A 72,089-nucleotide genomic window follows, 5' to 3' on the forward strand; every position below is an offset into this window, starting at 1 on the left:
TAAGAGGCTGTAACCTCGGACCTGATGGGCTCTATATACGGAAAACGAGACATTAATACTCCAGCCTGTCGTATTTCTATTTTAGTAAATACAAAAAATAATAATACTAATCAGATTTCAGTTGTAATAGCTGACTGTTTTCATTGCACAGAGACTTTGTTCTGCGTTATTCTAAGGGAGGTTATTATTAGCTAGTCCACCATTTTCCTCATTAGCTTCTGCTGCTGTGCATGCAAAAATAGCACACAGGGTCATTCCTCTTCCAAAGACCAGCCACATACACGGGAACAATATAAACTTCAAAACACAAGATGACTGCATTTCATTCTAAGAAATTTATTGTGTCTCAATCAGCTCGTACGGAACCACTACTGAAATTAAATTACAATCAAATGATCACATCAAAATATACCCTTATTACCTAACAACGGTCAATGTCAGCTTATGGTGATTTGTGCTCCTTTAGAAACAATAATACAAAATTAAACAAATAAGGGCAACAACCAAAATATAAGAAAAAATTAAAATAACACAAGAAGGGGAAAGCATCTTACACAAGTTCCTGGGGGAAAATAAATTACCGTTTGGAATAATTCATATGTATTCCGAATAAAATATTAAAACAAGTCATTCTGATGAAAAATATAAAGTAAATAACTCAGATCAGTATCTGATCTAGTGATCTATATTGCCGGCTTTACAGAGTTTTGTTATTAAAACCTACCAAAGAATACTGCTTAGAAAGGGCAGCATTAATAGTATATCCACAGCACCCACTCAGTCACACTTGGCAACAGATTTTCAGATTTTTTCTCAAATAAGTGCAACTCAAGTCTTTTCAAATGTCTTATTCTCTATTCGCTGAAAAAGAAAAAGAAAAAATCCACTCACGGTGTCCAAGTCCGTTAAATAATAATAATAAAACCCCCACGTGAAAGAAAAAAGAAGGTGATCTTTGAGATCAGGCGGGGACAGTCCTGGTCCTGGTTGTCTTTTCTTTCATCAGGGCCTCAACCCGACAAAAAATCCCTAATCCTCCGTATGTGTGTGTGCATGTGTGTGTGTAAATGAAACCACGCAGTCCACCTCAGAAAATCAAATCGTTGTGAATTATGACGGAAGCTTCGTGGATGTCACTCTTCTTCGTGTTGTTGCAGTTTTTCCTCTGTTATTGTTTGAACGGGGGGAGGCGGTTCATTTCTAAATATACAAAATGCCTGCTCCTTTGTTTCTTCAATCAAACACAGGATAATGAAGAGGGACATTTTTGGAGTAGGGGAGTAAAAAAAGAAAAACAATACTTGGTTTCCTCTTGGTGTGTTTTAATGCGCCAAAATTACCTGGTGGAATGAACTTGTAGTTGTCACCCTCTGGTCGTTCGCCTCACTTGCATCTTTTAAGTAATCTACTAAAAAATGCCCCTGAAAGAAAAAAGCAGAAGGAACCTTTTAGGTTAAGACATTTCTGGGCCTGGAAGAAGGTTAACGGTGCGTTTTCTGAGGGGGTTGGGAGGAAGAAGGGAAAGGTTGCTGTTTTTTTCTCTTTCTTTTTTCTGGTGAAAAATAGATAACACATTTGGAGTCTCATTCATATTCCCTCACAATCACAGTATCAAAAAATTTGGCTATCTTGGCGATAGTCTGTATGTTTTTAATCAGTTTAATTTCATATAAAATATTCTTGTGTGCTGTTCTATGTTTCACTGAACATTCTTTTGCAGTCCATGGAGGGGGGCGGTGTTTCTGCACTCACATTGCCGACCTGAGAGTACACATCCTCCGGCGTCTGTGCCACTCCTGGGGGCGTCATCCGTTTTTCCTTCTGTCTCCTATTGCAAAACCACACTCTAACCACCTCTTTCTCCAGCTGCAAGTTGTCCGCCAGGCTGCTGATCTCCTGGGCCGAGGGCTTGGGGCATTTTAGGAAGTGGCTCTCCAAAGCCCCCTTGACGCTCACTTCGATGGATGTGCGCTTCTTTCGCTTCCTCCCCTGCGCCGCGATCTTGTCGATGCTGGTGGGGCTGCCGGTGGACGAGTCGGCCTCCTCAAGCCACTTGTTTAACAAAGGCTTGAGCTTGCACATGTTTTTGAAGCTGAGCTGCAGAGCCTCGAATCTGCAAATGGTTGTCTGAGAGAAAACGTTCCCATACAGCGTGCCCAAAGCCAAGCCGACGTCCGCCTGCGTAAAGCCCAGTTTGATCCTTCGCTGTTTGAACTGCTTGGCGAACTGTTCCAGGTCGTCCGAGGTCGGCGTGTCGTCGTCCGAGTGCGGGTCGTGGCTGTTGACGCCGCCGTGGTGCTGGTGATGCGGATGCTGGTGGTGATGATGGTGGTGGTGGCTGCCGTGGTCCAGATCCGGGGTGTCCCCCCTCACTAAGCTCGGGTGCACCAGGCTCTGGCTTCCCGGACTCAGCATCCCGTTCACAGTGAACCCCCCCGGCTGGGAGTAGATCAGCGACTGCTGCTGCTGCTGCCCCCCGGATATGGAGTTAATGTGAGCTGCAGTCGTGCTCCCCCAAGCCCCGGCGTGAGTCTGGTGAGGAGCTAAGTGAGGGGGCCTGTGGTGCAGCGCGGTGCCCGTGTGCAGATCGTCTCTGCCGGAGTTTTTCACGTCCTGCTGCTGCGGGCTGCCAGTCATCCCGACGGGACTCGACGACCAGGGCGATCCGGCTTCAGCTGCAGCCACAGCGGCTGCTGCTGCGGCCGCTGCAGCGTGTGGGAGGGATGTCACCCACTGATGGGCATGGCTCAGCATGTGTCCCCCGTTGCTCGCTGCCATTGCGCCTTGCATAAAGTCACTCTGTACCATCTTGACCGAGGGGTCTCCCCTGTACCCCCCAGACCCCGAGGTAACCGCAGCACTGCCCGGCTGCATGCCACCACCTCCGGAGTCAGAGTGCACGATGGAGCCGGACGATAAGATGCTATTGCTGGGCAGATAAGGATTGGAAGCCGCGGTGGCCATTCCGTCAACCCTTATGAATATGTTTGTGGATAACCCCCCTCCCTTTTTACAGTCACTTCTTTCGAGCAGGCAAATTGTATCTCATGAATTATTCAAACTTTAAAAGTACTGGTAGTTTTTTTGGCAAACACCATCGACGTGCGTAAAAACACCAAAAAGCTTCAAAAACGGTGCCAGAAAACTAAATAAATTCCGCATGTATTTACAACAGTCTACTTCAAACAGTTCTACATAGATATCGACGAATAAAATTCCAGGATTTTCAAAAGCCCTTTGAAACCATGTGCAGTCCGTTTGGAAAGTTTTGCACTTGGATGAAACAGTGAGCATTAAAATTCAAATATACAGGGAAAAAGCCTTGTCCCAAACAAACTTTTGGTGCTCGCGAAAAACAAAAAGCCTCGCAAATTCTCCACAATGTACAAAGTCCCAGTTTATGTCCCCTTTGGATGTGAAAAACATTAGCAGAGTGTCCTCAGTTCTTTTGTAATTCAGTCGCCGAAATTTCTCCCCTCGCTTTATTCTTTTCTCTGTCTTCTTTTATAGCACTGTAGAGCCTGTCTCTTTGTTCTGTTTTGATGTATATAAACCTGCCAAACCGCAAACTCCCGTTGAAGTACAATCCAGTATAACAGTGCACGGCGCTGCTCGCGAGCCTCTTCTCTCATTCGCTTGTTCTCTCTCTCCACCTCTTTCTCTACCTCGCTCTCTCTCTCTCTCCCTCCCTGACAGGCCGTGTAGTCCCGCCCCCTTCCAAGTCCGACGACGCGCGGATGTTTACCCCGTGCGTCCCCGTTCATTGGTTACCCGGAGTGTGATTGGCAGGTCTTGCCAGCCTTGCTCCGGGCGCACGAGCCCTCCTTCCGGCCGTTCCGATTGGCTGATTTTTAATTGCAGTCCAAACAAAACGGGGAATACAACTTGGTAGTAAACAGTACAGAAATATTAGCGCACAAACAGGGGTGAGGAGGTCGATGGAGTGTGACCTCCAGTGTGTGATCATCGTGAGTCAAACCAGGGCAGGACTTTGCTGTTTTCAGAAAACCTTAAAGCTTCAGGACAGTTTCCTATACATGTTATCAAGATGTATGTCAGCTCCAAAACACCGATAAACACTGTGGAGTTTTATCTTCTGTTATTGTTACAAACATCTTCACGACCAACTCGAGGCTTTTATTCAAAACGTGCTCGCGTTTGACATTATAAGATCTGGTGGTAACAATAATAATTATGTGGTCCCCTGAACTGATTATGTAATAGAATACAGCATCAATGCTGCATAGATTGGACTTAATTCCCTCTGGGCCACCCATGAAAAGACAGAAAAGCCCTAGAATAAAAAAAAAGGGCATATTCTATCTTGTTATTAACCTAGAAGCCTGCACGAGGTGCATGGGGTGTTGAAATGAGATGGAAACTGCTACCAAGTAGAGCTAATTACACGTCGTCATTTTTATAAACTCATCAAACTGCGTGTTATCAGAGCAGCATGCACGTATGTAAAACACGCGAGAACCAGAACAAGCGAATGCCACGACTGGGGTGCAGAAAAGGGACTGTGCAGCCTTGCGCCTCGGCTCCTCAGGAGTTAACGCACAAAGGTTGCGGGGATGCTTCCATGCGGAAACGCCGCGCACAGGCAACCTCACTGAAGCACAGTGAAGGAGAAAGTGGCAACCACAACAAGGGCAAATTGAGCAGTCCTTGGGGATTTGTGCGTGTGGGGCGGCAGGGCTGGAAGCGTCTGCTTATAAAAAAAAATCCAGAGATATGGCCCTTAAGATGACCACTAAACCTCGGAGATCAATGGGGCCTTTGTTTGTGCGTGGGATCCCCCTGTGCCTATGGACGCACCCATGGGTGCCGCAGTAAGTAAGTGGCAGATACACAGCTCCCACCGCACCCACTGGTTGAGTTTAGGGTGTGTGCACCCTGCTGAGTCCACCTGGCTGGAACAAGGCCTGTGGCAGGTGATTTTCTGACAGGATTAGCTGTATTTTGTATGTACGTTTTAAGCACATGTCGGGCGTTGACCTCAAACAACCCACAGAAGCTCCCAAATCAAAGATGACGCAAAGATTTTATTACAAAAGGGATTTAAGGGCAAATGTAAGGCGCTGGAGTAGCTGTGTGCGCCATGCCAGTGCCCCCCTTCTTCTTCTCTTCCCAGTAGACTTAATTTGGACTGGGCTCAAAACTGAGGGAGCCTCGTGGATTTGTTTACATTGAATAGGCAGGCTATGGGCCAGAGCCATGGGGCCCTCTATTCATTAATATACAGTGAGGATTTCTGTCTAAATTACTGCTGTTCAATCCACATTGCACGCTTTGAAAGGATGTCTCAGGCGGCCAGCAGAAACGGGACACCAAGGGCACATACGAAACCCTCTCCAAATCCAAAATATATACTATAATGTATATAAAGAGAGAGTCAAAAAGGCATTTCACAAATGTTCCCCCGAAATCACCGTGCACCGATAAAAATAAACACTCCTCTCTGATATATGATGTGTTTATTATTTATTTGCTTATTATAAAAAGGTCCCCAAGTTCCCTGCTGGGGGAGTTCATTTATTTTGTATGCAAAAAAAGAAAGAAAGGGGGGAGAGGAAAAAAAATCATCCCCAAGTATAACAAGAGACGAACAGTTAGTGCTGATTTTCATTTGCATAAATTTTCATATATTTTAGTGAAAATAATAGCGGGAGCCGAGGAGTGCTCCTGCTCAGTTGAGGCAGAGGAAAGAAAATCTTAGGGAGCACCGAGTCGTAGGAAGGAGAGATAACCATTTACAGGCTCCTTATGAACAATCTCAAGCTATTTCCCTTTTCTTGCATTAAAGGTAAGTCAACAATTATCTATGCGGATTTCTTTTTTCGCTTGAGGAATGTTAAGAGTTTATCTTCATGTCGCGCATTGCTCCACTGTAGCTGTAATGTGCTTCCTTATAGACTGGTCGCTGTTTTAAATGATATCTCAGCCTACTTCTTCGCCGATCTGCAGTCATATTCTCTGTAATTTATATTTAAAAACGAACTGCTAATGCGTGTCCCTTGCCTTTATCCTGAATGCGTAAAAATCAATAAACGCGCTGCTGTTTGCTTGTGCGCCGCAGCCTTTTTGCTTTTTATAGAAATAGCGGACAGATGGATAAGCTGTGCTGTTTTGTAGTGAATGTCCACCGGAGAAAAGTGCAATCAATCACATTTTAAGCAGGGAGAGAAGGGGAGAGAGAGAGAGAGCGAGTGAGAGAGACTCCTCGGTTGAATCCTCCAGAGGGATCGCGTAGGCAAGTGCAATATGAAATCGTTTAATATAAATCGATCTCACTGCTGCAAAGTTTGTTTAAAGTTTATATGCAGCAGCCTGGCGACCACAGCTCGGTCCTAAACTGCACTCATCAGACAAACCCTATGATTGCTTAGAAATAGCCTGGATTTGAATTAATGCGGACCGCTCTGCTCTGCTCTTTAGTTTTTCTGGTTTTGTTTTGGAGCCGTTCCAAGGAGCAAAGAACTAGAAAAGTCCTGAAAAAGTCAAACTAAAAACGACTGATTTTCCCACAAAATGTGCGGATTCAAAAGCGACACGGTCACAATCATTTAACAGCAGACAACTTATCATTTCAGTGTCGGTGACAAAGTCCATCACTGAGGCGCTATCACACATTAACAGCATCTGTGGAGAAGTCGTTTGGTTTTGCTATACTTTGCTAAAGGGTTATTTTTTCTCACGGGTTAACTCTTTTTTCCTTCATTGATGGGGAGTGCATTTCTGAACCCAGCACTTGGTAGCCATGGTGAGCCCAATAAAAGGGGGGAACACTAGTCGCATTAAGCTGTATGTTTGTGCACTGGAGTCGAGATGAAAAGAGCCTCGGTGTCCGGGGCCAGAAGCACCGGGGTCGGTAACGCGTTACAGTAACGCTGTTACTTCATGAATGAAAGGAGCAAGAACGAGCAATTATTCTGCTTTTACTGCTTTTTGGTCTTTTTAGGCGAATTCACGAAAAACCACCATCCTGTTTGACTCCGGTGCAGTTTTCAACACAGTGGATTCTTGTCAAAGTGTTGGTTTTACTTTATCTGAGTGGAAATGTTACTTTAGTTTTACGATGACTTTGTTGATAACTGAGTTACAGAACCAACCAAATTCTCGCGATGATTTAAAATAAGATCTGTCCATGCGCAGCTGAGTAGTAACGCAGTACTTTCTGTGTGGCAGTGGTGCCAAATTATTATTTACAGCGCAAAGAGAAAGGAAGTGAGGGGCGCGTTACTCTGAGCAGCCTTTAAATCCTGTAGGTCACAAGCTGTGGCCACGTCTTTCTTCTGTCACGATGAGACACATTGTTGGCTTCATCAGAAACAAAAAAATCATATTTGCCGCCAGGTGTCGCGCTCAGTCATGATGCAAATTCTGTAAATAAGTATACACTGCAAAAATAAGCCCTTTGTGAAGCATTTGAATTTTTCTACGATGTTATTTACTATTTTTTCGATTTTATTTACAAATGAAAGATCTGACAACGGTGAGCTGGGTTTGTGTTTTTCTCCTGGAATTAGTTTTATAAGACCGAAGCACTTTACGTTAATCGTATTTTGAAGAAATGTTTTGATTTAATAGCCGCCTGACTCATGATGCACTGTGCGCACTTGAAACCACCTGGCAGTGGATCTGTGACAGCTCATACCGTTGAAGAGGTGAGACAGGATACTAAATGAAACTCATGAAATGCTTATACATTTTTGCAGTGTATAGATGGGTTCTTATGGTGTTTTTATGGCCACCTTTCAAGATCAGGCCTGAATTGATGGCTGGATGTAAGATATCGCTGGGCCAGAGGAGGAAAATGACTGAACAGGGACAGATTTCTAAGGGCCAATAGAAAAACAATGTAATGCGGTGATAGAGTACACATGAAGTTGTTTTATACCTACAGTAATGATACACAAGTCCTGCTCCTACACAAGTTGTATGTCCAAATCTGAGGATCAAACCCCAAATATAAATTGTGTCCCACTCATCAATCCCACAGCCAATTACCATATACACACACATTTATTTCCGCATATTCCACCTTGCCCCATCAGCATCAGCGCGAGCAAACATGCTCGTATTGATCAGTACAAGCTGGTGACAGTAGCATCAATGACAGCGCAGCTCTAGTTGATATGCAAATAGTCTGTGATTAGATAGGCCCTGCACGCTGTTTTAAGCCGGTGGCCATCTGCAGTAGCCTATAAGCCATAAGTCTGAGCCAGCAGGTCTTTGTGGAAACATATGACTAACCGGAGACTTTAGGAATTATTAGCAAATGAGGGCTGGGCCAGACTCATGAATCATCCCGGGAATTAGTGCATTGCAATTTCTCTGCGTGCTTGACCGGCCATTTAGCGTTGCACTGTGCAGAGTTATTCTTCATCATCGTCATCATCAGCAGCAGCACCGCCACTACCAGCAACAACAAAGCATCAAAGCAGCACTGCGCGTTATTACTCTGCATTATGCAGCCATTCTGTCATGGTGTAACAATGACGGTTATTGGTAGCAGGAGGCCATTTATTTATTCCTCCAGGAGTAGATTGTATAATTCATCAAGCTGGTTTCATGAACTTGCATTTACCCAATCAGAAGCTAAATAAATCACTCTTATGCATGCCTGTGTACAGATAACGGGCCTGACTGTAAAAAAAAACCATGGGAGGTGAGGACAGAGTCCTTTCTGCTGTTTTAAAGGCGATTTAATTCAAACAAATGTGTTAAAGTAGAAAGATCCACTTGACGCTCATCATAAGACAGAAGTACCAAAATGAACAAAAACCTTTAATCTGTTCTCCCTCATAAAACACCTTCATAGTCTCATCACTTTGATTCAACTTTTTGCAGCAGCCATAAATTCACGACACCTGACGCTCAGATTTATGTCAGCCTCAAAAGGTGGGTAAACCCAGTGCAGGTGCCTGTAGCATCCACTGCGCCCTGGACACAATATTCTGATTAAATTGATGCAATTTCTGCCGTTTTAATTATGGCCTACTTAAATTGCCTATGGGCTTCATAATTTATTTTCTTCCCCTTGGTCCAGTCACTAATCCGGAACGACATACGCTGAGCGTGTCTCGCGTCAGGCCAAACGTTGATTTAAAGCCGAACCCAACTTGGAGCACTTAAATGATAATGCAGCTACTATACCGTTAATTAAATGGGCTACACTGAACATCAGCGCAGAGCATTAAACATGCCTTTAATTTCAGACATGAATGGGATTTTTTCCTCAACCCATTCAAATGAGAAAGAGGCTCTTTATTAATATTCTATTAATAAATGTCAATATAAAGTTATATACAGCTCGTATTCCACCAAGCGGGTCAGTAATTAGCGTGTATTTGCTGTGCAGCGCTGTGGGCCTGCTGCTGGCAAATGGGCTGACATGCAGGTAAAGATTATATGTTTAGTGTTATCACAAGACTCTCCAGGGGTGCTCAGTGCCCATTTCACCAAGAGTCTTGGCTCACACATGGATCAGCACAGCTGGTATTGACTGTGGATTGGAAATCAATAGGGATGCCATTATTTGGCCTAAAATAGGGTTCTGTGGTGTCAAAAAGCAGTTTAAAGGGCAGGTGTTTGGAAAGTGGGTGCTTTTATTTCATCATTTCTTCCGTGTGTGTGTTTTGGTATTAAATGAAATAGTAAAATAATTTATTACAGAGCAGCAAGAATGTATTTAATTCTTATTTGTGGGCAGTGGGAATGTGCAACAGATTAAAATAAATCACATTATAATAACAGCTAACTTTAAAAGAATTGAACAGGTGTTATTCAATATGGAAGTAAAGGTCAGTTGCAGTGGGGTTAGTTATTTCTGAAAAAATAACGTGGGGGAGGACAAGATTCATCTTATGTGACCTGCTCATCACACACACACAGAAAAAAGGCAGTGGTGAGGAGGTGAGTGATGGGACAGATAGGATGAAGTGCAGCTTTCTGAGTCACAGAGGTGGAGGAGAGAGGAAAACGGCGTGTGTGTGTGTGTGTGTGTGTTTGGGTGAGGGGGAGGGAGTGCTTTGTCTGTCAGTCTTCAGCTTCACTCCACCCCCACCCAAGTCCCTTCACCCACTGCTCATTGGGTGCCGGTTACCTCACAGTCTCGGGCACATCCCTCCTTCTCACTGTGTGTAACTCCCACAGACGTACAGATGTAAAACACATCAGCATGGACACACACGTCTAAACACCCCCACCTGCAGCAGCAGCACCACAACAAACCACATCATTCTGTATGCAAATCAGAAGACGGACATACTGGTATGTTCTGTTCTATTGGGCTATTACACAGGCTAATCAGGAATGATATTGTCTTATTAAGTAGCGTAATTAATAAATAAACTAAATCTGCTGAAAATCACATCTATAGTAGTCTTCAGCTGCTTGGTTTGTAGCCACTGAGCATGTCTCTCCACAGACTCAGCTTTTTGTTTTTGTTTGTTAAACAGTGGCGTTCCCTGAGGATAGAGGGGGTTTGTGGCACCAACCCTGCCCAGGATTACATTAATCAAAGTATTTATTTCCCTCGGGGGGCCAGGCGCAAATCACTCCAAATCCCAGTAAAATTGGATAACAGAAGAATGGACGCACCTAGGGTAGCCCTCTGTGGCACTTTTTTTTTACTCATTTCACCAACTTAATGGATCTAGTTCTATCTAACTTTGTGGAACAGTGTGTGGAAGAGCGGGAGGGAGGGAGGGGGCTGAAAAACTAGAGGTGTTCGGGCCTTTGAGAAGACAAACAACATAATTGGATGGAAGCGGGCGCTCAGGTAGAGAAAAAAAAAAAAACAACACTAACCACATCCCTGATAGAAGTGACTGGATATAGAGCTGTACAAATAACAGCCATCTCTGATTCCCTGTCGAGACTATACGCACGTCTGGGTCCGAGCCTGCAACAGGAAAAACTAGCCCCTCTAAGATCCCCCATCTGTGATAGACACATCAACCTCCAACACCAAAGCTGCCTGCTCTCTCTCTCTCTGCTAAGTCTGGTCAATCCACTGCAAAACCCACAAAGTGGTAAAAAAACAACTAAAAATTCCTGATACCGTCTTTGCACTATTTGCTAAGTAATTACGTGTGATGTTTGGGCAAAGCCCAGATGGCTAATAAATCAGCAAATGTTTACAGCCAAGCCGGTGCTGATAAGGCAATAAATACAGCACCCAATATGCTGCCTATTACAGGTAATGCAAATAAAATAATAGGGCTGTAATTTTTCCTTATGTGTTGTTGTGGTGGTGGCGGTGGCACTGCCTCTCTGTCTTTGATATTCATGAGGAAAATGGGGAGGAAATGTCGTCTCTTTGTCTTTATGGACGCCGCATTGTAGCACAAATTCAACACTCCTGCTCTAGCCCCAATCAGGGATAAATAATGGCCTCGCTGCGTTGGATTGGAGGCAACCATGCCACCCCCAGGAACACACACACACACACACACACACACACACACACACACACACACACACACACACACACACACACACAAAACCACATACGCACGCAAACACAGTTGCATGTTTGTAGACACTATATCTGCTAGGGTGTATGAGTGGGGCCCTGACTCTGAACCTGGCCTCGGGGTGAAAGAAATCTGCCTGCTCTGTGTACAATACATTAACTAAATGTGTACTTTTAGTATTTTGTGTGTACACAGAGGAATACACACGGCCTCAGTGGTGTCCAGAGTATCTGTGAGGCTGCACACAGCGTACCTACATCTGCACAGAAAGCTGCAGGTTTATCCTGCCTGTGCGTTTATTTGTTCATTAAATACACGTGTCGAGGTGAAGGTGTGACGCGTACAGAGAGATAGGCATCTGTGTGATGATCCATGATGCTTAGCAAATGAGCAGAAAATCTACAGCTCTAATGGGACGAGCGCAGGGTGGATGGAGTGGAAATTAAAGGATGTGAACACTGAGCGATGTAAACGCCAAAATCAGTATTTACAAGGCAATAACAGAAAAGTGTCAGTGTGTGAATGTAGCTTGACTATTAGAACTTACATTACTGTTATAGTCTCTGAAGTTCATTATGCTTTTTAGGTATAATTATCCTAGATACACTTGCTGTTAAACTTTTTTTTTTTTTTAAAGCAACTCCTCAGGACTATCAAGAACAGTAAGAGAATTAGTCTGAATATAAAGTATAGCAACTGTTACATTCAAGAGCTTTTTCTTACTATGTAAAATTGTATGAAAGTCGATGAAAGAGTAGAAAAATAGATTCTGTGGTCGAAAACTGTACAGAATCCATTTAAAGCAACATCAAAAATATACATGAAGTTGAAATTAAGGAGCTAAAACTTGCAAACACACTTTTCTTTAAAAGGCTCCCGTATGTCCTCACACTTTGACAGCTGTATTAAACTGTACTGCGTCTCCATTACACACACCACATAAACATGTATGACTGACTGAGTACAACTAGCTAGCTCCAGCTTCAAGACGTCTATAACAATGATCGGTGACTCTCAACTTCAGAATGGGGCTTTGCTGTTGGGGTCGGCGGGTGTTGTTGATGATATGCGACCGCGGGTGACATGTGCTATTCATACACGAGCTTGTGTGGTCACGTTCAGCAGCCGGAAAGTCTTGATTCATGCGGGCATTATGCACGCCGGACGCTTATGGCACCTCTCCCTGTTGCCGTGCAGTCAGGCCCATTTGTTTGGAAATGGGTTTACATACATCTTCTTCTACATGGCTCTCCCTCTTCCCCTCCCTGGGCTTACAGCTCTCTCTCTCTCTCACACACACACACACACACACACACACAGAAGGAGTCTGAGAGAGAAGGTAAACTAAAAGCTACAAACAAGCCACAGGGTCTTTAGGTGATGCAAGTCTGTCGGCCATGTTGGAGGGTTTTAGCTGTGCAGCTGTGGATTTGAAAGGATGATTGTGTCTCTACATGTTGGATTTTGGGTACTTTTTATTGCTCTTTCTTGGTTTTTAACTTGTATTCATATATTTTGTTTCTCCAACACATCCTCAGAGTGTGGTTGGAAACCTGTCTGATATGAGCACCAGCTAATATACTGCAGGCCTAATTAGCAGCTATCTGCTAATAATAAGCCCCCTACATAATAGTGTTACAGGCTTAGATCGTGTTATGGAACAACAGATCACATAGACTCTGGCATTGTCCACCAATTGATTTCAGAACCGATTTAAAAGCCTGTTACTTAGAAAAGTTACTGTAGATCGGCTCAGTTTGAGATTTGTTTGACAAATCATACTTTAGGATGTTTTTCTTCCAACTTTAACATCAAATGTGCTACATTTAGTCACATATATTTAATATAACAGGAACATTTTGGTTTTGAAACCACATTTTTTAGGGGCTTTAATGTTTTACTTTTAAAGTTCTCTGCATTCTGACTCTGCTGTACTTTCGTGAGCTTTTGTTCCCACACCAACCTGCACTCAACCTTAGATCCTGAGAAATGCCAGAAATTCCTGGGTTTAGAGTTAAAACTAAACATGACTAAAGGAGACTCTACATTTGCTGTCAAGGTCCCTGGAAGATCCGCAAGTTACTGAAAACAAATTTTTTTATGAACTTGCTTTTCTGCATTTCGTGATCTGTTTACAGGCTCTTTTGAGTCTTTTGATTTGGGTTCTTTTTCTGGATCAGCAGACCTATTTGTGTTTGTGTTGTCTTAATGATTTGTTTTAGTGTCCTGGCATGTGTTTGTCTTCTTAGCAATTTGTTCTACAAAGTGCTATACAAATAAAGGGTTAGAATAACAGATACAAAGGAGAATCAGCTCGCTAGTTAACACTGCTGTGCTAAGCTTGTATGACTGCTGGCTACTGAACTGTATATACGACATATATAACATGACTGCCATGTTTTGATCATGTCCCTCTTTCTACATGATTTATGCCATTTCAATAATTCCCACATTCATTTCTGAATTAATTTAAATAAAAAAAAAACAAAACCTAAACTGTACACTGTTGCACTCACAGAAGATGCTAAGAGTCAGAAATATCTTTATGCCCTTTTAACTCAAACAGACATGATTTCTGGATGTGTGACAACTGCAGTGCCTCTATAGTTATATAATTGGCCACAGTTACATGCACCCTCTCTTCCCTGTTCACAGAGCCTCTGCTAGCCCCCTTCCCCATCCCTCCTCCTCTGCCCAGGCCTGGCGTGAGTGCTCAAGCCAGCAACATCACAAAAGTAGCTTTGAGGGGACTGCACGTTGGCTGCCGACCCCTCTGAGCTCACACCCACCACACATTACTCATGAAGAGGCCTCAATGCAGACTCGAACCAGGCTAGGAAACAGTATATATCATAGTACTACAGGAGGGGTGGATGGGTTTACTAACCTCTTTCCTCTGTTTTGTTTTAGAGCTTGCTTTTTGTTTTACGTTGGAGGGGAATCTTTAGCTGTATAAATGATGAGTAGTTAGACAAGAATTAATCAATGCAGCGCAGAATCGAGTACAATAGAACTTTGTTGTTCATCCATGTTGGAAAATTGCCTCAGCATGGACTGTCAAGTCAAATATTCCTCTCAGTTTTTGGCCTTTGGTCGTGAACTGTCAGGTTGTCACTGCAGGAAGTGATGCTGTGTATGAACATGTGCACTGGATACTGGATATGTGTGTGTGTGTGTGTGTGTGTGTGTGTGTGTGTGTGTGTGTGCTTCCCCATTGGTTGCCTGTTTTGGCGAGTGTCTTCTAGAGAAATGAATACCAGGATTTGTTTATAGCTGAGCAGGATCACATTAAATCTGCCCCCCTGAGAGTTTCTTCTCTTGATATAAATAATTTTCACATTTTTCTGACTATGTTTCACACTGGCATGGCACATATTGTCACTTTGGGACAAAACACATTTTTTACTTTTGAGTACAACATATGGCACCACACATGCTGGCATCAGTATATATCATCTCAACAGTATCACTGCTCGTGTGGATGTCTTCATTGTCAAAACAGGAGAAAATACTGAAAGCATTTTGTTCCCCAACCTCCAAATCAAGGTCTTCCACAGGGACGCCTCCTTTGTATGACTGAACTTGAGATAATGCAGGGTGTCACGTAAAATGAAATTACACGCAGCACGCCGCTCTCTCCTCTGCACAGTGCTGCGCGTCTTGTTATTCTCAGACTGTAACCTTCATATTGTAGGTGTGAGACGAAAGCTTAGCAAAGCATGGCCAATTCTCAGCGGTTACGCCTGTGGTTGGGAGTGTGTGTTTTAAATTCAGTCCTCCCTGGTGTGCGCCGCTGTGTTTGTCGTAGACCTTTTCGGATTAGTGGTCCACAAACACAAATCCTCCCAACAATAACTAACACACGTCTCAATACATTGTCAGTATCTGCCACAGAAACTCTAGCTCAGCCTACATTTATCCAACTGGTGTGCTCTCCTACAGCTGAAACTTTGAATGGCGCTGTTACATAACGCTGCTCTGTTCTCCAGTAATCTGACTGCTTGTCTTAGAGTCTTCTGCTCAGATAAACGCACCCACAGAGGAGACTGTGTCAGAGCTGTGATCTATATTCTGATACTTAAATGTCTGTTTATCTGCACAATGCTGCTGCTGCTGCGTTTGTATTTATAAAGTTTAGATCTTCACTTTTGTAAAACCGAGGCCCCACACAGCCCTAATTATAACTTTACCATCATTTGGAAACTAGTCCACCTACTCTAAATGGTAAAACCAACTGGTCTCAAGTTTAATCATTGTTCTTTTAAAAACAATAGAATTTTGGTTGATTGGTTTCACTTCTCTCAGTTTCCAGAAACAAACCTCAAGTGGAGAAAATGACAGTTTAAGTTGAGATTCAAGCACTAACAATGAAGCAGCTTCTATGAAAAATCCCATTCATGACGATTGAATTTCAGCTCAATCTATTTATTTCTCATGGCCCACTGCTGTGGTGCTGTATTTCTGCACTGCACTTTCCAGTAACCACCTGTCAATCAAACAGTGTAGGTGGACCTGTTTTGTACTTTTACATATATTTTCTGTTGTTGACATTTGAGTTTCTTAGCTGTATTTTCTGTCTCAGTAAGGATAACCATCACTGCTTATGCAAACACTTCTTCTTCTGCTTACTCCAAACAAACTGAAAACACATCATGTTCCCAGGAAATGTTTGCCAGACACTGTGTGTGTTTGGAGCAGCAAATGAAAATGCTTTCATAAACTTGCTATAGGCCCAACTAGAGGCAGCGGACGGTGACATGTATTTGCACAAACAAGGGCGACGTCTTTCGCGGCGTAAACCGAAGTTAACATAAAAAACACGGAAACGTCGGACATTATGATGCGATTCTGAGACAAAAATATATTCATGTATGTGACACATGTTTGAAATGGTCAACGAAGAGCAGATTCTAGTCGGTGTATGTGTTGTTAGATAGAAAAACTGCTGAATCAAAAGCACAAAAATTGAAAGCAGAAGTCTGGGAAAAGATCTAGTTTCTGTACTGGGAGCTCCCGAGAAATTCCTATCCCTGTTGACACAGCCACATTTTGATCTAAGAGATCTTCATCAGGCTTGGTCAAATAAGGACCGCAGAGTGAAAAAAGGCAAACATAAACAGACACAAAGACTCACCACTCTGGAGTTTGCAATCTGCGTGATAAGGAATCAGTCTGATCCCAGGATGGACCAATCACAGCTGAGCTTGATACACTGGCAGTGATGCATTTACAGCTGCCAGTTGGGCTCTAAGAGAAAAAACATAGAAATCATATAATGATATGTTTCATCAAAAATCACATATATTCATGCACAATAGAAGTACAGAAATACAATACTTCTCTCTGAAATATAGTCCAGTAGAGGTTTGAGTTAACTAGTGGTAGATCTGTTGCAAAAACTGCAGTACCATGATCCAATACAACTACAGGTCCTGTATTTCAAAATGTTACTTAGGTACAGTACCAAAATGTACTTAAGTACTTGCAGACTGTGTTTTATGCTTTGAACGATTTCATAATATTTGACTATTTTTATTGTGTATGTAGTATTTTACTTTTGTCAGAGATTCAAGTTTTTTTATGCTGCTGCAGTTTGATCTGTAACAATACATGATGTTTTTAAGATCATCATATGTTTTGAATAAAATCTACAGCTGTGAAATAAATGTAGAGGAGTAGAAGTGCAAAGCAGCATGAAATGGAAACATGTGAAGTCTAAGTAAATCATAATTGCACTTCTGTGCAGTATGTGAATAAATGGACTTAGATACGATCCTCTTCTGGTTTTGCATATTCATAGTGTAATATTTCAGTCCAGTTTAAACATTGTGCACCCACCTGATTCTAATGTCTGTTTTTCTTTTGGTTTCTTCCTCTTTCAGGAGAGTCACAGCCCCCTGGCACCATACACACACACACACACACACACACACACACACACACACACACACACCAAACTTTGGTCCTCCTGTGACTCCCCTCCTTGTCCCCCATCCTCCCTCTGATGTACAACCTCTGGAGGTAAGGGCCTGAGTTTGTGTGTGTGTGGTGAATGTGCGTGTGTGCACAGTCTCTCTCCCCCAGCAAAAGCGGACACGCTGTCTCCCTGGCTTCCGTTTTCCTCTGCACACCCGCTGCTGGAGTATTCACGCTTCAGGCTGTTTTCTTTGAGAGAGAGAGACAGAGAGAGAGGGAAAGACAGGGTATAAAAATATGTAAATGCTATTGTTGAAGCGCAGCATTAAGAGGGGAGAGTGCTCCTTTTACACCACCCCACCTCCCTGCTGCCACCACCTCCATCCATCCATCTATCCACTGCATGGAGAAAGAGAGAGACGAGGACTTTTTGCCCGACTGAGGAGGGAGACAACAGGGGAAGATATTAAAAATACACTCAAAGGCCACTATTGTCCGATTCAGTTGAGGCCTTTTTCTGGACCCAGTGGCAGAAAGACAGAGATACACACATACAGGCACGCACGCACACACGCACACACACACACACACACACACACACAAGCATACACACAGACAGAGCGAGAGACATGCAGCTATTGAGATAATGAAATCCATCACAAACCACAAAGCCAGACCTGCAAATGTTCCTAAGAGAGGGAGAGCGAGCAAGGCAGAGGTCTTCATCATGTGCTGTACTCTGCACATAATGTATGCATATGACTAAACAGAATCCATACTGCTCTAGCATTAAAATAATATTGATAATGAATCTTACTTGAGCTGACAGAAGAAGAGAAAGAGATAAATACGAGCTGTGCCCCAAATCTGAGGCCCACACAGGTGGTTTCACTTCAGGCTGATTAGACCTCTGCTGAGGGTGAAGATGGGATTATAAGGCTGAAACAGGACTAATTGGTCCCGCCCTAACAGGCAAAACAAATCTAACAGAGGAGTGAGAGAGATGTCAGTCAATTCTCGTTTTTACACACAAACCCTGTCCTGGGAACAGTGGTGGAAGAAGCTGTTAAATCTTTTACTTAAATAAAACCACAGAGGACATTTTCACATGGAGAAACAGGTAAATAATCAAATTAATGACGCCGAGATCCATCTGGCTGTTCATGGGTGGTGCATGCTGGTTCAACGTGTGCTGTGAAAAATTCTGATCATTTACGTAAAAGATACATACATATCCAAAGTAGAAGCAGTAACAGTATTTACAGAATATATTACCTTTGTTTTTGTTATTATCACTGATGATGCATGTAAGCAGCGTTATTATGTTGGGCTGGTTGAAGTTTTGAACACAGAAAAACAAAGAAATGAGAAATGCACAAATATACAAAAGTAGAAGGTAAAAGAGACTGAAAGACAGAAAACACACAGCCAGCCAAGACACCAACACACACACACACACACACACACACACACACACACACACACACACACACGGGGGAGAATGAGAGTGTAGCCTTGTGAAAGTGGGAAGCCCATTTGTAAAGCCCTCACGCTCTCAGGAAGACTTTTTGAAGTGATTATGAAGACAGTTCAGATCAAAGGATTTGACAAGTCTGAGTGTGCGCCAAATATGAGGCCGGGTAATCACACTGAAGTCCCTCCATACAAGATGGCAGTGGTCCCCCCCAGCTGCTTTGCAAATGTAATGTGACGCTTACGGATAAACAGATTATCAAGGAACGGAGGGGTGGGGTTGGGTGAAGGGACCAAAAAGACAAAAAAAAAAAAAAAATTAGATGGGAGACACAGTTTATTTAATGAACTCTGGGGATGGACAGTGTCAGAGAAACAAAGATTAATTCTCCGTCACTGATAGAGGTCTAAATAATATCATTTGGGAATATTAGTGGGAACATTAGATGATGAGGCAGTATTTCTCATGGTGCTATGGTAGACTCAGGACTCTGGAGACTGTGTTTTTCTTCCTTTCTCTTTTCCTTCACTAGTTATTATAGATTAATCCATAATCCTCACCACCTAAAGACATTTTTGTCAGTGAAGCTCAGGGATAGAGCTGGTAGATTTTTTTGACTATATCTCTGCTCATGCTCACTTCCCCTCAGCATGATGTCACATTGTCACGTCTCCTAGTGAAAATACGCCAGCTCCTCTCAGATATACTGTTTCATAAGGTATTTTGGCAGAGCTGAGGTGGATCAGTTTATGTAACTGGAAATTTTCTACATCATGTGCACTATTTCATTTGTTTTTTTCCAATGTAAAATCTGAGTGCTTATAATGTCGCTAATGTGTTGATAACTGTGTTTTCATGAATGTAGGGCATGAATAACATCTGTGACGAGGTAGAAGTCAAGTTGTACAGCTGTGTCATAATGTCAACTATCGTATGAATGAATTTCTTATGGCTGAAACACTTAGAGCATTTTATTTCCAAACTCCACACAGGAAAGCGTGGTTTTTATTGCTGTTTATGTCTGTCTGTGCAGAATTTTAGGACTGTGGTCTCCTGTGCAGCAGATGTTGCCAAATAATTTGATATATCAGGTATTGTTGCTGTCAGGTGAAAACTACGTATGTCCAAATTTTAGTGAGTATCCTTTTACGGTTTGGCAAAATTTATCTTCTTTTGACACTAACAAAACTATTTAAAGGCCCTTTGGTGGATCAGTAAAATACACTGTCACAAAGCCAAAAACAAGGCAGTTTTTCTCAGCTCACGAAAAGTTGATGTTTGGTGGATACATCATTTTCACAGGACAGCGACAATGCATTTTCTTGACACTGTCCCCAGAAAAATAATGCATTCTTGAAAGGAGTGGCATTGATCTGACTGCAGAACACAATGCAACTGAGCCCAATACTTTAATTCATCAAAATGTGCACATGCAGTGTGTTTCTGTTCATGTCCTGCTATTCTTGCTTTAATGCAATCAACTGCACAATAAAACCAGATCAACAGAAGCAGTGCTCTCTGTCTGTTTTGTCCTGTAAGTGTCTGTGTTTCCAGATTAGCCTGTTAAGTCTTTACATTAAAAACAAAGTCCTCTACTTTCATTGCTCGAGGCGATTAAAGTGGTCCTGAAGTGGCTCACTCAGTCACCGAGTGTCCATTTGTCCAGTCAGAAGAGGGTGTGTTACTTTCCTTATCTCTGTATGTGTGTGTGTGTGTGTTCTGAATCACTCTTGTGATGGGACAAACGTCCCTTTGAGGGCGCTCGGACAGATGGACGGACGGGGCGACTCAGCGACAGACACAGAGGACTGAGGCTCCAGTGTAGCCGCCGCCACGTGGCCTGAATCTCCTTTCATCTCCACAACGTGTTCGTTTCCTGCCCCCTTCACTCACAAAAACACACCAAACCATGATGCAGCACATGGAGATGGACAGATTTAAGTAAAGGTTTGGCGACTGAGGGAAGAGATTCGGGCCGCTCCCGAACGATAAATACTTTCAGCTTTCCAACTTTCAGCAACAGCTCCTGGTCTTATTAATATAAAAGTATTTTTGGTGTGGTTTATTTGCAAATAAATGCCAAAAGCTGACAAGAGCACAGAGACAAAGAGGCAGAAATACAAACTATGCAGCTGAGAAAAAGAAACCCCATGGAGCTGATAAAAATATCTCACCCCAAAAGAGAAAAGAGGGAAAAAAACAAGTTCAACAGCAGAGACACAGGTGAATTTGTCACAGAAACAAAATTGTGCCAAAAGCTGATACAGAGCGGTGTTGTAGAGTTTCTGATTAGAATAGAGGAAAACACTAATAATTTTCCAAAATCACCTTTCATTGGAATTGGCCATCTTTGATTTTTCATTTTACTACAAAAACAACTAAATATGTGCCACCATGTTTGACACTATTCTTCCTTTTCCATTTTTAATCACTCTTTAACCCTGCATAGAAGCAGCAAATGTTCCTGTCATTAACAATGAATCCGTAATATTTTATTACTGACGATAAATACTTCACAAAACCCAACATGACTGCAACACCATTGTGTGTTTTCGCCCATAAGGCCACATATTCATAAATGCATTTGTAGCACTTCTGAACCTTTCTCTTCCTCTGGTTCGATGTGTCAACAAGACATGTCAATTTGATTGGTCAGTACTGAGGGCAGATGGCTATTGATTGGCTGGTCATTAGGAGAGAGCAGCCCGGCGGGAGTATCAGGGCTGACACAGTTAACACCGAGCTCCGCCGTGTTGACCGCTCTTTAACGAACGGCCATCAACCAACCGGGACCTGGCCATTGACCCACCAGCTCCCTGCAATCCCTAACTGCCACGCTGGACTGTGAGTAAAGGACTGTGGTGTGTGGTGGTATTGATCCCTGGATGAGACACTGGGCCCACAGAGGAAAACTGTATCAGAAACAATTTTACAATAAGAGTGATTTTTAGCTCTGAGAGGGAGGCCTGGTCTCTGCAAGTCTGTCAGAGAAGCAGGAGGTCTTGAAATGCAAACACATGAAGCAAGAAAACTAGAAAAGCACAAAAGGAGCAGATCAAATCAGGCACACCTCAAACCTTTTGGCAACAAAACAAACTCATGCACAGCAAAGCTTGTTTTGTGCTTAAGTATATATTTACATTTTACACTTCTGCTCTGATTACTTGTTTGGAATCTGCACAATATAATGAAATGAAAATGTCCTGAAAACATGCTGCAGCAACTGTTGTGCTATTTACAATCAAATGTAACAAGCAAACTGTGGTCAGTTTTTTCTGAGCAGCTTCAGAATAAAATTTTGTACTGGAAGGAAGCCTATTAAATAAAATGAAATCAGCTTGTGATGACGAGATTTGCAGTAAAAGAATAAGAAAAGACAGACGTGACTTTAGGCTCCAAAAGGTGGTTGTGGTGCTTCGGTTGACTTACATTTACATAAAATGTGTCTGCATGCGACTAAGCATGTTTCCAACAAAAAGCCTGTTCATTTGATGCAGAACTCCTAGAAATTATTTCCATATTGGACAATTCTGCAGTTCAAGAAGCAGTGAAACCTTTTCTGGTCAGGCAACCACACAATAAAAAAAGTCACTGTGCCAAAATTGGCTCAGTTCAACACAGTGGCACCAACACAGTACTGGGTTAGCTTCACCCTTGGGTAAAGGATAAGCCAGTGTGTAACACTAACAATCTAACATATCATGCTGCTGTGAACTGCTATAATCTAACACTTCATTAACATCTGTGACAGCTTAAGGTAAAACTGATCTTGATGTATAACTCTGAGTTAAATTAATCAGAGTTCATATCTCTTTAATTATGAAAACCTGAGAATTGAGAACAAAAATGCGAGGGAGTCCACGAGGGAACTCAAATCTCAATTTTTCATAAAGCTCGTCTAAACGTGACTCTAACCATGTTCCCTGCAAATATTATTTTCTATGATTCATGTCTTATTTCATGTGTTTTACCTCTCCTGGGTAACTAGAATATCTGGCCACATCTCCAAACACACACTGTGTCCACATCTTTTTCCAATAGCAAGGATCCTGGGGTTGAACAGGTGTTTATTTGACTCCTCCTCGCACTGAAACTAAACATCTTCCTATCAATACACTGATTTCCCAAAGCTTTCTCAGGCCCATGCCACTCTATTCCATGAGGCCATGTTGTGACAATTACTTAGTGACTTTCTGCACATCTGTGCTGTTGCTTCGGATGATGATCCTACAGATTTATTCCTGCATGAACCCATGATCGGTATAACATACAGCATTAGCTATAATCTTCAAACGTAAAACCTATTACATGCTGTGTATCTCAGGTGTCTGACCATTTGGCTGATTAGACGTCTTCATAGCGAAAGCTGGCACAGGTACAAGTCAACAAAAGCGAACCGGTTGAGCACTGCTGTGCCTGCTGGGGCGCCTGCACGTAAATCTGTATGTGTTCATTAGTGTCTGTGTGGGAGAAAGAGAGAGAAAGTGTTTGTGTGGAAGGGGAAGAAGATGCAAGCTCGTGTCTGTGTTCCTGAAAGAAACAGGCTTCCACTGTGTGACTGCTATAGCCCGTTTTGGCTCAGTTACTAAATTGCCATTACAGTAATTGGACTTATGAGATTAGTTTGACAAAGAGATTGATATAACTGTGAAATCTTTGGATCCTAAGTCTGTACAGTGGTTTGATCTACTTTTGTTTGCAGAAAATCTTTAAAAACATGCTTATTTGAAATGAAGCCTGGTGAGTCTGGTAAGTGATGCCAATTACAAAGTGAACTGCCGGCACCGAGGAACTATTTCATGACACCAGGGGAGTGAGGGAAAAAATAGCAACCACACGATGGAGACAGCCTGAGATATCTGTGTGTGTGTGTGTGTGTGTGCAGTAAGTGTGCCAGTGTGAGTGTGTGAGGGAGAGAGTGGCGGGCTGTGATCAGAAAGTGAATGAGCCATTTCACTGGCTGCAGTTTCTTCTCTCTCTTTCCCTGTGTGCGTCTCGGAGGGGAAGCCCGAGCTGTGGACAGCAGTGGAAATGAGATCGGCCGTGCAGAAAGTGTGGCGACCTCACGCCTAACCCCATGCTGTTTCCACTGCTCTCCCCACTAAATGATGCCTACTGTATTCTGCCCGGGAGGGGATGATGGAGTCTAAACTCCCTCCAGCACCCACACCCTCCCAGTTTGCTCTCATCAGCCAATCAGAACGAGTTTAGAGGCAAAGACGTGCTAACTTTATCTGCTGTACAAACGGCATTTCTATGCTTTTCTGTGACACGTTTGGCTTGTGCCAGTAGTATTGAACCTGTAGGCATCATATACAGTTGCATTCAGTTAAAGGGCTACTTTCTTAATCAGCCTCTGACTGTCTGTGTTAGTGTCCTATATGAACATGCTTTGTTCTGCCATTTTACCTATTTCTCATGAAAGATTCCTGTTGCTCCTTTTCTCTGAGTATAATGAGAATATCTGAATGAGAATCTGACAGTTTATTGATTATTTGTTCACACCACATCAACACAGTCCTGAGTTTTTAATCAATAATACAGAAAGGTATCTAACAACCAACCGGGACCCGGTCATTCTACAATTTGAAGTTTCCAGGGGCTTTACAGAATCATGCTCAGCAAGAAATATATTATTATTGATCACGGCAGTTTGTTATTAACTATTAGAAACAGGATGTTCCCATTATCTAAGCTCCATGGCTGTTTGGAGCTTTCTCATTGTCTTCTTCAGTGAGTGAAGCTGGATCATGTGACCAGTCTTCAGTATGTCTTTGGTCACATGATCTTTTTTTTTTTAAAACAGAAGACGACTGGGAGATATGGATATTTGTCTGATGGAACAATCACATAATCAAAATAAAGGCGTCGTCTTTGGCACATTCTTCCAAAGTTTAGTCAGACTTTCACTATTGTTCTGTCTTTGGAGGAGCTGAGATGTTGAATTGAAACATTAAAAAAAACAACAACAACAGATCAACAAAAACAACAAGTTGTGTGGGTTTGAATCATTTGTTCATGTGTGAGTTTGTAATGATTAATGATTCGACTTTAAAGCTGTGCCGCACTTCAGTAAATGCCTACTGCACTAAGAAACACTGACAAATCAAAATGTCAGGAAAACCAAAGTGCACCAAGGTATTTTTATTTAATTTGAAGTCAGATTAATGCATGACCACACATGGGTTTTACTGTAGTAAAGCTCCTATTTTAAGGCCTCAACAAGAATGTGCCATGCCTCTGTGAAACAGTAAATTATTAGTGTCTCCTGCCCATAGCTGTTAATATTTTTCTATTTCTATTAAACATTTACAAGCTTTTTACTTTATACAATAGCAGCAAAGACCTTTCGTATTTAAAAAAAACAACTTTAGGTAGTACCCAAATTTTTATATAGAAAATATGAAGAAACAGTTAATCCTATAACATCTGTCCTGTCCAGGGAAAAGTCCCAATGTCTATGATCTGAAGTATATGAAGAAATTAATAAAGGGAATGAAAGAGTTGTTTTATCTTGACTAACACACGTATGGAGGTTATTCAAATGTTTTCAAAGTCTGTCATAGGTTTATGATGAATTCAGTGTGTTTTTTTCAGCTTTGAGGGTCAAGATACTAAAACTAAATAAAGTGAAAAGCTGAAAACCTGGATTGGAGTTTTAGGACCTAAAAAAAGGCCTCACAGATCTGAAAAGTCAGAACAGAGGAACAATCTGCACGGTCATGTTTGTAAAGCAAAGCCAAAACTATTTGGGTTCGACCCTTTTTGAATGATTTTTCACTTACTAAACCACAAGTAGAGCTGAGATACTTTGTGGTAATGGCAAAGTAGCAGCTTCCCTGCATGTAACATTTTGCGAGATGAGTCTAATAAGTACATTCACATTCAAAAATGGCACTGACAATGTCACATCAGTGTACTGTGCAGCTTCACAGCTAACACTCAGAGTTTGGTTTGTGGGTCACAGCAGCAGTCTTTTCGATGGATTTTGGCCATAGAAGACAGACATTTTAACACTAACGCTAAAGCTGTCAGTGGATGGATCTAGCACTTTCTTCTCAGATCAACGAACAAAGATTTCACCATGTTTCTCACACAATTGTCAAAATTACACAGTGTAAAAGGGCCTTGAAGAATTAGAGGGAAGGGTTGGAAAGTGAGAGGAGGAAAATGTGAAAGAGAAGGATAAAGAGAGAGAGAGAGAGGTGGGAAGAAGAGTTGGCAAGATCTGGGAAGAGTGAGAGTAGGGAGAGGAAGATGCACACCTGTACGAAGAGTGAGATGGTAACTGGGCAGGAGAGAGAGGAATAAAAGGGATGTGGGGGGGGGGGGGGAGAGCAGCAGCAGACATCCAGCTCTGCTCTGAGCTTAGCCCTCCTCACAGGGGAGCCAGCTGGGCAGATTGCATGTGAAACTGAGGCTTTGATGGTTGCAGGTAGCAGCTTTTTTGCCCCCCCCCCCCCCCCCTCCACATCCCAACCCATCGCCCTCCTCCTGGTCTCTCTCTGTGGAGCAACCGCACAAACCCGAGCAGCCCTTCAGCAGGCACAGGTGGTATTGCTCACTCCAATTTAGCTCAAACCCCTGACTTGAAATAGCGCGGCTGTCACAGGCAATCTGCGGCACGAGATGGACCGCTGACTCCGGCAGAGGGGCGAAAACGTTTAAGTAGGACTGGAAGAGAGCGAGAGGGAGGAATGGAGGGAACAGAGAGGGAAGGAAGGAAACCCCCTGCTGAGCTCTTCCCATCCAGCAGCAGCACATGTTCACTGTGAGCTCAGTGCAGGCAGAGGTCAGAGTAGCCAGCAGTTTATTTATCACTGCATAGGACCACCTGCCATATGGGGGGTCCAATCTGTTAGTGTCCGTCCTGCTGTCCCTTAGAGGGGAAAAGGTGCTGCTGACACATGGGACAGCAGAGTGGAACAAACTTTTACACCACAATATACTGACTATAATATTTGGAGCCTTTCAGGTGCAGAACTATATCCACTTACAGCTTTGACTGTAGCAGAGAGACAGTAATGTTTGTCCTGACCATGTATCTGACTGACCTTCTGATTATCTGATTCCACAATATCAGCTGGTTAGTTAGCCAGACATACCTGACTACTTCACTACAAATTCACTGGTGGTCCAATAAAAAATCATGATAAATAAATGAAATACACTTTACTGTGCCGGCAGATTTGGAAAAGTATCTCCCTCCTGGGCTCTCAAATTAACTTTACAAAAGTTTTTGGGGAAAATTCCCTTATTCACGTCCTTGACTGGTAAGAAGACTATGACTAATGACTCTACAGTAAATTTGACACTACCACTAGCAGAAGCAAAATTCACCAGAAAAAAGCACCATGCACACAGAAGACAAGTCAAGGTATGTTAGCTGGGACAGGATGCAATGAGGTAGTGCAACCACAATCAAACTGCTGATGGCAGCATGTTGCTGGGACAGCATCTTGATGCAAGATGCCACCAGTGTGTGGGCCTATAATGCAAACAACAGGTCTGGATGTTTTGATGTCCGTTAGGAGCAGGAGAGACACTTCTACAGCTAACTGCATGTGGTGTCCTAATATAAACTGTATCAAGCCTGCATGAACAAACATCCCATAACCTCTGCGTTATACCAACTAGATTATAGATTTTTCTCCTCTAACTTCGCAGGTGTTATATAATTTTCCTCCAGAATAGGTCAGACACCTGTCAGATGCAGAATTTTTGGAATAGTTCCTGCTCTTTAAAACCAAGTTCACAGCAGCTGTGTTAAGGTGCTTTTCCACTTTAGGCTTCTAGAAAGAATTGGTGTGACTGAACACACAAGTGTGCACTTGTTTTAAAAGACACAGATTCTACAAAAATGAGATAGCCAGGAAAGGGGTGTGTGCGTGCGTGCTGCTGGCTTTGTTGCAAAAAGGGTGCGATTGCTAGGTCCTGAAAATAAACCTCAAACGTTTGGAACCAAGAAAAGAGGTGAGGAAAACAGATTTTGGTTCAGAGGGGAATGAAGCACAGATCGTACTTTACGTGAAGGCACAAAAAGCTCTTCTTTCCTCATCCTCTGTCTGTCTCGCACATTCTTTTCTCTTTGTGTCTCTCACACACAAACACATAGAACACGCACACCTACACACCCATCTGTGGTATAATTGTCTTAAGTGCAGATGCTCTCTTCAGAGGTGCATTAACTGGTAATGCCTGCTTCTGAGGATCCCTGGGTGCCTGATATCCAGCAAGCTGACAGAGCACACAGCAGTGTCGCACAGCTCACACACAGACAGACACACACACACACACACACAAAAAGCAACAAAAACAGGAAGCACACGATTAGAATGAGCTCTGAGAGACTAAAAGTGTTTCTTCTTCGACAGTGTACGTTTAAAGCGTTGTTGTTTTCGCCCGCAGCTACAGCCAGCTCGGATGATGTTGAGTTTCTTACAGAGGGTGAACTAGGCTGCCTTGGCTGCATGTTAATGTCGAACTACAAATATCTGGGAAAAAAAAAAACATGCAAGCTCACTCTCGCTGTGCAGGGTGTAACATTAGTATTTGGTTAAATCAGCTAATTTTGTTGTTCCTCTCAGAAACAAAGGAATATAACCACTACCCATGGAAAAAAGAAGCATAATCTTAATTTAATGATATACTTGTACTGGTGAGTTACCAAAGCAGCATGCTTTTCTCACTATAATTTCTGAGTGTGTTTTCAAGGCTTTGATAACACCTGAAGCATGCACATGGTAACACAAAGCCCAATTACAACTGAACCAAGGTCTGAAAACATGGTTTTGTGCAGAGCAAAATCCCAACATAACTAACACGTTGCATGGCACACTGAGACCTGAGACGCAGCCTTAGAGTTGTGGAAATACAGTGCAACGCAATTTGGCCTGACTCAGGTCCTGGGACTTGATTTGCAGAGTCACAAGAGAACTCCTAATTTTCTGGCATTAGGGACTCACTGCAGTCTCCTTTGATCCAGTGTCCATAATGAGACTTTCAGTTAACAACAGTTAGTGTGATTCTCATTAATGTTGACTCTGTCAAGACCTGACTTTAAAGACGCTCCCCTTAGCTACAGTAAAACACACTATTGTACCTCCAGAACACACACACACACACGCAAAGAGACATGGAGACCGATCTGAGTTCAGCGACACACACACAGTCCTTATCAGTCCATAGCCCCATCAGGTCAATACTCTTTCATCTGAGGAAAAAACGGCAGACTGTGCCTTTAATTAAAGAAGTGGCTGGCCACTGGGTAGTCCATCAGAGGCGTCAGAAGACAGACAGGGAGGGAGTAAGAGAGAGAGAGCAAGGACTTTCATCCTCTGGCTTCAAACACTGCTGAAAATGGAGTTTTAGCCACTCCAGCGCTAACACAGCGGACAGCCCCTCAGTGCGTGACGACTCGCACCCCGCAGCGTCAGCGGGGAGCCTGCTCAAAAGCACCACACACACACAACAAGACAAAGATGGGAACTCACATATTGCACGTGTGTACGGGCATCGCCATGCACAAAAACACACAGTGCACACGTGCACACACACACACACACACACACACATTAGAGGAACTAAGTAGTGAGAAAGGAAGCTCCAGAAGCATAATGACTGTTTCTGAGAGACAGACAGCAAAAGAGCAGAACAGTCCTCTCTGAAAACTGGACTCTTTTATGTAAGAGCTCTTTATAGACCTGTAAACTAAAGCAACCAAATGTGTGTATGTGTGGGAAAGGATTCAGTTAACTGAGTTATCTTTCCACACTGATAACATGACATTTGTACCTGTCTCCTAAAAGTATGGTAGTTTAATGCATTTGTGAGCGGGTGTGTGTGTGTGTGTGTGTGTCTGGGTGCTTACTCTAAAACAGATATCCTGAGAACACCTACATACATGCTCATCTGTACTAAGGTGACAAATGAAATAGCAGCAGAGCAAGAGAGTTGAAGATAAATGGCACAACCCCGGCTTGGAGCAATTAAACCTCTCTCTTTGCCCACATTATTCACTTCCTCCTCCTCCCTGCTCCTCCCTGCTCCTCTCTCCAGGGGGCCCCAGCCTCACTTTGTTTGTTTTAATTATTTTTCCATATGCAAATGTGTGTTTCCTTTATAATTGCTGCATGAGCTCCTCATCTCTGATTTGGAGAATCAAGGGGGGCAAGTAGAGGCGGGTAGAAAGTTTTGGAGGGGAGGGAGGGGAGACAAGAAACAAAGTGCACTGGTTATCGATTCCAGGGGAGCCATCTTTGGAAAAGTCATCAGCTAGTAGCGGTAAGGTAATCAATCGTTCATGTACATTATGCCACCTCCCCCTTTCCTCCATGTACTAGCAGCGTGAGAAGTGTTAATGCTACCTCACGACATCAATCACACACTGTGAGCCGGGTGGGGAGGTGGGAGGAAGCAGAGGAGTGCGAGAGGAAGGAGGGAAGACGAGGAAGAGAAACAGGCAAAACAAGGAGACAGGAAGAAATATGCCAAAGGAGTTCAAAAAGAAAGAGAGAAAAGACAAAGGCTGCTCTTTGGTACAAGCTGATGTTTAATTTATGGCATTGAAATTTTCCAAAACCAAAGACATTAATACTGACTTCAAGAAAACATCACTTCCACCTCCTCGTTGCTAAAGGGCACAAAGTGGAAGTGCTCAGAGTTTTAAGAAGCTCGATAATAAAACTGAAAAGTAACTGACCTTTGACATTAACACTAAAGCAACAGGGCAACTGAGACTGTATTTTCTGCTGAGGTTAAATGTTTTTACAGACTTTCTTACTGATTGGTTAATATGACACATATATGGATATTTCACCCGGATAAGGAGGAAAATGCATCCTGAAACATTAACACTGGATCTCAGTCCGGTGTTAATGACATCTGTGTACACAAGTGACCCAACAACAAGTCCTCGAAACAAAACCACAACAGACGGCTTCTGACAAACATATCAGCATCAGGTCTGTGCCTTTCTACACCATCGCAAATCACAGAAACCTCAATCTGATTAATAATGTAACACTATGGTTCCAGCCCAGTTTGGTTGAGGAACAAAAACATTTGGTTTGAGTTAAAAACACTACTATGTCAAGTTTAATGGCGCTTTGTAATCATGGTTACAAAAATAAGAAAGTGGTCAAGCAGCTGTGCATGAATGAAGATACGAATGATTTTTTACTTTGGGGATTTATGTAAAAAAAAATGCTTCATGGCATCTTCAGTAAAGCCAGAAACAGTGGTAAAACCTCCATCAGTGGTAGAACTGCTTGCTAATCACATTTACTTGAAATGTGCTTTTAAATAAACAAAGACTTTCACTAACAGTACTACTAGTATGAAATACTGTAGAGGGTACTAATCATCTTGACTGTGGCCTCATCTGTTTAGGATAATTATCCCAAGGTATACCAGTTAATGAGACAATGATATATTGATGTTTGAAATGCTACACTAATAAACACAAAACATCACAGCAAGACCATGGGAAAAGACAAAGATGCTCATTGGCTCTGAACAGGCCAAAAACTAGCCCAACTTAAAAATACAACAATATCATGCTTTTGAATTAAAAGATGGGGGAAAGGAAATAAGGGCAGAAACGTGACAGAAAGTGCAGAAAACAAATCAAAAATAAATGTTTGAAACTATAACCAGCTTTTTGCATAAATAAATTAGTCAATTTTTGTTATGCCAAAGTAGAAAATAGATGTTTTGGGGCAGGTGTGTGCTGGGATGGGGAGAGTGATGCTGCGGATGCTTAATGAGGTATCCTATAAAAAAAAAACAAAAAACAGAAAGGATAGAGACAGATATTGAGAGGGAGACATGAAGATTTGGAGGGAAGGACAGGGAGGGAGAGGAGGAGAGTACAGTGAGTTGGCTGTGTGCTCAAAGACAAGAGAACAAACCCCTCAAAGTCATTCAGCTAATCCATCTCGACAACACTGAAGCCTCATCATATCGACCCCTCCCTCAGCTGTACACACAAACACACACACACATTTCATTCCCTTCCTGACAGGCTCTACCCCCCCCCCCCCCCCCCCCCACACACACACCACCACCACCACCACCAGCTCCTCTCAGACTGCTGAAAGGAGAGAGGGATGAAACGAACAGGAGGTGGAGGAAGGTCAGGAGGGATAAAGGAGGCAGGAAGGGAAGGGAAGAACAGCTGAGGATCACCCTGTGGGCGATGCGGCTGCGTGGATGGAGGGTTCCTAAACGCCTCACCCTCCACCTGACTACTACAATAACTAGTGACCTCCTAAAACTGACGGCTTCACTGACTGACCACACACATATCACATTTTCCAGCAACAAAGAGAAGAACAGTTGGGAATCCTCACTCCCTTACATAAAAACCTAACCAACCTTACAGCAGTATAATAAATAAATAAAATTAAAAGACGAAGATTGAGGATTTAATAGGAGGAGATTATCAGGCACAATATGCTGCATGTCACCCAGAGTCACTGAGGTGTTTTTAGTCGGCCTACCTTCCTTCCTCCCACTCGTTTGGTTGAGCTCCTGCCCTGGTGCTTGTCACTCAGCGAGATGAGCTGTCAGCCTTGAATCAGTGTCCAGCCTGAAGCTGAGGTAACGGGCGACTGCAGCCAATCTGCAATTAAAAGCGAACGTAAACAAAAATGTGACTGCGTTAACCTTTCTATCGTACGTGTCTTTCACTAAACCACTGACTTTACATCACCAATAATTTTCTACAAAAAGTCACAGCTATTTGGATTTTTTTTTTCATATGTTTGCAATGACACAAAACTCAGAAAGGACAACAAAATAAAAGGTCACTGGCCAGTAAAGCTGGATACAGCAGCCTCAACGTACAGATGTAACGTTCAAAGAACACATTCTGCTTGGCACAAAACAAAACCACACACACTCTTACTCAGTTTTAATACACTCAAGGGTTTTGCTGCCACAGTGTCACTTGCTCTGGTGTGATCAGAGGCTGGCGGCTAATGTTAGCTAATATGGGAAAGCTGTATATAGATATTGCTGTGTAAGTGACATTACTGACTCTACTGCTGCTGACGACTTGTCTTCTTGTGCTACTGTTCACTGCAGGTTAGCATTTACCACAAGCCCATATCTGCATTTGTCACCATAAAATGTACACGGGCACTCAACTGGCTCATTGTTTGATGAAGTATAATCTGTGGTTAACATTATTGAGCAAGATAACATTTATAGCCTAATTAAAACTGACAAGGTCCTTATTCTGATATCTACATTAAAGGAAAAGTTTGTGAGACTAGTGAGCAACCATGCACGTCTAGAGCAGGGGGGAGTACCTGTAAATCATTCTCCCACGCCTCCGACTTGTAGCTGCAGAGAAAAAACAAACAGCAGAGAACATGAACAAGTTGTGATATCAGCTGAATATTGGGGCTGGTATTGGTTGGAAATAAGACTGTATTTAGGCTTGGGTTACCTGCTTGGTCCATGGTGTTTTTCTTTGCTTAATAGCATTATACAAAGAATGAAGTGAGAAGTGCAGTCTGCTGCAGTCTGAGGGAGACAATACATATAAAGTTTCAGTTACAGCTTTATTCTCAATCAAAATCACAATTAAATAGACTTTGACAGGTAGGCATGCAGATATTAACCTGTGCCTCAAACAAGACTGGTTTATTTCAAACAAACAAACCATCTGAAACAACCTGTACCACCTCTATGTGACTTGGAAGCCAGAGATGACTGCACATAGTGTACATGAGTCATTATAATCAGGTTAAATGGTAAATTTGCAAGTGTATAATGACTGCACACACTTTTGAAAGCTGATGCTGCTTAGTAATGCTTCATGCTCGCTTTAAACTCTGCTAAAACTTCTCCTTGCGGAGACAAAACTGTAATGTGATTACTAATGCTTTTCATTGCCCTTTAAACCACAGCAGTAGGAACAAACTGAAGGTGAATTAAAAAAAAAAAAAAAATCTACTGAGGCTGGTGCACATACATGCACACATGCAGTGCATTAGATAAAATGGCCACAAGTGAGAGCTGATTGCAGTCTGGGAGGATAAGGTCCAAATTTTGGTCAGGCTAAGGCTTTTCTCCAAATCACTTCATGCTGAAAGTAGCCTATTGGATATTTTGGAAAGAGATGCTGAAAATAAGCAGTCACAGACTTAATAAACAGCTTTACACATTATTAATGGTTGTTGATCAAAATCACCATGGTGACCAGAAAGCAGAGGCTGTTGTGACATTCAGCCAACTGGTTTCTCTGTCACTTTTCCTCCCTTCAGCAGCAGCAACCATCTTCAGAACTCAGATGGGGAAGCACCATCAGAAAAGTCAATGCTTTCTGTCCAACAGTGGATTGGCTGCATGCGGAGAGAGGGATTGTGGGAACACACACACACACACACACACACACACATATATATATGTGTGTGTGTGTGTGTGTGTGTGAGAGAAAGAGACTGTGCTATAAGTGTTCGAGTGTGCAACTGTGCATGTGTAATCATTCCTTTGCCTACATATGCATGTGGATGGACCTGTGTGTGTGTGTGTGTGTATGTGTGTGTGTGTCCCCTCTGGACAGCTGGCGTGCCAAAGCCTGTTGAGCTGTTTGTCACACTTCTCTCACTCAGGAGAGCTCAAACGGCGTGGAGAGGCCTTTCACGGCTGACATGCTGGAGACAGTACTGACATACAAACAGACAGATACTCTTTCTTTTTATTTAAGCTGTGATTCTCACTGGAAAGTTATCAGGCCATTTAGCATCTGACTCCTGCTCTGCAATTCTGATGCTCCATAAGTAAAAGCGTAGTCCATAGCACCAATCAGGATGCTAGATGATGTTTTTTCTTCAGGTTCTACCAAGCGAAGAATTTTTCATCGAAGTTTCAAAGAAATTAAGGTTTTTTTTTTTACTGAGAATCAAAAGAAGTCAAAGCTCAAATGATTATTTTTGCGATTTAAGTCTGACTCAGGTGCACAGTCCACTGAAATATGCCGTAAAAACAATGATGTAGGCACAATAGGTCCTGGAAGTCAGTCTGCAAACTCTAGCAGGCTCACAGACTACAACAGTTTCAATGTGTGCATTTGTTTTGTCTATTCCAAATATGCAGCATCCCCAGACCTTAGCACTTAAATCAGTAAGTCAAAACAATTAGTCCAAAAATAAGTTGTTAAAATTGAAATCTTCCTTTAAATGTCATTTCTTTCCTAGTCAGCTGTCAGCGTGGGGTTTCCTCAGTGAACTGTTTCTGCTGCTTTGGAACGTGAGCGTCATCCTTAAAATGTGACGTGCGGTACTGTACACCTGCAGAACTGTGACATTTTACTGTCCAGAACAGCGACACACTGCTCCCTTCCACTTGTCAAAAAACATGAGTGGTCTGGCGACTAGTAGTTTGTTTACATAGTTGTGCCTGAGGGAAAACCCACAAACATGCAATGAAAGAGCTCACTCATATTAAGGCTAACATAAGTATAATGTTAACAAAAAGTATGTTTTCTATGTGCATGCTGTAACAATGTTTACTTAATTGAATGTGCAATGGTTTGTCTGTGTGTTCAGTATTCATTAGTGTGTGTGTGTATGTGTGTCAATACATTTCTGCATGAACTATTCTCCAAGTATTAATTTGGAACTGCTAATCCTTTTATATTCCCCTCCTACTCGCTAACGCTGTGAGGCTTTCTGGCTGTGGATGGTAGAGCAGACACACACACACATACATGCACGCACTCAACCACCAAGTCCAGCTTTTCTTACAGTTTTTACTGTATGTCAGACCAAAACTGCCATAGCATGAGTGGTCGCACTCCTATACAAACTGGCAGGTAGGATGTCAGCTCTTCCTGATCTCAGTTAATGGGAATTCTGGGAATTGAAGTTTGCATTTTTGTTATCTGATTGGAATAATTTACATTCCGGATTCTATTATTAAACTTTATATTACTAAAGCTGAAATAAATAAAATTGGCAAAGGTATTGTTGGATAATCCGGGAGAGTCCTGTGTTACTACTGGTTAATACAAAGGATAACGTATAATATAAAGAAAAAGTCAGAAGTGGGAATATAGAATGGGGAAAAGGATTAAAGGGGACGGAAAATGGAAAGATGGAAATAGTAAGTATAATAAGAAATATTAAGAAATGCATGTAAAAGGCTTAAAGGAGGGAGAGAGGAAGAGGAAAAGAAAATGATAGGAACGGGAAAGCAGGGAGTGGTAAAAACCGAAGGATGGAAAGAAACAAGAGTAATAAGTGAAGTGAGGGAATAAGAAGGAAAAACAGCAAAGAACAAGAAAAAGGAACAGGAAGAAAAGGAGGGAAGTAAGCACAAAGGAAAAGAAGGAAAGACGCTTTGGATGGAAGTCGAGGGCAGCTAACAGGGAAGGATGCTGGGAGTGAAAGAGTAGAAATGAAAAGAAGAAGGGAAGAAGGGAAAGATCCATAAGCTCCACAGTAGTAAATTTCGTGCCATTTCATGGTCGTCAGCCGGGGCCAGTAAAACGCTGCCGCTGAGAAGAAAGAGAAAGACCCCGGGGGGGCGGAGGTGAGCCTGAAGGACGAGCTGTCCCTCACACACACACTTGCTCTTTTTCTCACCAACACACAATTTTTCTCCTTCCACTCCGTCTTTTTGTCATTATCACACACTCTTTCACTCCCCTCTCACACACATTTCCATCCTCCACTCTCCTCGCACCCAGTTTCTCTCGTCAATTTTTCTCTTCTGCTCTTTTTCTTTGACACACTCACATGCCATTGAGCCTGACGAGGAAGACCCCCCGGCGACCGTGAGTCCGGAGGCGCCTACATATCCCAGGGTGCCTTGCTGTGGGACTACAGGGGTTGTAACCTTGGAGCTCAAAGTCCCATCATTCATTTCCTCTCATTTTAGAAAGGACGAGCAGGAAACTCCCTGGGAAAAAAAAGGAGAAAAAAAAAAAAAAAAATCACAGGATCGCAAAAATCAAGGGCAATGGAGTTAGGTTAAGTAGTATGTGTGTGTGTGTGTGTGTGTGTGTGTGTGTGTGAGTGTGTGAGAGTCCACTACAGAGAAGAGAAAGAGGAGAAGGAAGCAGTGTGAGAGATAAAGTGTATTAAGGGTGTTTGGGAAGATGAGTGCATGACCCATAAAGATATAAAGAGGCCGGCGGTCTGGGCTTTCCGCAGGCTTTATCCATTAAACTGAGTCCCATGGCTCAGAAATGACAGATAAAACACACCGCGACTGGTTGTCACAATTCCTCTGTCGGCCTTGACGGCCAGTCGGTCAGCACACATGTAGTGTTAAAACACTGGAGAGAGAAATTTGGAAAAGTGGGACAGAACAGGACAAAGAATCTGACACAGATATTACACAGCAAGACAGTATTCAGATAAAGCTGTTCACATGGTTTACTTATAGGCCTACTCATTACAGGTTGACCGATCGATCGATTAATCTGCCGTTTTTTTACACATTTTAATTAAACGGCATCGGCCCATTTGGCTGCACATTAGGCTGATTTGTAGGCAGGCACATCTGCGACCAGCTAAGTGTGGTTGTGGAACACGTGAGGACCCCTCTTGCGACAAGCAGGCTGTCACCACCGGTGTTCAGTGAGCTGATGTTCCCGTCTGCTGAAAAGCGTCCAAAAAAGAAAGTACTTATCTTTCGTTTTTAATTTTGCCTTATACATTTCATTGGTAAATATGAAGCTACTTTTGGAGAGCGATTGCAAGTAACTTTTAGGGTCTGTATTGTTAGCGAGCTGTAGTTTAGGCTGTAGGCACAGGTTCAGCTAATGATGGCAGGGGAAAACCATTCGTTTCCAATGCAAAATTACATTGTAGCATATTAGAATTGGCGCTGACCATGCTTATCATGTTTGCAACAAATGTGAAAGTAGAAACAGTGTGCAATTCAGATGAATATTCTTGCTAAAACACGCAGGATAACTTTCCTCAAATGTGTCTGTGCGTCTGACACACACAGGAAAGAGATGAAGGGGGGAAATTTAAATCAAACAAATCAGCCAAAAGAATCGGCATCATATATCGGCCGCCCTGATTTCTAAATATCGGCATCGGCAAGAGAAAACCCATATCGGTCGACCTCTACTGCTCCTACATTTGTGTTCATATGCTAAGACTATACACCCTTATGCTACAAGGCTTGTGTGCAGTGTTTTACTAGAGAGAGGAAGTCATACACAAGATACTTTCACAGGTACTTGTAGAAACTGAAGAGCTCTTTTAAATGGGAAGAAATAAAGAGTGGTGCATCTCCCCTGCAGGGAAGCATCTTTGGTGTGTGTCATCTAACAGTTGGGTTGCCATATGTGAGACAAAATGCTATGAAATGTGATAAAAATCATGATTGTCCAAGCTATGGTAAGGAGAAAGTGCTGTTTATGTGGTAAACTCTCATAATTCAGATTATGAATCTAATTAACATTACTGGTCTGGGTGCTCCTCACTAGACTGGCTCAGTGGAACTGAAATGTTTTGTCTATAAGACATGATTTGGAAAAATGATTTGATAAAACACTGAATAATTTGGTTTGGTCATAAACAACCTAGGCACAGGATGATCAACTTCACATATTGCCCCGCTGATGTTCTACAACTCAGAGACTGGACAGAAGATGAAGTGCTTATAGCAGGGAGTGGATCAAACAAAACCACACTGGTCTGAACATCAAAAGTTATTATGGTAAAAAGCCAAAACTGTCCAGCCTGCTCACGTAACTTCACACACTTAGGAATCAGATCGTTTTTCTCTCTGCCTAAATTGCCAATACTAGTGAAAAATATATATCTTTGTTTCTACAGGAGACCAAAGATATGGCAGATCATCCACAATCAGATGCAGCACAGGCTGAACAGGTGCCCTGCAGGAGGCAGAGGTCGTACAAAGAGATGGAAGTGTGTGTGTGTGTGTGTGTGTGTGCGTGTGTGTGTGTGTGTGTGCCAGCAGGGCAGCAGAGGCCCAGGCTGTCTGAATCCCATGACAGCCACTTGTCACTCTCCCCTCAGACCATCTGGGCTCTTTCCTCTGTCTTATCTCTACACACACACACACCTACACACCTACACACATACACACTCACACACACACACACTGCACCAAAAGGAGCTGGTGGTGACAGTGGCGATGGCGGGGGTTGGGAGGGCAACAGATGCCAGTTTCTCCACATTTGTTTCCCTCTATGTTTTTCACCTTCCCACCCTCTTTCCATCTATCTCTGTCTCCTTCTGTCCCTCCCTCCATCCATTCACCCCCCCCATGTAGCTGTCCATACATCCTTCCTTCCATCCATCTATCCCTACATGCATCCTTTCCTGCCTCCTAGTTACTTCTTTTCTTCCTCCTTTTCATCATCTCCTTAGCTTTCTTCCTCCATTCCTTATTCCCGTCCTGCCTTTCATTCACTCCATCCCGAGCCTCCGTCACGTTTGGACCAGCTGGTATCTCTCACACACACACACACACACACACACACACACACACACACACACACACACACACATACACACACACACAGCCATATGCTAGAGCTGACCTCCACTGCTGCATTTGAGCAGGGATGTAGTTTTTACACCAGCTACTCTCACTGGGAGCTAAATGATTCATCAGGGAGTAATAACCTTCTTAATATGTGATGCAGTTCAATGAAAACCTGAATGCACAGGGAACATCTGCATGTAGCACTTGTCCGCTCAGACTGGTTTCTCCGATGTTTCTCAGGCGTAAGGACAAATGACTCCATATGATAGACTGATTAGTGAAGACAGCATATATCATATCAATCAGGACCCTACACATGCCACACCTGAAGTAATAGTGATCTTGCAGGTTTGTTGCAACTCTGTGAATGATGGGTTGAATAAAACTTTGTGATCTGTACTGGAGTCCACTATATTAAGTGTAAGGCATGTCACATTGCGCAACGAAACCCTGATGAATCACGACACTACAAATTAAATAGAAACAAAACACAAGCGCAGAAGGAATCAACTCATCACACGTGGGCCATTCTAATGTTTTGTTTCAGTTCAGACTAATACAACGAAGCAAGGAACTTTTATTCCTGTTAGAGGTCACTGTCATGTCCACGTATCCATACACCTAGAATACCCAGGCCTGCAGTCTGCATCCATCCAAGGTCTATTGGAAACCATGAACTGACCTTTCTGGTCTCAGAGTGTGTGTATTATTGCATTGTGGCTACTCTAAACCTGTGTTCTCTCTTATGCACCAGCTCAAAGGTTCAAAGTTTAGATTTGGGCTCTCTGTGCTTGGCAGTGTATTAAGGTTGAAATTCCAGATGGAGAGAAAGACTGAGGATGACTTTAGCCAGTTATTACACACAGAACATGTCACTGTTTGAGACGCTGGACTCTACAAGGTGGAACAACTACTACAGTACAGTGGCCACCACTAGTTCACGTCATCACTACCACTTTACCTCATTCCACCTCATAACTGAACGTCAAAGATTTCAATTGGTCAAACGACACAATCACCCTCTCCATCCCTCCTTCCTTATGTCTGTCCCCATGCATCTCCCCTCATGTCCACCTCTCTGCAGTTCTGAGCAGTCACACACTTCTCTCCTGCACTTCCTCTCCTTCCTCACTTCAGGGAGGACAGCCTATCACCATTCTAGACACATAAGCAGTCCCAGCCACAAGTGACAGCATAACACACACACACACACACACACACACACACACACACAAAACTCTCCATCCATCACATTTACATTTCAAACTGCCTGCGCTTCCACCAATACATCCATTATTTACCAGCCTCTGGCCAAAGAGGAGAGCTCGTATCCACACTCCCCAGGTAGCATGTGTGTGTGTGTGTGTGTGTGTGTCAGGGACATGTGCTCCTGCACTTTCTCTCTTGCTGTTTCTCTCAGCACCCGGCAATTATATTTTCTAAACTTCATAAACTAAATTTTCCTTCCTTTTCTCATTTCACTCCTATTCCTTGCTTCTCGTCCTCGTCAATCTTTTGAAAGTTGATTATGTGCCGTTTGGTACCAACAGCAGTGTCAAAAATACTATACATCACTGGAACTCAACAAATATGAACACTCAGTGGACTCAGTTTTAGAAGGAATTTAGTAATTTAGCTACTTGTTCAAAAAAAAAACTGAAAAAGTGAACTCCGGGTGGATTTGTGGATAAATTGAGAATCTGTTTTCAAGACATTTCCACTTTTGATTTCTGATGTTTGTCTTTTTCTCTGAGTGGATGAATGTCTGGAGTCCTTTAAGTTACTTTTTCCTTAAAAACAAGTTTCTTCTGGTTTTGTAAACTGCTGCAGGCACACACATACACTGTATGTGTGTGCCTGCATGTATATCCTTGCACATTCACACGTGATTCATGTTTCACACCCTGACCACTGTCTTTATGTCTGTATCCACATTTGATCATAATGTGCGCGATTCACACTCCTCACCACGTCAAAGCCGAAGAGGCAGGAAGACAGAAGAACCGGCACATTCTGTCCATCTTGCACACACCTCCTTCTTGCTGTTTTTCTAGCCTCTCTGCACCTCCTGATGCCTCTTCACACCTCCTACACATGAGGTGAGAGCTCAGAACGACATGCTGACTCTCATTTGTAACATTTGTAGGATACTACTGATTTTATCTGTCCGTCTTTTTTGGTCTCCACAGTGTCTTCACTTTTTTTTTTTTAACAAATTCTTATTTTCTTATGTTAACTAACCTAAAGAAAAAGTAAATGAACAATTGTGTTGTATTTTAGAGAAGACAAGCAAGCGGGAGGAAAGCTAGTGGTTATACAAAAGGTTGTGAGGACGGCCCAGTTAAAGCGCTCACAATGGATAACATTATGCTATAAACACACCCTCCTCCTGCCAGTTGTCTGACTTCTCTGCCCGAGTCACCTCAATGAGCCAGTAAATGGATGATTAGGATCAGTTTTTTGCCCATCCAGCAAGGTTGTGACCTGTGGATGCTGCAGAGCTTTCTAGACTTTGAGCTGTTTGGCTTCTTCTATGAACTAGTACAAACTGATTGATTGAATTATTCATCCCTTTATTTATTTATTTGAAGAAAGGAAAAAGGCTGACAATATTTTATGCTGCTCTTACTGTCTAAGAAATAGCACAGAAAGTACTGGCTCTCTGGCCAAATCCTGATATAGTGAATGAACCTGTTTTTATCAGACCTAATTGTTCAAGTCTGCACCTTTCCTGCAGTATGTCCAGAATTTGTGTCAATCCCACAGGACCTGAGCATGTGGGGAACTAGATTCAGACTGTTCAGTGAACACCAGTGACCAGGGAGAAGTTTGAAACAACTGACCTCAGCACCTGAACAGACAGTTGGTTTTAGTTTGGTCGTGGGTCTTTGTGACAATTAGCCAAATAAGGACAATGTCAGCCTTAGCCCTTAAACAATGCAGACAGGAGGAAAGAGAAAGCGGAGGCTGGTAAGTAGATAATTTAGTGAAAAGGCATCAGGTCATCTCAAAAAAAGCCCAAATTTGTTTTGATTTCTCTGACTTATTTAATGTTTTATCAAAACAAATCATGTAACGTCAGGTATTTCAAAGGTGGAACACTATGCTCTGAATTGATATGGCTCCAAATGCTCTCGCCACAACTGGAGGCTTCTGCCTTCATCCATGACACGCACCAAAGGATTGTGGGACTGCTGGCCAAACATCTTGGCATGGGCCCCTGTGGTTGGCTGCTGCCACGGCGATGAAGCGGTGTGATGTTCTCTCCAGCAGACCCCCACGATCGCTGTAGCGGTAGACCACAACAACACACCTTGGCCAGCTTTCCTGGCTGCCATCCTGAGCTTCCAAACCGGCTTCTCTTCTCCTTCCTCACCACTGCTTCTTCCCTTCACTTTCCGCACTGCTTCTTTCCTGTTTCCTACCTACTTTCTCACCCAGCCAGATGAACAGGCACCGAAATAGCGAGCGGTGTATATTTATACATCTGAAACATCAGAGATGTCACAACATTGGTGATGCTAAGTGTTAGACATCTCACGCTGCCTTTAATACCGCCTCAAGCCTCACCACCCATACTGTGGACAGCAGTCTGTTCATTCGCACCTCTGCAGTGCTCATATATGGTGTGATAATTTCTTAATGCACAACACCAATGAGTTTGTCCTACTGGTCAACTTACCTGTTAACTGAAATGTACCCCGTTAGCCTGATTTACATGACTTACATGATTTACAGGAGGGAAGAATGGACAAATTTCATACAAGTTATACTCATAGTTTCTAAATGATCAGATCTTGTTTATTTCCTGCTGATACTTGAGTCTGAATCGTGGAGTACAAAGAGATTATCCTACGGTTGGTGGTAAAGCCAACCATTCAGAACCTTAAACATGCCCCACTAAAACACACCTGGCAGCACTAAGGGAGGTCTGTCATTTTTCAACAGAGACAGTAGTTTAGTCAAACCCTTTTTCATAGTACAAATTACCACCAAAGAAAAATAGTCTCCAGACAAGTGAAAACACATGGAGTCGATTCAGATATATTTTGTCTTTCGGGGGGCCATTTGGTAGAAAAAGTCCTAATCTTTTGCAACATGTGTGGACCATACGCTTGTTCTTTTCTATGGGACATCCTCTTGGCACGGCTACAGTCAGAGATTTGCACAACACCTGTGTGTCCTGCCACTCCGCTCCTGTCTGTGTGTGTGTGTTTGTTTGTTTACGGTAGTGCTGTTGTGTGAAAATGTAAAAGGAAACACAAACAGTTTGAACACACAGGTTCGAGCCACGTGAGTCAGTGCATGTGCGTGCATTTATGAAATTACATGATGCTGACATCTGCAGGGCCGAGGCCCCCAGGACAACAAGGTGGCCCAGTTATCTTCACTTAAGTCTGATTTGCAACAAAGCTGACTTGTGGCACGCACGCTCAGTTCAGCGCCGACTGCCAACTAAATAATACAGAACACCTGTTATCTGTTTGCACGCACTGCAGATGCAAGGTCATATTCTCTCCATTAAGTCTGTGTGTAAACTAGTGTCATTCACTCTTTACAGGATCTGATGGAGCTTTCACAGAGCTATTAAAAAAGGCCGGGTGTCTATGAACGCCAACATCAGGGGACGCTAACTATTGTTGCACTGTTGTCTTCAAAACTGGGTCAATTTACTTGGACAGTGTTTTAAAGACAACACACACTTTTAAAACTACTGCAGTTAAATCTAAAGACCTGTCCAAAGTAACACAGGATTCCTCGTGTCCACAACAAAGTTTTCAATATTAATAATTCCGCATTATTTTAAATAAGTATGGATGTGATGAAGGCATGAGGCATGAGTTCTAGACAAAAGTCATTTTCTATAAATGTTTTTTTAGCTGAAAGCAGCCTGGTGGGTGATGAGTGAACAGCTCAACCTTAAATCTTTTTACTGTAAAGAAAAGACTTCATGCACAGTAAAAGGGGGACAGGGATTCCTTGCCCTTCATGTATTTCCTTTGTCATCTTCTGACATTAGTACAACAGTTTCTCCTCCACTGACAGAAGAACTTTAGATCGGAGCCTGTGCCAGCAGAGGCTGTGAAACAGCTCAGATCTTCCAAAGCATAAAATCAGTTCTCCTCCAACAAGCAGATACAGTCAACCAGTTTTACCTTTAGTCTAAACTGTCCACATTAAAACAAACAAAATGCAGTCGTTTCACAGGAGAGTTAGAAGTTGGCACCTGATACCAGTTGTTTCTTTGCTGTGAACTGGAAGTTCACAACAAAGTAGTAGAGAGGAAGTTCTCCAACTTTGCCTGCTTCAAAAATCTCTCACCCTGCGAGGCGAAATAGGTATCAGACTTCATGTGACTTTTTACAAGTCCTGGTTCACTTGTAAATTGAGAGGTGTGAATCTAAATGAGCCAACTATCAGAATACAACAAAGTAAACTTTCCTTGCGGTGCAGACCAAAGTCTGCAGGTGTGATTGCACCTTCTACTTCATTCAAATTTAATCCCATTTCTTAATATCTGCAGCTGGTGATGAAAATCCACCGAGCGGCTCCAATTCACAAAGCTTTTGTCACATTAGTCAACAAGGCCCTGCGACTACAGGCTGTTTACAAAGCGCAGCCTCTCTCCTCTCTGTCACGTAGAGCTACAACTGGAGGGGAGCTGCGCAATCAAAGCTCGCCGAACACACGTCATCCTTTGAGGGCGTCTTTGAAATCTGGCCTTCATGCGCACACAGGAGCGCATCACGCCGCATTAGACAGTTTGTGGAATAAATATTTGACGGCCGGCAATATCACAAGATGCAGAGAAAAATCCCAGCACGCAGCTGTTCACCCCCCACCCCAATACACTGCAACCCCCCCCACACTCTCCCCTCCCATCCTTTATCCTGCCTCCTTGCAGCCTCCGCCCTGCCTGCCTGGCTCCTGCAGACAGAGAGCTGGTTTAAAGCTCAATTGTGCATTTTGCAGATAAAGTAGCAAAACTACTAGAGGCGGTGTTGTGAGCGCTCGTTGCCAGGGCAACACTGGTAGGGAGACCTGGTTCTCCATTACTACTTAATTTAGGCACTCTAATTGCATTCCACACAATCTGTGGCCACAATGTTATGCAGAGGAAGAGGAAGAAAAAGTTGGGGTGGGGGCAAGTGGGGGATAGGTCCTAACTAAAGGAGCGAAAATAAAATGCCTAGGAGAGAAAATAAAATGCCTCACAAACTGAACGTGGGGCAAATTCTCTTTATTGCTGTTTGTGGTGATAAAATGTTTCGGTTAAAGATGAACCAAAACATTAAATTTCAATTTCGCACGATTCCCAAGTGTGCAATATCACGTTGTCTTTAATTTTAGGACAGAGACCGAGGCGCTGGAAATGTTGAATGACATCAGCTGCTCAGAAGTTAAATGTATTTTCTACAAGTGCAGGGAGACTAGAGCACATCAATCTCTGTTTGGTAAAGACTGTGTGTGTGAGAAAACGAGATGGAGGGCGAGTGAGAGTGGAGTAAAATTGCTCTAATTGTTCAAGCTTCGAGCCTCTGAGCTCCTCTGTCCCTTCAGACCTTCAAAAGAGAGCACACACAAACACACACAGGCCTGTGAGCCTCACTGTCCCTTTGAACTGCCACAGGCTGTGGCCCCGAGAGAAAGCTGGCCCACAATGCTTTTCTTCGGCCGGGGGTTTGAAATGATTGGTAACTGTTGAGCCAGTGTTTTCAGGTCCCTGACCCACAGCACTGAAGTGCCACAGACACTAGATACAACATAGCCCCAATTATCTTGCACTCTCTCCAGCCACTTCACCAACCCAGTGGACCCCAGGCCTCAGCTATACTGCAAAAAAAAAAAAAAAAAATAGACTCTCAGAGTTGATGGTGTTTGTGTGCTGAAACTGATGATTTCATTAAAGGCATCAGCTGCAAACAGAAAAGGAGCTTTGCAGTGTGCATGATCAATGACAGCTGTCACAGCCTGACAAAAGTTTCATTTAAATGTACTGTGAGCAAGGAGATTTACAAAATGTAAGAACTGCTGTGCCGCTCACGCTACAAGACATTTTTTGTCACAGACTGTTGCCATGGTGACATGGAGCTGTACAAACAACTGATCTCAGATGAGGTGTGCTGATTATTCCGGTCGAGATCTGAGACTGAAACAAGGATTCGCAATATTCACTGAAAATACCGGACTCAGCGTGGGTCTGCACACGGCCTCCCCCTCCACTCCACTGGTTTCCTGTCACACTCTCGTTGGGCATCTCCTGACTCTGACTTGTCTCCAGCAAAAAGTGCAGCTTAGACAGTTGAAGGCAAAGATCCCAGCGTGTATCCGAAGTGCTGAAAGCAGGGGCACCTTAATGGTAGATATAAAGATATACAGTGCGGACGCTGCTGGATGCTGCATATCTGTCACTGAAGTTCTTCTTGTTTTTTAAGTTATATTATTACAGTTCTTCCTCTTTTCTGTCAGAAGTTTGTCAGAATATCTAAAGTGGCGGACGCCTGGTGTTTTGAACAGACAACACAATGGATTGTGGCTCAGAATAGTTGAAATGCACGTTACACAGCGACTCATGGAATTTGTGGGGCAGGGCTTCTCAAGGGTAAAAACGATCATCCTAAAGTAGCAGCTGTGGAAAACAAATGACTAAATGCTTAAATCTTTCTCCTGTGTGTGTGTATGTCCACAGGGTGCCCCGTTCCAGAGGCCACTGGTTGAAATGTGATGGGATGTCTGTATTTGATAGGGAGTTTCGGTGGATGTGTGGAGGGGGTGGCTGACCCCTGCCACTCTCTCTGACCTGTCCTTTGTGTCTTCCCACCCTAGTCCCCTCAATCCCCACCCTCCTGTCCCCTCACCCCCACCAACAAAAGACCTCTTGGATGAGAAGGAGGTGGTGGGGGCACCTCTTTTATGACTTCTTTGCCATTTTTCTCTCCCCCCTCCTATTCGGCTTTCAGGCCCATTTGTCCCTGCCTCGTCCTCAGGAGTCGGGGGGCACCATTTATATCGTTGCCTGGGAATTAAGGCCCCGTGGCCCCTTTTGTTGCAAGGTGGGCCGGGGCAGAGATGGCTGAGGTAGGGGGCGAGGGCCAGGGGAGGGCTGCCCTTTGTTCCAGCCAGCAGAGTGGGCTTCAGTTCCCACAGACCTGAGGGCTGACAGGGGGCCTGGCCCCCACAGCATGACAGCGATGAGGTAATGTTTACAGGACCCTGGGTCCTCACACATGCAGTAATCATGCATTTATAGCTGCCCGAATTCACACACACACAGACCTACACACTAAACACACGGGTTTGATCATCTCAGCATTTGTATCGTTTATGTTGTTTTCAGCACCAGAATTATGATCGAGTGTAACATGGACAGGGGAGGAAGATTTTGAGGATGATTTGAGGGGAAAAAGGTTAATTTGTCTTTTAGAGCCACTGTAGAGCAAATACACAGTTGCTTCATTGCCGTGGGTCAGAGGACTGATACCGCTCTCATCTGTCTGTTCAATATAAAGCTACAGCAACGTAGCTCAGCTTAGCACAAAGACAGGAGAATGAGGGACAGCTAACTTGGCTGTGTCTAGAGGACACACAAACCACCTACCAGCACCTGTAAAGCACCACTTAACATGTTATAATGTTTAATCAGCACAGACACCACAGTGTCAAAACAACAAGTTGCAGTTTAACAGGGTGTTATGTGCAGTGCTATTTCTCAGCTGAGAGCAGTGACTTCCTGGAGTGGCCAGAATATAGTCTGCGTGCATTCAAGCTGGTTTTGGTCAAAGCGGATCATATGGGAGGCAGCTATTCATTTCCCCACCAGCAAAACTCTCGTTTCTAGAACTAAACCAGAACGCAACACATGTATCAGCAAGTCTACATTCACTGTCAGCAGGAATCCACATTCTGCCTGAGAAAGTGTGGTGGGATAATGACATCTGACCTGCTGCATGTAAATGTGGATTTCACAGTAAAAAAAAACAAAAAACAAAAGCATTAACTGATTTTCTACCTGATCTGAATTCTCTGAGTAATCTGGTTTCTATGGTGGGTTTACACACTCTTCTTGCATTTTTATAAAACAACAAGAACATTTAATAACCTGTCCACGCCGACAACATATAAAGCAACGTAGCTCAACGTAGTACAAAAAGTACATCCCAGAGTATAAAAGAACAGAGTGGCTTTTATATAACGCTATCTTATATATGCTATCTTTAAATCCAACCTAAATCTATATGTGAACCACGTGTCCAAAAATAGTCCGGAGGTCCAACAGCAGCACAAACCTCATCTCATTCCTGATTTCTCCTCTTTTACCTCCCTAAATATTTAGAAACTGTTGAGCTGTTGATGCCTGCAGCTCTGACAAACTGGTTCATTTGGAGTTGCAGAGATAGCTGCTGTGCTAAGTGTGTGAAGACAAGAAGGAAAGAGAGAGGAACACGCACGCACAGACACACACGTCCACATGACGACAACAAACCCAGCTAACAGTGCAGAAGCAAAACATCCCACCGCCTACACACACAAAGCACATGCAGACCCACACACACACACACACACACACACAGACACACACACACACACACACACACACACAGACACACAACAATGGATTAGTAGCTTCAGCTGCCTTTTAGAAGTGCTTTAAACAAAATTTCTTTTCTTTTTTTCTGAAGGAACACTCAAACAGACACACTAAGTTTACAATACGATTAGTTCAAGTGCTGGAGAAATATCCTGAGTGTTGTCCATTAATGCTGTATTGGCATTACAGGACATAGATGATTTCACACTGGATCGTGATCAGCATCAGAGGGTAGTTTTTGTTTTGTTTGGTTTGGTACACCTCAACATCCCCCCTCTACCTCTGGACTTACAGGTGTAGTGATTTTTCTGGCTGTCACAAGGTGAAAGTGTAAAAATCAATTTACACAAGCTGAACTGCAAGAAGAATTATTGACAGAGCCTGACCGGTCAGCTCGGGTCTCCCTCTCGTCGTTCTCCATCCATGCTCTCCCTCTCACACTGCTCTACACCAATTTCTTCAGCTGCCTTTCTTCTTCTCTCACTCTTATTTATATTAAAGCAGTGAATGTCTGCAGGCTCCGGGCAAGGGTGAAGTAACAACTGCTGCTGTGCACGGTATATGAATCAGTCCAATGAAACGGTTTTGTTCCTAAGATCTGCATTTTTAAGGGCTGCAATGATTTTAAAACTGCGGTGCTGAAAAAAAAAAACAAAAACAATTAACAAGGCACAAGTCAGCTTTCTGAATGGTGCTATTTTTTATATAATACTGTACAGGCATGTGTGTCCTATATATGAACAGGAAGTTATTAATGTCTGAACATTGTAAATCTGCATCCTCTCTGCAAATTATTTGTCAAATACACCAATAACCTAAAATAACACAATTTGACCAGTTAGCTAGATTCATGTAATCATGTCATGATTCATCATGAATCATCGCTGTAATCATGAATGACGAAAGCACACTGTAGTAAGACAACAGGCCACGTGGAAACTATTTAAACTTATACAGCGGCTTGCCTACACAAAGTATGTTGAAATGGCCAAATGGAACAAATACTCTTTAAATATTCTTCAAGGAAAAAACTGCACAGAGTAAAATTTCTCTCAAATAAGCAACAATGACAAAATCTAGCTAATTTGATCACAGCTCAGCCAATCCATGCCAGATTATTTATACTGACCATCAGTCTTCATAAGATATATAAAGTGTATGTATCTATACAAATTTAAACTGCTGCACATTGGTTTTGTGTACGTTAAGAATACAAACACAGAGAGGAGACCACGAGGTACTTTGGCTCAGGTTACCTGTCCTGCCCTTTGTGGCTTGACTGACAGCTACTGTACCTACAGGTGAGGACTGTCTTCAACTCCTAATGTGGTAGATGCCTGATAGCAGCTTCTACAATGGCTGCTATGGTTGAGTCTAACCCATAACACTGATATGATGCTTATGAGGGGATCTTTAATCATTATCCATGGCCCGGCTCATGTTTTGCTCTTTGAGAGGATTTATGTGTGAATCCAGTGATCGGGGGTTAATCTTGTTTCAGTTTCAGGTCAACTTTGACACAGTGCTTCTGTTTAGCTGGACTGGTTGGTGTGTGTAGTCTGAGCTTTGTCTTGTTCAGTGCTTATGTCTTAATGTATTAGGATTTATGGTTTTGTTTCTGACAGATAATTTTCCCTCCTTAAACACGATTTTCAAATGAAAGCAAAATGTGTGAATGTTAAACGGTAAAATGTGTGACAACACATGAAGACTTCTACTTTCATTTGACTTTTGGCTGTATCTACATTTTAAAGGTTAAAGATTAAACTTCCTTATTCTATTCTACTTGGCAAACAACAACATTTTTCATAATGCCATCATGTTTACCTACACAGTGTTTAACCTGACGATGTCTAAGCTGTGCTTATATTTCAGTTAATTGTGTCTGGTAACTGAACAAACAGCAGCCTGTAGACTGCAGAACTCAGGCGTCCTGAAAATCACTATTTTATAAACATCCTCAGGTTTATCACAGCAGACGTTTAACATCAAAAGCTGCACAGTAAAAAATGCAAGGCAAGCATCTGCTCTGGAGAGTGTTTTCAATAGGCTTGATTTTTCTGAAGCAAAAAAACAATTGCTGTGTGTGTGTGTGTGTGTGTGTGAGAACATTAGGCCAAAAAGGAGAGAAAAAGATGCATTTTCAAATTTCGTCAACTTGATGTGGACATAATCTTGGTGGTTGTGTCCAACAAACCATCTGCTTTGAATCAAGGTGTTAAGGCAGCAGATTTTATGGTTTTGGATGAAGGAGCATGCATGCTTTTCAAACAGCAAATCGATACAGCAGGAGAAAGGAGGAACAGAGATGAGGTGCAAAATGACTCAGCAGGTGAATGCACCATATTAGCAGGTATAGAAGCATTTTAAACAAACAGCTTTGTTGCAGAAAACAGAAGTAAACACTTAACGATATGTAACATCTCAAAACAAACATGAAAAGGTGGAACAAAAAACTACATCCAAGAAATGGGGTCAGAACTGGCATGTAGACCACAAGGTAGTGTGTGAAAAAAAGGGCAGGTAACTAGACATTTAAAAAACACAGTCAGAAAATAAGCAGAAAGATTCATTTCTACAGCCTGAGCAGCAGGACAGACTAGACTGGGCAGCAACATATTGCCTGAGCACCTTGTACATACTTGCAAAACCTTGTCAAAACACAACCATGAAATCCCTCTGTGGCTCAGCCCTTGCATCACACTGTTAATAAGCCTGACGCACTCGCAGTTATAAAAAGGACAATTGCAGCAATTTCTTCTTTCCCTTAATCATGTCCTATTTTATGATAAGGATGTAACTAACTGCGGAGGTGAAGTTACATTCTAATAAAGTCAGCTGGTTAATAATGTAATCTTAAATTACGCCGTAATTACCGCCTCTTAGTCACCGGGGGATGCTCTGTAATTCAATCACTGGCCCCTGCGATACTGTACAACAAAAAAGGCGCGTTATCGGGGCTATTTTAGCGTGGAAATGAATAGCCTTACCCACTGCTGCTCCCGCTTGGGGTAATTAGACAGTACAGACTCCAGCTCACACAAACCCAGACGCTCAGTTATCAGTGTGGAGGCCTTATCCATCAGAACCAGCATGTCTGCAGGGAGGAGTGTGTGTGCCAGGGTTTATGTGTGTGTGACGATGTCTGTTTGCATTTGTTGCATGTGTTTTCTGGCATCTATAGCTATGTATCTACAGATATTTATGTTTACAAGCCCATAGGTATATTTCTGTGTCAATAAGGTGTTTCTATGTGTGGGAATTCATGTGTAAATCTGAAGATCTGCCAAAGCTGCAGCTTCTTTCTCACTCTGCAAATCTCTCCCCATAGTCCTCCTTAACCCCCAAACCCCCTCAGATGAGAAGGAAAAGTTCTCGTCTCAGTGGACACACCTTGAGGAAATGTGCAGGAATTGTTTTCTACCTTCATTCAGCTGGGTCAGGGTTTGCACACTGTATACAATGCACACACACACACAAACAGACACATGCATAAACGCCACAGGACCCAAACCCAATTTGTCATTTATTTTCAAGAGGGTGATTTCTTTAGAGGCACTGGTTGCTGGATATTATGTGGCAGGGAAAATCTAATGCCCCTCAATAGGTTTTCCCCAGGAAAAAGGGAGAAATTAGATTTGCCAACTGGGAACTTCATTTGGCAGGAACGGCTGCGACTCAGAGCGTGTGGAGGAGTAGAAACCTGTGAAGGAAGTGTGTGTGTGTGTGTGTGTGAGTGTGAGTGTGTGTGAAAATCCATACTGCAGTGCTGAATCAGCAGCGTCTCTTGTTCCTCCTTCTCTTCCTCCCAGACTTCTAACCCCTCCCCTCGTGTCTTCTGCCTTATGAGCACAGCAGATTCCTTCGCCATCGCCAAGAAGGAGGTAATACTGTCAACCTCCTTTTCTTTCCCTCTGTTCTGTAGCTCTTCTTTCCCTCTCGTGTCTTTCTTAACACTCTCCTAGTCACAAAGTGAAGTCGGACAAGACAACAGCGGGAGCAAATAGGTTCCTGTCGAAACTGGGGGTAAACAGTGAAGGCGCCGCCATGCACTCCAAGCCCTTTGACCCTAACCCCCCACATGCTGGGACCACTGAAGAAGAGATGGATAAAACATATGACAGGACCCAGCAGAGGGGCCAGGTGCAAGGGCATGCTGGAAAGAGGAGGAGGAGGAGGAGGTGGTATTGCTGGGAGAGGATTTCCAATTTGTTCAGGGTAGGCGTGTAGAAGATGAGGTTTGGATTGAGTTTAGGTTCCAGGGGTCACCACTGCCCCCTTAGCCTAAATGCTCTCCTCTTATAACATAAAAACAAATAGATTTTCATGTCAAGCTGTCAGTGAGTTGACAAGGATATACACACCTCACTAGCACCTCTACCCCAACCTCAAAACACATCTGTGCATGAGTAGTCACGACGACAGGGTTTATGGGAGAAATAGGCAACATGGTAGTAGCATGATAAATCCAACACAGGCGGTCGTTTTTAAGGCTGACAGGAAACAGTCAGCCAGATGTCAATGACTGATCAGATGGATGGAGACGGTGGAGTGTGACTTGTGAAGCAGGCAGAAGCACACAAGTCGCAAACACAGAGGTATGGAGGCAACATGTAGGACAGGCTGATCCAGATGCACATATACAGAGCAGACGATGGGCACTGATGGGAAATCAGCACCGGCTCTAAAATGCAGATTATATGTGTTGGATGCAGATAATACAAAGATTAAGTTTCTCTGCCATGACAGGATTACATGGACCCAGTCTTCACATTTGTTTTGAGATATGATCCGAAGTTTAACTTGGGACTTAGGTTGGGCAAATTTAACAATTTGGTACTGAAGCTACTGTACTAAGCAAGATTTCATGTTTAAATAGCCTGTCCCTGTCCAAGAACAGCCCTGTGGGACTTAGTCTGCAGACACACTGCTTCTTGTCTGCCTTCCTACTTTCACTCATATTATTTCTGAACACTTCTGACAATGGGCTTGTGCCTGCACGTCTACAGTAAAGTGAAGGCAACTTTACAAGCAGTAGTTAATGCAGAAGGTAGATTGTTCTTTCTTACTCTTAAAGTAAGAGTGGTTGGTGCTTGAACTCTAGTTTCTGAGTTTAAAACAGACATTTCATACTCCACTCCATACTTCTCCTTATCTGTCCTTCTTTCTGTTGTACCAGTGGCACAGTACTGTCTTTTAGAAGTGCTGTAATCAGAGAGACCAGGGGAGAGAAAGGGAGAAGGGCTGACTGATCACAGCTTAGAGTGTAATCAAGCCCCGAGTCCTGAGACCAGGGCTTGATGAAGTAAAGAAAACTGCTTTCACAAAAACTGCTCATACCTCTGCTGAGCTATGTGGCGTTTGCATGGTGCCCATGCTGATGCATGGCTTGCAAGTGTGGTGTGTCCACTGATGAGTTAAGTGTGAAGATAAGTGCAAATTAAAACAAGAGGAAATAATGTCATGTTGGAAGTCACAGCTTGCATGTTACCAATTTAGACAAACATGCTCCATTTGAGCCAAATCTCCCTGACCCCATTCTTCAGGCCTCCTCCAGGCAAAAGGCCATGAAGCACATGAAAGCAGCTAACCAACATCTTATCAATGCTATCTGCAATACAGTACGAGTGGTTATGTAAGCTTATGGCTGCCTCTCCCAGTACAAATGCCTGGGTAACATGGAATTAATTTCCTTTTGATTCAGCAAAAAGTGAAGTTAAACTGGAGTTTGTCTTAAAGGAATATAGATATAAAATTCATTTTCAGGATTTTCTTCATAGACAAGAGCCTGTTTGTGGCGAGGATGTGACTGTTTGTATATTTTTTTTAAATACTAATTGCCGGTTCTGGTGAGCATAGAGATTAACATGCTAATTGGTGGATACCGCTATCCAAAACATACAATATCAGTGCAATATACATTTTCTGCATTGGTAGCCCCAGTGGGAGCTAAACCCCTGAGTCTTGTATTTTTAATATTTTTTGTTCCATGCTTGGTTGAACAGGATTTTGGGACTGTATCCCCTTAATCCTGGCAGTGTTTTGTTTCTTTTCCATGCTCTGGCTGTCAGGTTACACTGGGTCTCGTTCTGCGTTGTGTTGGACATGCCTTCTCTGCAGCAGTATGCCAAGAGTCTGTGTGTTTAGATTGGAGGATTAAACTCTGTCTAATCTTGCAGACCCTGACCACAGTCTAGGCTTAGGCCAAGACCTACATTTAGATTTTCTTCTCAGGGGCAACGCGCAGCAGTCTCACCACAGATACTATAAATCAGTAAGACCAACAGAGTTGGTGATAGATATTTTCCATTTTCACTCATTTTTGTCGTGTCCGAACTTCTCGCTTTTCTGCTTCTTAACAGTTACAAACATAATCAACAAACTATTTAATTTACTATGATTAAACTAGTTACACTAGTTCCCAGAGGTAAATACTCTAAAAACATCCAAATCCATCAGACCCCACAACTGGTAATGGAAACACTGCACAACCACTGGTCAGGCTAACAATTGACACTACATCATCACTGCTCTCATCTGTCCACTCAATGGTAAAAGTAAGGGCTGTGAATTAAGCACAGGGCTTTTTGCTTTAGAAAGATCTTCACATAATTGCAAGTTCACGAGGCTAAAATGGGGTTTCTGCGATAGCCAATGCAAGTCTAACAACAGCCACACAACCACAGTCAAGCAGTTACAAATTTAGTTGCTACACTGATTGGCAGCTGAACTGAGGTGATAAATCCTCTATGGTAGGATCAGCACCATGAAACAAAACAGCATTTGACCCATGTGTGGTTTATATAGTGTGTACACATGTCAACCTAATAGTATAAAACAGGATTGACTCTCTGTCTTGATGAAAATCACTTGTTTTATGGCCTGTGCTGCCATTGCTCCTGGCGCTGAAACCATCACAGTTAAAACCACAAATGCATCATCCGCCCGAGCTGCTATTGCCCCACAATCACACACTCACATCGTAAAGCATCCAAATCAATTTGTGTTAAAAACACGTTTCTCACAACCCTATTGGGTGGACTTCGAGATATATGATGCACCTTCAAATGCAAAGAAGGAAAAATCACTGGTGCCTAGGGAGCCCATTTCTCCAGCCTGATGTTTCGGTGGTCCTGTCACCACTGCTGCCATTAAGGGGAAAAAATAGGGGGCCAGGGGGGACCTCACCCCTACATCACACCAGCCCAACGGTCCACTGACCGCCTGTTATGCTGTACACCACGACCAGCACCGAGCTCGGGGGGCATAAATCAAGATAATTCTCTGCATGCCTTGAACTCTGACCCCACCACAATTCACACCAACATCAGACGAGGAGGAGGAAGAACGCGGAGCGACAAGGAAATGAAGCAGTGGGGGTAGATAAAACGGGGGAGAAAAGTGAAGGGAGTCCAGCTCAGAGAGAGAATGGGTGTGGTAACAGAGAGGCACTGTGTGTGTGTGTGTGTGTGTGTGTGTATGCGTGTTTATGTGTATGCGTCTGTTGCGATTAGTCACCGCCGTCCAGATTGAGGTGGCCGTCCCATCTAAACGCTCTGTCTTTATGAGCCATTAATCTTCGACTCAGGCCATTTTCATTACAGCCAAACCTCGCTTTGGAGCCACCAGCTGCATGATACTGCATAGTGGAAATTAATAACCCACCCATCTCTGCCTTACAATCGCCTCCACCCCACCACCACCACCACCCCTCCTCCTCACACACACACACACCTCTCCATCAAGGCCCCACCCAATCCAGGCCTTGCATTTGATGGAATACCCAAGAAGACGAGTTTCCATGCCACTTTTGTTGCTATTTGCGTCTCAGCCTTTCTGGCAAGCTTTCAGTTTTCTTAAGCTGTTTTCTTTATTGTCGCACCCCCACCCTACCTTGATGCTGGATGAAGCCATGAGCAAGGAGGAAGAGATAAAAAAGAAGACAAACAAAGGCCTGAGAGAACACTAGGTGAGAGAGGAAGAGAGGAAAGAGAAAAAAGTGGGAGGCAAAGGAAGGGGTAAGGTTATATTAATTCCTCCGTCTTGGTTTTTCTAAGTGAACTGAAACTGAAAGAGTAGAAAACGACCCCCTAGGTCCCTTTAAGGCCGTGAGATGCCTGCTGTTGTGGTTGTTAGTGAGAAAAGGGAATGAACATTATTAAATACTGTACTTGCTTAAGTAACCTGCAGGGAGGATGCAAAAAGGAAACTGACTGGAGAGAAAGAAATGATGGGAGGGGACAGAGAATATGGGAAGAAAAGGATGAGGGGTATCAAAATGGCTTCTCCCTGAAGCTCTGCCAGCAGGGAGACCCAGAGAGCTCGTGGAGTGGCAGAGGAGAGATCTGGCTGAGATATGCCGTGATATGACAGCACTGACACCCAATAAGAGAAAGAGCGTTATGCCAAATTAATAGCCCTCAGCAGCAAATGAGAGGCAGAGGAAATTAGTGAGGTGCTGCTTGTTGCTGCTGACTCACAATGATAAAGCACAAGGACTGTGTAAAAAAAAAAAAAGGGAAATACACAGCGGAGTAACTTAAATTGACGACTGCAGAGGTTGCTCTTGATGTCTGTTTATGAAACACATTCATTATGAGTCTCCACATGAGCTGCCTGCAGGAGTGACCACTAAAGTAAAGCGAGTGACACTGTTACAAAATTGAAAAGTTGGAAATTGTTTTTCCGCCATGGCATACCATCAGAGGGGAGCCTTTCTCATTTCCTGTTGAGAAGTGCAGTGCATTGTGGGCAAAATATATAGGAGGTTTTGTGATATGAATCACTGCTGGTCATCCATCACCGTACACAACAGACAAAACAGTCAGAAACTAAGAAGAAACAACTTTGTTGAACAAAGTTTTTTACTGCATCTTCCTGTCTGCAATTTACCGTCTGGACTTGTATTTAGTATTACAGCATGATCAAGATTTAGTAATTTGCATATCTCCTCATCACTGAAGCTAATATTCTGTTCACTGAACACAACAAATGGACTGTGATGCAGAAAACAAACACCAACTTTTCTATACAGAGGACTGTAATCAATGTAATGTAAAGCTCGAAATGGACGATGCCCCAACTGACCCAGGTTTCATCCTGTTGTTTCAAAGCATCAGGGTCCCTCTAAACACAAATCAATACAAACAATGTTCAGAGAGAGACTCTAAATGAACTCCACAGATTATGCTATTCCACGGCCTCTAGCATCCCTCAGCCGCTTTGCATAATGAGATAAACAGCGTATACAGGCCCCAGCGACCTGTGCGTTGCCTCAGCCAGCCTGCGTTTGTGTAGGAGAGGTAAAGTCAGGTGTTCTGACATGCCTCTATTTTCAACCTGGCAGAGTTGATAGACAAACTCCAGCCTGTATTATTGTTCATAGTGGTTAGACTCACATAAGTTGTAACAATAAACCGTCTGCAAATAATTTCCGTAAAACACAAAATGAGTCATTTCTTTTAAAAACCACAGCATCCTGTGTTCTTCCTTACAGCGGACTACGACGACAAGTAACTGTTGTGTTTCCCTCTGCCGCGATTTCTCTGAACAACAAGCTCATAAAACCAAAGAGACAGAAGAGGCTCTTTTGCTGTCTACCGTCGATGATGTCATTGACCTCACTGAGCATAACCTCACATATGTTTTGCTATGACATCATGTGCCAAGCCCACTGCATGGTCCATTTTCTCATGAATCAGTCAAAGCCGAAAGCTCTTATCCAACATCGAGCAAACAGGCGACCCCAGCCCAACTTCATGAACAAGATGTTTGTGGAAGCGTGGTGGTGGTGAGAGGGAGGTGGGGTGAGCTGGGTTGGGTTGCAGAGAAAGTTCAACATGCCCTTAGGCACCAAGTATTGGATTTGAACTGATGACCTCCAGGGTGTCACAGTTCTAGGCCCTGTGCGTTTGCGTGATTGGCCCACAGCTGCTCTGCACAGGGCGGGTTCAGAGGGTTCAGGGTCCCGGCCCATGCAGCTTGTGGGTCTGCTGGGAATTGGAGAGTGCCAAGGTCTGGCCTCCCCCCTTCATCATTCCTCCCCTCCAGGCTATCAACAATCAGCTGCGGGTAGAGAGAGAGATGGAACAATAGAAAGCATAGCTGTTTTTTAACTCCTTTCTGGTCGTCTCTTCCCCTCTCTGGCACTGAGAGGCTGCAGGGAAGGTGTTTTTGCTTCTGAGTGGCTTCAGTAAGGGACCTATTGTTCTCCTCCCAGAGGCTCTCAAATCAATACCTCATCTCTCACTCTTTTCTCTCTGTCTCTCTCTGCAACAAGGCACCACTGAGGAAAAAGGCTCATCGACTACACAGGACTCGCTTTCATGATTCACACCACTGAAGAAGAGAAAGACAGACAGAGAGGGGAAGTAAGAAAGTGTGTGGGGGGGGAGTGGCTGGGTGGAAGAGGGAAGGAGACATTGCGGGGGCCGGAGGTATAAAGACACTAAAGGAAGAAGGCGACCTCGGGGGTCATCGCTCTCCTTAGCACTACACACAGCCGGGCTATCTATAGCCGCTAAGCCCAGCCAGATTGATCTTATTGTCTTAAAGGAAGAAAAAGAGGCTGCTCTTTGCAGGCGTTAATATCATCAAGCTAGCACCATCAGAGCAAAGACTAACTACAGCTCATCCAGGGCAAAGTTAGTTCAATCTTATGCAGTAAAATCACTGATATCTATGCTAAAGTTAAAGAGCATTTTAACCTTATTCTGTCTTCTTTTTATGGAGATTTTTTCTGGTAAGCATATGGAATAGAGTGTGTCTCCCAAAAGGATGATTCCACTGTGTTACAATGCCAGTGCTCTAACCATTAAGCAAACTGCTGCACCGTGGGAACCATGCGTTACTGTTAAAACGAAGTCTGATATGTAACCTGCATTACAGATTTTTAACAAACCCCAGTTAATCCAAAGGAGGAGAAAATAAAGATGAATAGTAGAAGGATGACCCAACGTTAGACATGTTTAACAGACCAGATCTTTCTAGTTGACATTTGATTAAAAAATTGTGTGCATCGTCTTTCCTGTGCATCTGCACATTCTGATGCACCAACTTTCAGTTTCATCTCTAAATACAGTGGTTTAATTATTTCTTTTTAAATATTTGGCTGTTAAAAAACTTCATCTAACCACTAATTTTTTTACCCTGTTGGACTCTGCTGCCTTACTCTGGTGAGTATCAGCAGAAATGATGACAAATTGTAAGATTAGAATTAAGTGTGACTACAAGACAACGGCCATATTTACAGCAAACCCAATTAAATACTGTTCCTGTTCCAAGCAATTCCTTAAAATCTTTTTCAAAGATCTAAAGAAATCCTGCTGCCTCAAATATTCTCTTACAAAGAAAGCTGCCATAGCTTTCCTATTATCACCTACAGGAGAAAGTTTTCACTTTATACTACACATGGGTCAGAGGGCCAGAAAGAGTGGAGCTGAGTCTGTCTCTCAAAGGCACTTCTCTAAGGTAATATCTTAAAACTGGATCAGAGTTAAATGCCAGTCATTTTCTTGTTTACCTGCTTTCTATCTAAGAAACATGAGTTTTTATTGTCAAAATCAAAAACCTGTATGACTCAGGGCAGTTTAATCCTCTGTCTCTTGATCATTAGTCAATTTTAAGTAGCAGAATGTATCTTTTTAATTCTTCATCAGCTCTGTGCTTTTCTTTCTGTATCACTGCACAATTTTCACAGCTGTAAAGCAGATTACATCTTCCTCAAATGTGAAGAAAAACGCAATTACGCTTTTCGCAGGGGTAACGTCTTTATAGCTTTTCCTACACAGGTGTCTCTGCGTGAGCGAGCGAGATAGAGACAGAGAAGGAGAGAGAGGGAACCAAAGATGCCTTAATGGAGTTATGCAAATGGAAGCGGTCCCATAATCCCCTGGCTAAGTATTCCACCAGAGATGTGGACCGTACAGATGTGTACAGTGATCCACACTGCACATTTCCTCTCTGCTTATACACAGAAAGCCGTGATACAACTATATAGTTCCATCCACAGAGTGTGCCTCCTTCTGTTGACCGACTGCTGATTCGTTTCCTGCCAACAAACTTACAGGTTTCTGCTTGCTTGCATGTGCCCATATATATATATATATATATATATATATATATATATATATACAATATATCTATCTCTTTATTATTTATAATGCTGCTTGAGTGGGAGTTTGTTTACATGTTTATGGCTTTTAGCATACGATTTTGTTCTTTCGATGCTTTGTAGAGCAGAAATCTTTCTGCTTGAGTGCTTCCAGGTTGGCGATTTATATGTGAGTGTGGTTTTTATGGTGCTTTATGGTTTTCTTCTGTATGTGTGTGTTGACACCCATTGGTTTATTTTATGCTTGAGTGTCTCTGTTGATGAATGTGTCCTCGAGGCCGATTACGCTCGCTGTAATGTGTATACATGTGCAATTAAACTCATGGATTAAAAAGGGTTTTACTCAGTGTCTCTGTGTGTATGAAGCAACACTAAACAGTATGGATGTGTACAGTGCATCTATCTCCTATAGACATCACTTGCATAAAAAAGTCTCAGTGGTTCTTGTGCGTAATGTCTGAAAATGAGTCAGCCGACCAGCCCAGTCTCCTCTGTTGAGCGAGTGACCTCTGGCTGAAAGAAAGAGAAAGCGAGAGAAGGAGGAAGCGACTGATGCAGGGTAGTTTGTTTCTGCCCTCCTCGCCGTCTCCCTCTCGTCACCCCCTACGGTGACTCACACACCCAGCGTGAGCGTAGGCCTCTACCCACAACCCCCTGCTGCTTGTTTAGAACAACAACAGTAGGATCACAGAGTAGCTGACAGGGAGGGAGGGCAGGACGAGAAAGAAAAGAGGAGGGGAGAGATTAGGTGGAGGGAGAGATGCTGGATATTTTTTCTCTTTATGTGTTTTATAGTTTCAGGGGATGACTGTGCCCACAAACAAAATGACCCATGAATATTTTGTTTAAAAAATATTACATCTAGAGAAATCAAGGCATCATCCCTGTTTCACTCTGCAATATTTCGTGGTGAACACAGAGCTCTGTGCTTCTGTGGACCAAAAACAAAGTCAGACAACTTACAACTCCTATAACTTTTTGTTGGGAACTTGATTATGATATTGATTAAATCATTTGAATGCACACCTCCTCACAAACAGGTGATGTATTCATGACAACTTTGCACAGTTAAGAGTTGGGTGAATCTGACATGGTACACTTGTGCAAACAAGCCTCACAGAGAAATTGCACCTCACTTTCATAAGTAAACACACTTTATGCACAGGTACACACACACAAAATCAACTATGCATGCACATGCACCTGACACTCCTCCAATCTCATTAAGATGTATTTAAGGATGCCTAATAGAAATTGATCAGTGATTAAGATCATTTCAGGTTAATCCAATTAATCAATGGCTGCTGATTAAAATGGCTGCAAAAAGACAAAAGATCCATCACAACCCCCTTCAGTCCTGGTGGTCCTCTGCCCACTGAGTCAACACTTTGCCGCCAGCTGCAGTTAGCTGGGAATTTTAAACAGGTGTGTCACCTTCAGGTCTGGTTAGGCTCCTGTTGAGAGCAGGAGAAAATTTGTGCAAGAAGTCAAGTAAAGAAAGACATTTGGTGGAGAGGTGAGCTGACTGAAGAGCATATAGAAACCACAGAAAATGAGACACAGCAAGGTAGAAAGCAAGAGATGCTCAACATGGGTCCCCTCTGCAATGTCATATGTTTTCCAACGAAATAAGTTTAATTCACCTAAGAAGTGGACAGATGGGACGAGAACATTGGAGGGGAATTTAAAGGAGAAACGAGCGAGAAAAAGGATAAGATGCTATAACTATGGGCCTGACAGAGAAAAGATGGAGACAGAGAAGCAATAAAGATGTTCAGACTTGTTCTTGTTACTTTGACTTGTCATGTTGCTTTTATAATATAATAAAAATATAAATCAGGTCCAGACTTCAGCTAGCCTGAGTCTTTCTGGACCAGCAGATCTTGTACTTTCCCATGTTTGCAGACTTTTAATGTTTTATAGTTTGCCAGCAGTGGGAGTGTTGCACAGGGGCTGTTATGTCCACATCATGTTAGTGTCTTTCTAATGAAGTGACCCTACACTTGGGGTCACAACTCCTAAGGTAAGAGAGTGAAGTAAGAGGTTGTCCTGGGGAGCCCTTGACAGAGTTTGGTTAGGAAAAGCAGAAACCATCTTAACTGTGACTAAGCTGTGAGGAGCCAAATTACAAATGTAGACCAGAGTCCTGAGTGGAGGACAGAATTTATAGGGCAATTTATGAGAAGCTGCTGGACAGAGGTGGGAGCTGCCAGTTGTCACTTTCCTCCTGGATGCACACAGGAAGACATGCCCATTCATGAATTCTGAGCACACGTGTAGCCTACGTGCACGGCCTCACGTGCTCACTCTGCACCTAAAGCAGTCCACACACACACACCTAATGGATGGCACACCAGGTGTGGGCAATAAGTCAGTCACAGCTATATCATGATGCAGACAGCAGAAACCCTGTAATTCACTTTGTGTGGCTGAGAAAGACACAGAGTACCAACACAGGAAGAATCAGTGTAAAGTAAATTATGTGATTTCATCCCTTGGAGTTACTCCTTGGAACTTACATCGAGCTGTGCTTTACCAGCTGTCATGGGTTTACACAGAGAAATGTAATTTAAATAAAGTTTGGCTATTTAGACTACAACAAACAGGTACTGAGATCTAGCTTGCATGGATAACCAGCCATTTCGCAGCCTAGCAACAGATGTAGATTTTATCTGTGCTTAACAAAAAATAAAAAACCTAGAAATTTCTTCTAGGTCTAGTGTCAGTTGGACCATCTTTATCCTGACACTTAATCCAGGTCTGGGAATTTAGAGGTTGCAGGTTAAGCAGCTAAGACATGATACTCCCTAGCTAGGTTCAGGGGGATCCTAGTTAGATTTTCTGAGGTCAGATGGGATGAATAACACCCCCAGGTTCACCACGTGGATTCCTCATACAGTAGGAGGAATACTTTCACAGGCTGGTATCCACTGGAATCCTAATACTTAAAGCTTCCTGCAGATGTTAGCTCCTGGCCCTTTCCCCTGAAGCCACGGCATCGCTGTAAACCAGCAGTGACATAGGAATGCTATGTCTTTGACAAAGAAGTAGCTCTGGAGTGTGAAATACTCAACATGACAGGAACAAAATCAATAAACAGCTACAGATTTTTTTAAAATACCATATGTGGTATTGAGTAGTTAATATTTTATCAGAAGTTTGACTCCTCTGGGATCACATATGGAATAAACAGATTCAAATGAATTCCACTGATTTATTTAGTCAAAAGTGTGTTGGACGAAACCTCCAACCAATTAATATGGTATGGTTTATGTAATAGTCAAGGTAAGAAATGTTGAAAATATGACAAAGCAGCACTCAAAGAAATAACAGATGGAATAATTAGTGAAGTTTGTCTGAGGTCTCTGTTTGAAGAGCTGCTTTGTTAAATAGCATACTTGAGAGAGAGTGAAACTGTCTTTAATGAATGGTTATGGATTTCTAATTTGGTTATATTTCCCTGCAGAGAAAGACGTGGAACACAAAAGGGATAGTAAAGGGCAGTCGTGAGTAGAATGGAAAGCAGAGAAGAAATACAGGAAACGAGAGAGGAAATGAGAGATAAGGAGGTGGATGAAGGAAAGCTTGGTTAAAAATCACCATTTAGTGGTTGATTAACAGATCCACTTGACCTTTCTGGATCATAAAATACAGATATACCTCCACTTTCACATGCACCATCAGGTCAACCAGGCGTTAACTTTGCAAAAACTAGTCATTTTGCGTAAATACAGTGGGGATGCAGTGGCCATCAAGACACTTTCAGGCTTCACCTTGGTAGTGCCATTTTTCTTAACATTTACAGGCTGCTACATGGTGAGCAACACTGCAAGTCAGATATTCAGACATGAGTCATAAAAAGCCCCAAAACTACTTTGTTTGGTTGAGAATGTGCAAGCAGGTGACAAGTGTGTACCCCCACACACCAAATACACAGCACACAAGTGGGTATTTTTCCTGTTTTTCCCCCACTTAACCCTGCCTCAGCATGTAGGTTTAAAGAGCTTCATTCTGCCAAACCGTGGTTAAAAAAGGGCAAACTGTACTCACTGACTGTTAGAGTACAGTGCATGAAGAAGAGACCAAAAAAGCCAAGGAAAACAGGTGAATGACAGGAAGGGCCCTGCAGAAAAACGCACCGGATTGAATTATTTACCTACTCCATAAACATTTCCCCTGCCACCTGAAAGAAAAGAGCCTCCTTGCCTGAGTTATGACAGTAAACTGGTTTCAGCAGAGGACCTCTTCTGGAATAATAGGCCTTTAAGGGCTAAGTTATAGCACAAGGAAGATTCTCCCTGACAATTCACTCACTTTGCCCCACCAAGTGCCACTGCGCTGTTAGTTGCAGAGCTGCATCGAAAAATGCCAGAGGGGGTTTGGAAGAGTAATGAAGGGCCGTTGTGCTTACTTCATAAACTTGTCAGAGCTCCTTTTCATTTTATTTCCTGAACAAACTCGATTATTCCTCTCAGCCGAGTCTCAAACGGTGTATGCATCGGTCAGTTAATAAATATATCAGTTTGCCGCCTAAAAAAGTGCTGCAGTATTAAAAAATGGCACAAGGATAAAATATGGATGAGGCTGCTTCAGTGCTCCAGGTGTGTCAAGTGTGATTTAATATGAGGAAAGTGAGATTACTGAGGAGAGCACAGGCAGACAGACAGGATGACCTTTGACCTCTGAAATGCAGCCAGTCAGCTAATACTACTGAGCTGAACCTCACAAAACAGCCACTGGGGAGAGACCCGCCAAAATCCATCAGCTTTACTGATCAAGAGAAAGTGCACGTCAATCTCTGGCCAATCTGTTAGTGTTTGTGGGAGTGTGTATTTTGGGATATAAGGTGTCAACGCTGACAGTGTGATAAACTGTGTGTGCATGGGTTTGTATATGTGTGTACATGGCAGCTGCTGTGTTTGTATGAGTCACGGGACTATATGTGCTATGAGGAAGGGTGACTGAGAAGGTGCATGTATGCTTAAAGGTGCAGCATTAATTAAGCAACTGTGTGATATTAGTATAAATGTTGCAAACAAACGAGAGCTGCACCACCGTCGTTGGCATATTCAGCCTGGTTCTACACTTTCCGCTGCTTTTAGGTCCAATTAGAAGAGAAAGCTGTCTGGTTGCTACACAGGAGCTTAAACTTTGAGAAAATGACAGCAAATGAAAGGATTTAGATGTTAAGCATGGCACAATTTTAAACATTTCACTATAATAGAATAAACATTTACAAGATCTGCATTAAATTAAATTTGGCAACTTGTAAAACTGTGATTCTTCAGTGAAGACGTTATGCTGCACTAGTGGGTGTAACTATGACGTCTGAGCATTAAAGTCTTTAGAGTTGACTTTTTACTCTATAAATGTAGGAAAATCACATTCAGCCCTGATGCAGCAATGAGTCCAGTGTTCCAGATTGACTGTTAACCAGCACCTTTAGTGTTATGTTTGTGAATTAGACGCCTGGCAAATGTCCACAACAAAATCAGGGATTGGTAAAAAACAACACCTTCCTGCCATCAGATCAAACTGACCTTTTCTCATAATTCAAAGCCCATTAGTTTGCATGTTGGATTAACCCCTCACTGACCTAATTCACAAGGAAATACATCACATTAGAAACAGAACGATGCCTTTTCATAAGACTCTGAAAAGACGGTTGCAGGTTGGTCTAAAACAAGTTGTCTTGTTTTAGTCATTTTGAATGACTGCTTGTATTCTTTGCCTAGTCGGACTTCTTTTACTGCAACTCTGTAAATACAATGAAACTATAACTTAACTGACAGTGTAAAAAACTGTAATGTTACTTAAAGTTGGTGAAATACTAGATTAGACTAGATGTGGTTGTATTTCTTTGGGATAACAGCCTAAAAGTTTATGATCATTGGTTAAAGTTTGGAGATGTACATACACTGCTTAAGTGTGTACATGCAATTTGTGAGTTTGTCCTCCACTGGTCACAGAGCGATGGGTTAGGAAATGGGCCTTCCTGTCGTTCGGAGGGGCTGAGCTGACAGAGCATGAAGGCAACCATAAAGCTCCAAACTGCCTCCTGGTACCGGCCGGCTTGGTAGCTAATCATTACAGATCTTCCTCTCATCTGTTCAGCACTGTTCACTCTTCTGTTCTAACTCTATCCACCTCCACCCCTCCTCATCTCCACCATCCACACACACATAACCTGCCAGCGAAAGTGGCAGGTTATGTGTGTGTGTGTGTGTGTGTGTGTTTGCAGCGAAGCTGAGTGTGGCTTTGAGAACAGAACAAGTGAGTGTGTGTGTATGTTGGTAGCAGTGCAGGAGGGTTTCTGCTCTGAGAACTACCTTGCATGCCCTCTAAATGTGCTGAGCTCTCACAAAAAGGAACTCTGCTTTACCTCTTTGCGTCCTCCCCCCAACAGAATCTCATGCAGGGGTGAGGAGGAGTTGTAGTCTGACGGTGCAACACAGCATCTCTGAGAAGGGGAAGCACCGCCTGCTGCCAGCCTCACTATGAAGAGCAGGCTCCAGTTTCTCCCCAAGTGTCACTTCCAGGCAGCAGAAATGTGCTGCTCTTTCAACTGCAACACTCAATTCCAGCAAAAAGAAGAAGGCTTTTAAATCCTGGAGGTGACAGACTCGTTAATGTGCATTTCCTCTTAATAAACACTGACACGCAGTGAAATAAAACACAACATTTCTTCCTCTACAATGTGCACACACACACACACACTCCTGATTCATCTGGAAGCAGACAGGCATCACTGGCCAGCAACTGAGGCATGAGTGACTGTGCTGACTGCCAAGCCACTTACACAAACCCACAGGTAGTTGTGCATAATTCCCCTTGCTGACCCCAGTAATGACCTCTGGTGACCTTTGGCTGCATACTGGGACCCATCATGCCCATCATGCATCCCTGGCACCCGAGTCAAACTGAGTCCAGATTCTATTTGGTCTAATCAATAGGGTGTCCTTTTACTTTCATCCACTCCTGTCTTGGGTCTGTGTGTAAATATGTCCAATACCTGAGTGGATCTCAATCCGGTTTCAGGTAGGTTTTCTATGAGTCTGTTTCAGACTGAGCCACAAAGATTATTTGGGGACTAATATTAATCCATATAAAATATAATTGCTTCATTCTTCCTCATCCCCAAACAAAGGTTAAATAATTACTTTAAATAAATAGCAGCACACCTGTGTATATATACAGTATGTGTATATATTTGTAAGTATCTTATGGTTTAAAATGCATGTTATGTGTGAAACAATACATGCAGACACTGGGCTGCAGCTGCCTGAGATGACATGTTAAGGATGTGTTAATTCACCCCTCTAAGTTTCCTTATCATGTCTGCTGCTTGGCCATTCATTAACAGTCGTGTTTTAATTAGCCATTAGTGAACACACTCCCCATGTGAGAGATATGAGATGCTGGGAGTGTATATGTGTGTGTGGCATGGAGAGACCAGTGTGGAGAAGGCATACTGCAAGGAAAGTGTTAGGAGTATGGATGTGTAGTGCGTATGTGTGTGTGTGTGTGTGTGTGTGTGTGTGTGTGTGTGTGTGGACAGCTCCATTCTCACACTGTGGCGGCTGAACAATTGGCAGGGACATGCTGTTCAGTGGGGCCTCCTCCTCATTATTGGCCCACTGCTCACTTGTGAGCCGTATCATTGTACGGCAAAACAATGGCTGCCAGGGGCCTCAACCAACATGATACCCCCCATCCCCTTCCCCATACACAAGTCCAGCTATAAGCTTTACTCCCCCTCCGTTCCTCATGTACCAACCCAACTCCCTCCTCTGCAGCTCAACCCAGCAGTATCGCAGCACCTGATTGGCTGCGGTGCAGACACCCGATGCTGGTCAGAGTCCACAGCGAGAGAACAGGGGATTAAGACTAATTAGCATGAACAATAAAAACAAACATGGATGGGGGAGAGGGGTCACTGAGGCAATCCCACTGTCTCTCTTAATTAGCATTGTTTACCAAGTGACACAGTTGGTTTATGATATCTGCTACATAGCAGCACGCATCTATTAGACTCAATGCTCCTGCAGTCGTGTGCACAGTATACTGAGACACACAAACATATACATGTGCACCACGTGTTGGGTTCATTTGCTCTGAACAAACTTTGCTGCACTACAAAACTGACGTGGATGAGGACTAACTGGCTGATTTGCAAATATATATCTGGTTAATTGCTCCACCTCTGTACACAGAACAAGACAGGCCACATAAAAACACATAAGAACACTACTGCTATAGAAATATATCAGCATCACTTTAGGAAGTCAATAATATGATATCCCAAACATGTGGGATGAGGCCACCCTTATCACTCAGCATGTTAACAATGCCCCTCAGCCAGGATCCAGTCCTGACATGGGACTGAGATGTTCAGCTGCCGCTGTACTCACAGCTTTGGATGTTCATCCACAGGCTTTAAACATGACCAGTTTTAAAAAGTCACAACAATCATCTTGTTACTAACCATAAAACCAAGTGGTTTGGGGATATTAAGTTTTCCATACACAGTTATTTGGGTCGAGCACTGAGGCAGCCTTCACACACACACCACACTCATGCATAAAGTTTATTCAGCACACTGATGAGCCGAATTTAAAAAAAAAAAAAAAAAAAACCCATCGATCGCCACACCACATGTATAAATATTAGTGATGAGATGATTGATGATAGGGTTTCTAAATCTCCTTGGCACTGGAGAAAAATTGCATTTGCTTCTAAGTGTCTGCCCATCCACGATACTGAAGGCCCGCCCCTGGGGAACTCGAAATTGCAGTGGGGGTCAGTGAAAACTGGGCCAAATCAAAGTGATTAAGGACCTGCAAATCAATAATGCCTTTATATTAGATTTACTCGCCCACCTTGGATTACGCAGAGTCAGCAGAAAGATGTAGGGAGGCAGCAGCCCAAACAAACCCAGATCCAACTAAATGACGGTAGACTGGGTGCCGGTATAAATCTTTAGGCTCCCATCAAGTCTCTGAGGCGTGATAAAATAATATAACCATCTCTGAATGAAGAGGCGATGATAAGTCTAGCACTGTCTTTTGTTTCTGCTGATCTCCTAACTCCAGAGTTTCGATGATGAAACAGCAAGAAAAACCATTAGCCAGAAACCATCTGTGAGGAATCGTGATGGTTAACTTTGGTGGGATGTAGTTGTACACTATAAATGTCTGTGGAGGCAGTTTAAAAGTTGAATTATGCCGGAGATAGAGGTAATCACCGGGTGCTGTCAGAACTGGAGAGAGAACATACTGTAGGATCTATATATACAGATTTATTTTCTGAGGAAGGACAATGGGATGTAGTTATGAGCTATTTCCATGTGCTGTATTTTAGCAATATATTAGCATTTAAAGAGTAATCCCTAAAATAAGTGAAACTAATTTTTTTTTTTTTTGTTTGAAGGTGCATTTTTGCTACACAGGTAGCCAAATATAAACATGACGTCATTCCAATAAACATGGATTTGATTTGCAGATCCAACAGTGTCATGACCTTCACTTATGCTTCACTAAGTCTGAAGGGAAATTTAGTACTTTTTAACATGCAATGTTTGACAGCTAGTTACCAGTTACTTTGTAGTATAAGATTTTTGTAAGATTTTGAATACCAAACATCTCATCTGCTTCTAAAATATGACATGCTCTTCAAAATCTCTGTGATTAAAGTGTTTTCAAAAATATATCATTTTCTACAGCAGCTTACCTTGTTCTGCTGTGTTTCAAACTACAGAATCTCCAGAGAATCAAAATCTGCTGAATTCACTATTCCTTCTGCACTGATGCTTTTTTTTTTTTTCACTCATTTTAGGAAAATACTGTTTTAGGGACATAATTATATTCAGAAGTATCTTCATGAGATTGGGTGTTTTGCAGATTAAATAGCACAACAGTAAAGAGAGTAGAAAAGTAAAACAATAAGATGCTGCATACATATTAATGCATCCATAATAATAATCACAGTCTTGCTGTCAGCCTGAGGAAGTTGATTTCCTTCCATGGTTCCATGTAACAGTGATGACAGTGTCATGACCCAAACTAGCGAGTAACCTGTCAACGTGAAGCTAAAATGTAAAATGAACTACAAGTGTAGCAGCGACCTAAATTTAAAAAAACCTCATAACATTTTAAGCAAGCTTAGTCTGGTTTGAGTCAGCTTCAATAATCATTCAATAAGAGAAACTCACTGAGGGAAAAGCAAGGTCACCCTGATCCTGTTGCATTGCCAAACATCATCTTGCTGTTCGGAGCCAATGAGGCAGGTCGAGGGAAAGTACAACAAAAACTACGTAAGCTGAAATTCAGCATTACAAAAATGATATATAACAGGGTACAGCTCACACATACTGTACTCCACATTAACTGGAACAGCAGAAGGAGGCAGGAAAAGGGACAGAAGCAGATATCAAGACTCACCGTCTTCATAAGAATGATATATGCAATCACATACACAAGGAGAACGGCAGCATTCTCTGCAAACACCAGTTAGTAAATAAATGGCTTTCTGGTGACAATTAGCTGAACTCATCTTGAATTGAGCACCTGAGCGTGTGCATACACACTTGCACATGTACAACACGGCACTGCCCCTAATCTCCATGGAGACAACATGTCCCCCCCCACCCCACCCATCACTGAACCAGTGTTTGTCTCACAGTAAATCTAAATTGGTGAGTGCAGTTAACCCCCTCACCTCCTCCTCAACCAGCTCCCAAGTCTGTGGATCTCTGCAGCAGACGATGAGAGAGAATTACAATCAATGTGAGAAAAAAGGAGAGTGGAGAGAGGGAGGGGAGGGGGTTAAAAAAAAGGCAGTGGAACGTGTTAGCACACAACAGAGCCAGGGTCACACAGAAGCCACATGTTTTATTTTTCGCACTGAAGATAAAGGAAAAAGAAACTTTTATTCCGAGCATGTGTTATACAGTTTCTTTCTAGGATAGGAAGGTTATTTTGCAAACATCTTTGATGTAATCTGGTGTGAGGGAGGGTGTATGGATATATG

At 42.9% G+C, this 72,089-nt stretch overlaps 1 protein-coding gene and 1 long non-coding RNA gene across 2 annotated transcripts; both read right to left on the reverse strand.

The window, feature by feature from the left end:
* Window positions 1–320: 320 nt before the first annotated feature.
* pou3f3b (POU class 3 homeobox 3b) lies at window positions 321–3,585 on the reverse strand. The gene is made up of 2 exons (XM_026302254.2): window positions 1,753–3,585; window positions 321–1,421 (listed from the first exon to the last, which is right to left on the reverse strand). Exons 1-2 carry the CDS (start codon window positions 2,962–2,964, stop codon window positions 1,323–1,325), a joined length of 1,311 nt encoding a protein of 436 aa, XP_026158039.1. The 5' UTR covers window positions 2,965–3,585; the 3' UTR covers window positions 321–1,322.
* Window positions 3,586–17,513: 13,928 nt separating this feature from the next.
* Window positions 17,514–33,408, reverse strand: LOC113127564 (uncharacterized). The gene is made up of 4 exons (XR_004463178.1): window positions 33,329–33,408; window positions 33,189–33,222; window positions 32,376–32,497; window positions 17,514–17,648 (listed from the first exon to the last, which is right to left on the reverse strand). It is a non-coding gene; the product is annotated as an uncharacterized LOC113127564 (long non-coding RNA).
* Between the last annotated feature and the right edge of the window lie 38,681 nt (window positions 33,409–72,089).

The sequence above is a fragment of the Mastacembelus armatus genome, chromosome 2 (genome assembly GCF_900324485.2).
Source record: "Mastacembelus armatus chromosome 2, fMasArm1.2, whole genome shotgun sequence".
Taxonomy (NCBI): domain Eukaryota; kingdom Metazoa; phylum Chordata; class Actinopteri; order Synbranchiformes; family Mastacembelidae; genus Mastacembelus; species Mastacembelus armatus.

Excerpts from the sequence above, each read along its gene's own strand:
- pou3f3b (XM_026302254.2), bottom strand. The coding sequence starts at position 2,964 with ATGGCCACCGCGGCTTCCAATCCTTATCTGCCCAGCAATAGCATCTTA. Across the intron at positions 1,422-1,752 it reads TGTACTCTCAGGTCGGCAAT|GGGCATTTTTTAGTAGATTA; the intron begins GTGAGTGCAGAA and ends TTTTTCTTTCAG.